The sequence below is a fragment of the Meriones unguiculatus genome, chromosome 5 (assembly GCF_030254825.1).
Source record: "Meriones unguiculatus strain TT.TT164.6M chromosome 5, Bangor_MerUng_6.1, whole genome shotgun sequence".
NCBI classification, from domain to species: Eukaryota; Metazoa; Chordata; class Mammalia; order Rodentia; family Muridae; genus Meriones; species Meriones unguiculatus.
The window spans coordinates 127,592,889-127,664,977 of record NC_083353.1 but is presented as its reverse complement, the minus strand read 5'-3'; the positions used below and the strand labels follow the sequence as shown (position 1 = coordinate 127,664,977).

The following is a 72,089-nucleotide window of genomic DNA, read 5'->3' as shown; positions in this document are numbered from 1 at the left end:
AAGTATAAGAAAATCATGCTGCAATCCACAGACCCAAAGAAGCCAATGACCAGCCAAGGGAGGATGCTTGAATCTCACTCAGAGGGAAAATAAAACAGACATCTCAAGTAGGTGAAGCAAGATTTTATGTCGTACATTACTTTTTCAGACCCCAAAATCACTTTCTCAAATCCTCATAACTTACTTAAGCTTTTATATATTCTCAGACCTTAAGATATTTCCTCATCACTTGCACTTTGTAAATTTAGGTTCTGTTTTGTATAAATGTCTTATCTTCTGGGTGTGAATGAAGTCCATTTAGATAAAGGATAGAAGGGACTTATTATTAGAGTTAAATATCTAATGTAAAGAACACATTCTGTCCTGTGTTGAAGACTAGGTGCGTTGTCATCTGGGTTATGTAGTAGAATAGATGAGAGGGAAATGGGATGATTGGAAGGGATGAAAGGCAGCTTGATGGGCTGTCTTGTTGCTGTGATTATCATCTTCACAGCTGAGAAATATAAGTGACAAATTTTTGAGAAGTTTGGAGGGATAGAATCTGAGGCAGTGAAAAGACTAGAAGTACTCTGTAACATAGGGGTTGAGAGGTACAGTAGATGGGAATTAATTGTGAAGGGGAATCCAAGACTTAGATTTAATGATGAGCAAAGAGGCTGAGGTAAGAATGCATAGTCGGTAAGTTGTGGAAGGTGTTGTTTAAAGTGTTGGAGAGATAGTTGACAAGGCCAAGGTTGGTGTTTATGTGTTTTGGAAGTATAAAGATGGAAAGGTCTGTATAGATCTGGAAGACAAATGGTCGGGACAGAAAAAAGAACTGTTGTGGATATAAATATGTTTTAGTTTTAATCCCAGGTGTGGGATGTGGGACTGATTTGGATGGTCCATAGCAGCAGACTATTTGCCTCATGCCTGCTGTAAGAGGAGCTGCAGATAGTTTAAATCTGAGAACTCTGGAGAGAAAATAAATGCTAGAGCCCAGAGAGTGTTGGGGATCCCCGAGGAGAAAGAAGAAGCCTGCTGCTGCTGGCGCTTTCTCCCTGAGGCTCCTGGTTGCTGGTGATGCAGTGAGACAAGAAGGTGAAGAGCTCCTGAAACAAGGATTGATTGGACTGGCTCCAGGAATCCAATGACCCTAAACAGCATGAAGCAGCTAAGAGAACTGTGCCCTCTCTCCAATTAACTCTTTCTCTCTCCTACCTTGTGTTTGGGTGCTGGAAAGGATTGGGGTGGAGTAGGGAGAAAGAGATATAAAAAATGTAAATAAAAGAGTGTTCAAAAAGTATGCCAACAAGGAACATTTTAAGTTTAAAGCAGTTTGGTCCAAGGCATATGTAGGAAGTGGTGATGGGCAAGGTGATGTAAAATAAGATATTTATGGGTGGAGTGAGAGAAAATCTAAGATAGATGATTTGGGTGGAGCAGAGCTGAGGTTTTGAAGGTGAGATTTCATAACTCCTGGAGCTGGAAAAATTGAGGAATGAGGCAGTGGCAGATTGGCTATTGGAGAGGGAAAGACTGTAAAGAAGGAGGTCATCTATATACTGAGGGGAAAGGGGGAAGGCAGGCCAGTTCTAGTGAGTGCCTGGAAGGGTTGCTAGGAGAGAAGGCAGTATTCTGGAAAGGATGGCTCTTTTAGTAAGTGAAGAAGACATGAGAGAATGAGGAAAAAGTCATAGGCCAAGGAAAAGCCTTTGAAGGAGCAAGTTAAAGGTAGAGTTTGGAGGGGTCTGGAGGACTGGCTGTGTACTCTGCCTATGAGTGAGGGAGAGGGTAGAGTAAAATGAGTGAGGAATGAAATGAGGAAATCTGACATAGGAAATAAAACCTGGGCCATTGGAGAGTGTTTGCTGTGGGTTTAGGCTGGTTAGTCAGTATCATCAGATAAAGGATGCAAAGGATAAATTATGGTAGGAAGTGTGGTCTAGGTAGCCTATGCATCAATTAAAATGACAGAGACTTTTTCTTACCCATACAGTTGCCCTGGGCTCCTGCAGTCTTGATACACAGGCAGGGGTAGTAGGTCTTTGGCTCTTTTAGAGAGGAGTAATTCATTGGCTGTCAGACCCAGGTCTAAGCGAAATATTTTTTCTGTAGAGGAGGGTCTTGGGAGAACTGTCCTTACTTCGACAAACTCCAAAAGTGTTCGCAGTTTGAGCTGAGCCCTGGCAGCTCAAGGAATCAGGCAGTTTTACTTGGTGGTTAGCAGTACCATGAATAACCTAGATGGAACCATCGCCATACCCTATCAGTCTTCTTTGGAGCCCCTGGGGTTTGTGTTAGACATGAATGTGTCTCTGTGATGGGAAGCTGCACATTTTAAATGTTATGTTCAGGAGATATCTGAGGAATTTGAGGACCATCTGTCTAGTATGTTTGATTTTAGGATTAACTTTGTAGGTTTGTCCAGTCCAAGGAGGGAGAAAGAGGGTGGGAAAAAAAAAAGAAATTCCACTGAAGGACAGAAGGACAGAGGAAAGTTTTGGAAGTTTTGAGCAAAGTTAAGATATAAGAGATTTTGAGACCCTGTGTTTGCTGTAGGAGATTTGTCTCATGGAAAGACAGGGAAGGCAGTTCAGGACAGGAAAGGGTTAACACGAGAGCTTGGCTGAAGAGGAGGGCAAAGGCAGTGGGCAGTTTGGCATAGCAAGGCCTGACAGTAAGCTTGAGCTGCAGGGGAGTAGCAGAAAAGCTGCTTGGTTAATCGCAAGTGGAGAACTTGGCTTCTGGAAGGGAGGGTTGCAGAAGGAGCTGCTGCTGGTGGCTGTCACAGCTAACAGCAGAGGTGGGGCTGGCATCTGTGAGTGTGGACAGAACAGCAGATGAGCAGCAGTTAAGGGTAGTGGTGGTGGGCGAGGCAGCTGTTGGAGCAGTGGTCGACAGGGCACATGCAGGAAGGGGGAGAGGGAGAAGTCCAGGGACAGGGCTTCAAAAAGCCCAGTATGGTAGGTTGAAGGTTGGGGGGGAGGAGGTGGGGCTTTGTCCAGTTAGGAGATCTCTAGCATTTGGCTGAAAGAAGGGGGCACTTTTGGAGCAGTGGCTTTGGGAGAGAACTTCTGGAGCTGTAAATCCAAGGTGACTTTGCCTGGGGGAGGAGTCATGTGAGGGTTAGTGGGACTGGCTGAGAGGGCAGCCTCAGAGCTTTGGACTGTCTGACTGTCAATCAGTGTTTCTTTGGAGCTACTGCAGAGGTTTGGATGACCATCAGGAGAACAAATAAAGGGAAAAGTTTGGCATCAAGGAGAAGCAGACAGGACAGGCAGGGCTGAGAGCGTCAGGGATAGCCTGAGGCAGAGGACCTGTCATGGAGTGGAAGGGTAAATCTACCTTTCCTCTGTTCCCACAGAACTGTAAAGATTATCATTTTTTTTTATAGGGAGTATAACGTTTATATTTTTAGTGTTGGGTTGCATCAGTATTCTTGGATATGTTTTAGAGTTTCCATTTGGGATGGAGAGAGTGGGTTCCCTTTGCTGTTTGTGGCCATAAGCCATGGTGGAGAGCCAACTGTGACCCCTGGCTTCCTGTGGAGATAATGGCTTCTATGATGGAGGGGTCATCAACAAGGCTCTGTCACCAACAGGAGGGCACATGAGGTCCAAGGAGAAATTCTAGTCCATTTACAGGAGTTTTGGATGGTTAGCAAAGGGCACCAGATTCTGGGTGATTGGCAACCAAAGAGAAAGAGAAATGGAGCTGAAGGAAAACTCAAGCAAGCTGAGCTGAACAGGAGGTGCTATCACTGATCAAAGGGAATCCACCACCATAGCTGCTAAAGGCCATATGTGGTGCTTTATATATTTTGCATGATATAGCAGGGACATTCAACTGTCATCACTTGATGTCTTAAGGAAAATTTGGGATGCGTGTTTAGGGAAAACTCACCCTAGCCATATTGGATGAAGTGCATGAGTATCAGCAGTATGGGGAGTGCAAGAATTGGGTTAAGGGTCCTGTAGACTTTTCCAAGTCTTATCCATGTCAAAGAAGCACTGAAAGGGAGTCTGAACCCAGAAATCAGAATAGGACACACACAGGTACCAAATTCTTAGCACAGAGAGATTTATTACCATGGAATGGCAAGGGGTGAAGGGCCTGCAAAGGCAGAGACCATATAAGCAGCAGCAGCAGCAGCAAGGAAGAAAAGTAAGAGAACAAGAGAGGGTATTTATATAGGAGTGTTTTTTTTTTTTAAAGGAGAAAGTCTGTGTTAGAGTGAGTTGGTAAACCCTGATTGGACATAGACATGTAAGCCAAGTGATGAATAATGATTGGTTGATTTTGGTGTTTTGTTCAGGACTGAGTCAATGCCAAATAAAGGAATAGACCTTGTGGGGTAGTGTTAGGAATGTAATGGCATTTAGCAAAGGAGAGGAAAGGGATAAAGGAGCAAAACCTGTCTGCAATGTTTCCTTGCCTAGGATGGTTCTTGCCATGCTTGGGGTTGCTGGAACTTCTTCACTTTTCTGTGAATTTCGAAGTTAGCATTGACCTTTGGTACTTTAAAGCTTTTTAAAATACACAACTATAAATAATTAGAGGAAAAAAAGTTCTTATGGAACAAGCATGCAATTCTAGCACTCAGGAGCCAAAGACAAAAGGATTTCTGCTAATTCATGCCTGGCTTGGTCTACATAGTGAGTTCCAGGTTATCTTGAGCTAGCAGGACTCTATTTTTCTTTTTTTTTAATTAAAAATATTTTTTTTGGTATTAGTTACAGTTTATTAACTTTGTATCCCAGCTGTAGCTCTCTCCCTCATTCCCTCCCAACCCTACCCTCCCTCCCTCATCTCCTCCCTTCCCCTTTCCAAGTCCACTGATAGGGGAGGTCCTCCTCCCCTTCCATCTGATCCTAGCTTATCATCTTCAGGACTAGTTTCAATGTCCCCTCTGTGGCCTAGCAAACCTGCTCCTCCCTCGGGGTGGGGGAGGTCAAAAAGCCAGCCATTGAGTTCATGTTAGAAATAGACCCTGTTCCCCTTACTAGGACACCCCCTTGGATATTGAGCTAACATGTGCTACATCCATGCAGGAGTTCTAGGTTACAGCCATACATGGTCCTTGATTGGAGATACAATCTCAGATAAGACCCCTGTGCCAAGATATATTTGGTCCTTGTGGAGCTCCTGTCCTCTCCAAGTCATACTAACTCTCACTTCTTTCATATGATTCCCTTCACTGTGCTGAAAGTTTGGTTATGAGTCTCGACATCAGCTTTGATACATTGCTAGGTAGAGTCTTTCAGAGGCCCTCTGCAGTACTATTTTTTTTCCTTTCCTTTTCCTTTTTTTCTTTCCTTTCTTTTCCTTTTCCTTTGTTGTTTCAAGACAGGGTTTTTCTGTGTAACCTTTGCAGTCCTGAAACTCACTCTGTAGACCAGGCAGTCCTCAAACTCAGAAATCTGACTGCCTCTATCTCTGAAGTGCTGGGGTTAAAGGCGTGTGCCACCACCTCTGGTGGTGTCCTCTGGCTCCTCCCATTGCACAACATTGTATCTAGTTGCTTTATTTGTGTCCTGTTTACACAAGAGTTGAGACAGGATGCTTATAGTGAGTATCACATTGCAATATCCAGATTGAAACCAGAGAGTTGGGGGTAGGGAAATCAGCATCATGCCTCTGTGTATTTTTTTTAAGGGGGAATTTGTACAATCAAATGACAATAACCAAACTAAATCCCCATACAAAACAAGAAGAATTGAAAATGAGTCCTTTGTTTTTCATGAACAACAGAAATTTCTGGAAAGCCAATTACCTGCTTACATCATTAGTCAGTGTCTGTGGAGTTTATTGAATGTTGCAGGTAAAGAGTGAAATTATCTTGGGCCATTTTGTACCCTCTTAATAGACACTTAATATGGTCTTCTGTGCCTAGTCTGTCAGCTTTGTGGCCATTGGATAATTGATTTGAAATTTGCAGAGCACCAGATTTACAGCCATCAAAAATGTAGCAATACTGTCAGAAAACATTCAGGTCTGCAGCAGAGGTGTCTCTGCTCTCTGTTAATCCTTCTATCTAATGTTCTGACCAGTGTATTTGAAAAGTGGTTTGATTTGGTGCTGCTACAATAAACTGACTCCACATTGGAGCACAGATTTCCAGGTAGCCTAAGTCTGTGTCTCAGAGCCATGGCCAATCTTATTTGGCTCCAGACTAAACAATCTCTATCCCTGCTGAAATGAGAATTCTGTTTTTGCCTCAATACTTCAAATCAGTAAGTCTAACACAGCTGTGACTCAAAAGCAATCTTCAGAGAAAAGTTGAGTCAAGAGTTTCTAAAAGTGGTGAACTTTTGCACAGACAGACAACACCATGCTCAAAAGCCCAGAGACAAAATTCTTAAGAAGTTCTGGGGGAAGATCCATCATGTGAATGCACCTACATGATCAGCAAAATAAACATGAAATAACTGAAAACTAAAGTGCAAACATTATCTTTTTAAAGCAGGGAAATAGAGTTGGGCATGATGGTTCATGTGTGTGATCCTTCTTTAAAAGGCTGACGCAGGAGAATTATTGGAGCCTAGAAATTTAAGGCCAATGGGTAATGTAGTGAGTTTCTATCTCTGCAAAGAAGAAAGAAAAAAAGCAAGGAAGGAAGGAAAGAAGAAGGAATTAATAAAGATAGAAAGGAGAAAAGAGAAAGATTGTGAAACAGATCTGAAAAGATATGAGAATTCAGTAGGCAAACATATCTATTAAGATGAGATACATAACCCATGCCAATGTTTTCTGCTTGTTTATCAATGTCACAGCACTGAATAATGACCTGGGAATAATAAATGGACCTCTGCAAGGAAAAAAAAAGTACAATTAACCACTGAACCATCTCTTCAGGCGTATTTTACTTTATTTTATATTTTATTGATTACTTCTGAATTTCACATCATGCATCCCAATCCCACTCATTTCCCAGTTCTTCCATATCCACTTTCCACAGTTTTCACGTCTCCCACCTGTTGTATATTGTTATTGATATTTACTATTGTTTTAACTTCTGTTCGTCCTCAGCAGCTGTAAAACCAAATCACCACACAGAGACTGGGTTTTTAGTTAACCTAGAACACAATGCTGGGCAATATTTACTCCCTCCTAAACCTCCAAGCCCTCAGTTTCCTAACATTTAGATTTCCCACATTATACTTGCTTTTTGTGAAATCTTAGGTCTGGTCCATGCTCCAAGTCCTCCAAGCTCTCTCCTCCAGCTCTGCTCTCCTCCTACACTCCTCTCCTTGAGCTCCTCCTCCTTCTCGCCCCTTCCTGTTCTCTAGCTCCTCCCCTCTTTCCTGTCCTCTGGCTCCTCCCATTGCACAACATTGTATCTAGTTGCTTTATTTGTGTCCTGTTTACACAAGAGTTGAGACAGGATGCTTATAGTTAGTATCACAATGCAATATCCAGATTGAAACCAGAAAGTTGGGGGTAGGGAAATCAGCATTTGAATTAACAAGGGTCAGGCATATACATTTTAAAAGAACATTATACCAACACCCACCAAAATAAAATTTAAAAAAATCTCACAGATGAAGCTGTGGTGTGTCACACAGTATATCCTTTTGTTCAGTTTATGCAAATGTTTATTACAATGAGTCATTGTTCTGCTTCAAGGCCTCTGGCTTCTGCTGCACTATCAACTCTGGACTCTCAAGGAGACTCCTCTGAAATATCCTGCTGTTTCCCTGAGTCATAGAGACCCCAGAACTTTGGCTCTGCAGAACCAGCTCCTTTGCTCCTTTCAGCATCTCATAGGTGGAGTAGGTGTTGGGGTGAGCCAGTTCAAAACCCAGGATCTGGGCCTAGCTGGTAACCTAGTCAGTCAGTCTTCCAGCTCTCTTGCACCCAAGGAGGCCTGTTCTCCCCAGGCAAGGGGCATGCTCTTCCACACCTATATTATCAGGGCCAGCTCTCCTGCACTCCCAGGGTAGGGCCCGGTGCCAGCTCTACTGATTGCAGCAGTTGGTGAGAGTCAGGACTAGCTCTCCTTTGCTCACACCTTGGGGCCAGGACTCCCGTGTTGTTATAAAACTGTAAAATCCCAATCATTTAATTTTACCAGTGAAGACCCAGCAGCCAGATGCTGATGCAAAAACTTACTAAGTCAGAGAGGCAGAGAAAGCACACAGCTGATCTTCCTACTCAGCTAACATCCCAGAAGGAAGAAGCCAAAACCTCTTTCTTCTTCTCCACACTGCCTTAAATACCCTTATCTCAATGTCCCTCCTTTCTGTTTAAACCCTGTCAGCTAGTTTTCTGCTCTGCCTCTTCACCTAGCCTTGACTGCATTTAGCTCTTTCTTTAGGCTTGATTAAAAGTGTGTGCTGGGGTTGAGCCAAAACCACAATGACTTGTTTACACTAAATAAAGTTTTTGGATTAAAGGTGTGTGCTAAGGCTGAGCCACTGTATAACTAGAAAGAGTTATTTTACAACTCACAATCTTTGATTCACAATAAGATCAAATATCCTACAACACTCCTGGGTTGTGGTGTTCATGGAAGAGCAGGGTCAGCTCAGTACAGTGCTTTGACATCAATATGGCCTAAGTTGGCAGACCACACCAAGGGCATTCACATGACCTTTGGCATTAGCATGGGCATTGAACGTCAACACACATAATGACTGTGTCAACACACATTGGCAATAGGGCCAATAGAACCAAACATAGACCCTGCAGTAGCATGGGGCCAAGTATCACCATGGCCTGAGATGGCAGTGCAGGCCACTCACATAAGTATGTCTCCTGGCAGCAGCATGGCCTTCAGACATCCACATGATCTCAGGTGGCACCTCAGACCACAGACATTCATATGTCCTTTGGTTGTAACTCGGGCCATGGGTGTTGACACAGACCCTAGCTGTAATAGGCCATGGACCCAGAGATGAGCCTCATGGAAGACAGGATCAGGACATGATCATGGCTTCAAGTGGCAGCAGTGGCCACTCACTACAATTTTCCAACTTCCCCCTGTCAACATGGCCCTCAGACTTTGGGACTGAAAAGTCATATGACTGGGGGAGACAGGCTGGAGCAAGATTGAGGCTGAGATGTGTCCAAATCCCCAAAATTTTGAGACCAGCAAGAGTTGGGCTTCTTCCTCCCTGCTCTGGGCTTGCATAGTCTTTCCATACCCACTTCTGCTACCCTTAAGACAGTCACGTAGCCTGGTGGCCATGTTACAGGTAAAATTTTCTTGCTTTTTATAAGGGCAGGTCCAGTAAGCATCTGGATTCCCCCTTCACTTTACTCATCTGTGAAAAACACTGTTTCCTTCTTGACTTCAGAAGGACAGTTTTATGACCACAGCTTTTAGTTGACAGGTTTTATTACCCTTTTTCTCAACACTTTGAGTGCTTCATTCAACCTCATTTTAACCTGCATGTTCTGTTGAGAAATGTGCACACTGGGCAACTTAAACAACAGCAATTCATTTTGACCGTCAATGGAGGCTGAAGCCAATGTTCCTCCAGAGGCAGGTTCAGGCGATGCCTCGCTTTCTGCATGTGCAGGTGAATTCTCTCTGACAGCATCCTCACATGATAGAGCAAGAGGACCAAGCATTCTGCTTCCTCTTACTAAAAGGTCACTCATTATAGTGCAAGGTTGGACAACCTCCCTTTGGTCCAAACACTACATGTGACTTAGGTTTCAACATAGGGATTTGGGGAAACACAAACTCATATTCCATAATTCACTCAAATGTTAATATCAAAGTAAAAAGAATTTGCTTATGGATGTGGATTTAGGCTGGGAAAGAAAAGGTGAATCAAAGAAAAATGAGAAGAAAAGAATAATGAACAACAGCTTTTTTTGTTTTGTTTTTTTCTTAGAATAAAAGGCATTTTATGTATTGACAACCTTTTCACCTGTGGTATTTTTAGTGAGAATGCCCACCTCTGCATAGGCTCGTGTATTTGCATATTTGGTCACCAGTTGGTGGAAGTATTTGTGAAGGAAATGTACTGCTTTTGGAGGAGGTATGTTATTGGGAATGAGTTTTGTGGTTTCAAAGAGACCATGACATTTCCAGGTGATCTGTCTTGGCCTTACAATTGTTGTCTCAAGATATGAGCTGTCAGCTACTGCTCCAGCTCCATTCCTGCCTGCCTGGGTATTTACCATGGTGGCTATGGATTAAAACCCTAAAGCAACAATCAAGCCCTCAATTCAGTGTTCTTCCTTTTAATTGCCCTGGTCATGGTGTCTCATTACAGCAATAGAAAAGTAGCCAAGAGAGAACCTTTGATCAAAGATCAGTAATTTGTGTTTTTGTTGGAATTCTACATAAGCCATTTCTTTGAATTCTAACCTGAAATTCTAATTTAAAATGGAGGGAATTGGTAAATTACCAAAAACCTAATTACTGTTAATTACAGTGGTTCTAGGGATCATAGTTCAAGGATTCCCTTGACTAAGAGGTCAAGACCTGTCTCAAAAATATAACCAACCAAAAGTAAATCATTGAAATGCTTTCTGATAGTTTATGTTGACTGTCAATTTAACAGGATCCTGAATCACCCAGAAGGCAACTCAGAGGGCGTGTCTCAGAAGGACTGGTGATGTGAGGTTAACTGACTTGGGTAATCCCACCCCAATGTGAGCAGAACCATTCAGAGGGTTGGGGTTTTTAACCGAATAAAAAGGACAAAGCAAGCTGAGTACTCATCTCTCCCTGCTTCTTGCCTGAGCTGCTGTGTGAACAGCTACCTCAACCATTTTCATGGCTTCCCCATAGAGATTCCTTGTACACTGCAACTGAGACCACAAACAACCTTCCTTTCCAGAGCTGCTTTTGTCACGGTATTTTGCTGAAACAACAATACAAGTGTGACAAAAACATAAGCCCTTGAAAACCTATTGTTTTTAATTCTTTATTAATTACACTTTATTCACTTTGTATTCCCCCTGTGGTTCTCTCCCTCCTCCAGTCCCAATCCCTCACTTCCTCCCCCTTCTGCATGCATGCCCCTCCCCAAGTCCACTGATAGGAGAGGTCTTCTTTTCCTTCCTTCTGATCCTAGTCAATTAGGTCTCATCAGGAGTAGATGCATTGTCTTCTGTGGCCTGTTAATGCTGCTCCCCCCTCAGGGGGAAGGAATTAAAGAGCAGGCCAATCAGTTCATGTCAGAGACAGTCCCTGTTCCTATTACTATGGAACCCACTTGGATACTGAACTGTCATGGGCTATATCTGTGCAAGGGTCTCAGGTTATCTCCGTGCATGGTCCTTTGTTGAGTATCAGTTTCAGGAAAGACCCCTGTGCTCAGATTGTTTTGAATTCATTGGCACAGAAGACAACTTCCTGAACAGAACACCAACAGCACAGGCTCTAAGAGGAACAATCAATAAATGGGACCTCATGAACCTGAAAAGCTTCTGTAATGCAAAGGTCACTGTTGTCAGAACAAAATGACTGCCTACAGATTGGGAAAGGATCTTCACCAACCCTATACCTGACAGAGGACTAATATCCAGTATATATAAAGAACTCAAGCAGTTAAACAGCAAGAAATCAAGTAATCCAATTAAAAAATGGAGCACAGAGCTAAACAGAGAATTCTCAAGAGAGGAATATCGAATGGCAGAGAAACACTTAAAGAAATGTTCAATACCCTTAGTCATAAGGGAAATGCAAATCAAAATAACCCTGAGATTTCACCTTACACCCATCAGAATGGCTAAGATAAAAAACTCAAGTGACAACATATGCTGGAGAAGTTGTGGAGAAAGGGGAACCCTCTTCCAGTGCTGGTGGGAATGTAAACTTGTACAACCACTCTGGAAAGCAATTTGCTGCTTCCTCAGACAACTAGGAATGCTGCTTCCCAAAGATCCAGCTATACTACTCCTAGGCATATACTCAAAAGAGTCTCAAGTACACAATAAGGATATTAGCTCACTATGTTTATAGCAACTTTATTTGTAATAGCCACATGCTTGAAACAGCCCAGATGCTCCTCAGTGAAGGAATGGATGCAGAAATTGTGGTACATGTACACAATGGAATATTACTCAGAAATAAAAAAAACAAGCAAATCATGAAATTTTCAGGTAAATGGTAGGATCTGGAAAGGATCATCCTGAGTGAGGTATCCCAGAAGCAGAAAGATACACAGGGTATATACTCACACATATAGACATATAAGATAGGATAAACCTACTAAAATCCATACACCTAAAGAAACTAATCAAGAGGGAGGACTCTTGCTAAAATGCTCAATCCCTATCCAGAAAGGCAAGGAGAATGGATATCAGAAGAAGTAGAAAAAAGGGAACAAATCATGAGACTGACACAGAGGACCTCTGAAATGCTCTGCCTTGCAGATTATCAATGCAGATGCTAAGACTTGTGGGCAAATTTTGGGCAGAATGCAGGGAATCTTATGAAAGAAGTGGGAAACAGTAAGATCTGGAGAAGACATGAACTCCACAAAGATAGCAACCGAACAATGAAAAGGTTTTTAAGTTTACTTTTCAATGAAAGGACAAGTTCTCAGATGTGGCTCAAGTATATTCTCTTCTCAATTCTTTCACTTTTACATTTGATTGTTTTCTTTTCTCCATTCACCCCAACACAAGTGACAATTCTCTCCTGGAGCCAACTGTGCTGCTTGGTTTATAATAGAAGACAGTTTAGTTTTCAACAAATTTAGTAGTTTGATAACAGCCATGACAAAAGATCTTATGACCATTTTTTTTTTTACTGTGAATATTGGGAAATACTAGAGAATAAATAACTGACTCTGCAAGCTATTAGACAAAAAGACACCAATGTATTGATGACTTACAAAGCCATCAATTTGTGTTTTGGAAGTTTACTTTTTAACTTCTTGCACTGTTGGTTACATTGATATGCTATTATGCATTCTGTTCAATTTAGACACATAACAATGCTAAATGGAAAACAGATTCACCTCCAGGTCTCCCTGCCCCTTCCCTCCTTCTCTCCTGCATATCTGTCTGCTGTACTCTGACTACACAAAGATGAGAATAAAGCTCAGTATAATAATCCTTCTCTCCAGACCTCATGAACACCATGAGGAGATCCCCAAGCACTCCAGTTCCTATGTATTTTGGACTGCTTTCTCCACTGCAATGTACCAAGGAAGGACCTGTGCTCTTAGAGTAAAAGACTACCTCCTTCAGAAGGTGTCATCCCCAGGCACTAGCATATGCTTGTGAGTACAAGTACCTGGGAAGTCAGAGGCATCAGATCACCTAAAGGTGGGGTCACATGTGCCTGTGAGACTTGATGTGGGTGTAGAGAGTCAGATTCAGATCCTGAACAAGAGCAGCACATGCTCTTAATTGCTGGATCATCTCTCTAGCCCTGTGAATCTTTCCTTTTACTATACAAATCCTCCAATTCAGTAAATCATAACAACCTGGAAGATACTGAAAAATGCCTTTCAGTTCTGTAGTCTCCTTTCTCATTACTATTGATTTGGGTTTGGACCATCTCCCAACTGCCCTTGGAAGAGATATTAGGACCCAGGCCCCTTCCATCCCTCCCCTCTCTTTTTCTTAACATAATTTTTTATTTATTACCATTTATTTACTTTGTATCCCAGCTGTAACCCCACCCTTGATGCCTCCCAATCCCACCATTGCTCTCTCCCTCATCTCCTCCTATGTGCCTTCCCCAGTCCAGTGATAGTAGAGGACCTCCTCCCCTTCAATCTGACCCTAGTCTATCAGGTCTCATCAGGACTGGCTGCACTGATCAAAGAGCCAGCCACTGAGTTCATGTAAGAGATAGTACATGTTCCCCTTACTAGGAACTGGGGCAAGTATACCACAGTATATCAGTAGAGGACATAGAACAATTTGCATCAAACCCACCTTGTCAGACTTGGTGCAAACATCCCTTTCCACTGAGCCATCTATCTGCCTCCTCTTTAAGGTTTTAGTATAAGTTGATTTTGAAAGTTAATAGCTGTGTGCTCTAAGGATACATGAATAAAATGAACACTGGGCTTAAAGGCCTCCTGATTTTGAAAAAATTAGACTTTTTAGAATATTTTATACTACATCCTAGCTTAGATTTATTTTAACTTCATTTTGTCAGTATTTTACTTTATCTTGGGGCTTAAACCAGAGATACACACTTAGTAGGCAAACACTGTAACACTAAGATAAAACCATATCTCTACAAAATGCCTTTAAAGGATTGGCTTTCTCATGTACCTGCTTCTAAGAAAGAGTTTTGTGATTAGCTTTGAATTGCCAACGGGAGAAAAATCATGCAGCAGTCTTTGTTATGTGGTTTTTTAATTACCTGATTAGGTTCGTCAGTGCTCTAAAAAATGATCAAATGTGTGATGTGAGTAATGAAAGAAGGGATTGAAGACAAAAGAGACACATTAATGAGAAGTCGAATCTTGGAAGCATCATGTCTAGAATAAAATAAAAGAGCTAACAACTCCTATATGTGGATGGCTATTTCAATGTGGCACAACTTCAGTGCATATTTTTAGCTTGAAAGACCTCCAACATCAAAATAGAAATTCAATGGAGTTAGTGTTTCAGAAATAGAAAAGTTTTAAGCTATTTAAACATCTATTAGAAACAGAAATTTTCATTGATTGAGTTAAAACAGAAGATACCATCTGAAAATGAAGGCAGCTTTATAGTTCAGTGTTACCATAGAAGCCTTCTCTGGGAAATTCTTAAGTGTTAGCCCAAAGTTCTGAAAATGCTATCAGAAAATATTTTTATCATTAGTAAAAATAATTTTTGAGGTCTCTAAAGAAAATATTCCTATAGTACCTCTCATCATTCAGAGCAAGTGAAATGTATATTCTCTTCATGGGCTTGTGAAGGGCAGAAGAAAACTCACTACAGCTTGGTTTTCAGTTCTCCATCATTGTCAACCTCAGGACTTCTGTGCACTTCCATGCACTCGCCTTCCTTCTCTGTGAGTTTCATCTCTGCAGGTTTAGATTCTGAAGAGTTGATTTCCTCAGGGAGTTGCAGCTTCCTCACAAGTATTAGAATGAAGAATGCAGGGAGAAAGCTTGATGCTTTTAGTGCTGCAGACATCCCAAGGTAGACACGCCTATTGAAAAGAGCTGATCTGTATTAAATCTTTTTTTTTTAATTTTTCATCAATTACACTTTATTCATTCTGCATGCCCCCATAAGCCGCTTCCTCCTCCCCTCCCAATCCCACTCTTCCTCCTCCCTCTGCATGCATGCCACTCCCCAAGTCCACTGATAGGGGAGGTTCTCCTCTCCTTTCTGATCTTAGTCTATCAGTTCACATCAAAAGTGGCTGCATTGTCCTCTACTATGGCCTGGTAAGGCTGATTCCCCCCCCCAGGGGGAGGTGATCAAAGAGCAGGCCAATCAGATTATGTCAGAGGCAGTCCCTCTTCACATTACTATGTAACCCAATTGGACTCTGAACTGCCCTGGGCTACATCTGTGCAGGGGTTCTGGGTTATCTCTATGAATAGTCCTTGGTTGGAGTATGAGTCTCTGGGAAGTTCCCTGTGTTCAAATTTTCTTGTTCTGTTGCTCTCCTTGTGGAGACCCTGTCCTCTCCAGCTCTTACTATTTCCCAGTTCTTACTATCAAAGCAGATGCTGAGCCTGATGGGCAACTGATGGGCAGAGTGAATGGAATTTTATGTAAGAACTGTATTAAATCTTAATGTGCTTAGTGAAAGATAATTTTTTATATTCTTACAGATTTTTTATTATTCCAAGAAAAGCATCTAGTAATAATTATACCCATGTATTTTATATAATCTTCTATGCTGAAGTATTAGTTTTGTTTGTTAAAGTATCAAAAATTATCACTATAAAATATTAGATTTCTTTTCTTCATGTTGATTATGGCTCATTTCCATTTGGAAATGACTGGATCTAGGATCATTATAGAAATGTATCTCTGGGTGTGTCTGTGATGGAATTTTCAGACAGGGTTAGCTGACACTGAATTTCCACCATGAATGTGAGAAGCACTCAGTGCATCCAGAAAGAATGTTCAACATGACCAGCCTCCTCAATCTTATCCTCCACACCTCCTGTGTCTTTACGTCCCATATCACTACCATACCTCCTCTGTCATTTCCTCTGACACCATTGCCTTCCTGCCATTATGACCTGTTTTCTGAAATACTGAGCCAAAAAAAAAAAAAAAAAAAAAACAACGTAAATCAGATTTAGGGACCTCCCCTTTTTTGGTTGTTTTGCTCACACAGGTTTTAACATGTGTTTTGATCATACATGTATAAAACATCATAAAAACATTTTTCAAGTTGTTTCTGCTCAGTATTTGTATCCTGTCACACCAATAGATTTTTGTGACATTGAAATCCTTGTGTGTTTAAAATAAGTCCTATTAGTCATTTTATATGTTAAGCAATTCAGCTTGTTAATGTTCATACACAGTTTTGCATGTACAGCAATCAATTTATCTTATAATATTTTTATTACTTCTAGTTATATATGTGTGTTTTGTCTCTGTATAAATATGTGTTCATGAGTCCTGGGAGTTGGAGTCAGAGGAAGTTGTGAGCTGTCCCATGTGGATTACAAGAATTGAACTGATTTCCCTGGCAAGGGCAATGTGTGTTCTTAACCCCTGAACCCCTGAATTAGCCACTAATTCTGTCTATTTGAGGAACATGCCCAGGGTAAGCATGAGGGCTGTACAAGCTTGCTGAAAATAATTAGATAAGCTTTCCTTTCACAGTGTCTTAAAATAACCTATACGCTGGCATAAGCGTCTGTTCTTTGTAAATTTGTTAAAATATGCCTTAAGGTTTCCGGATTTCATGTGTTTGGGAAATCAGTATTTTGACAAATGCACATTTCTAAATAACTACAAAAGTATTCTTTCCTTTTCTCAATCTATTTATAGGAACTACGTTGTGATACACAGTCTTGTCAACTTCACACAATCTAGGATCTCCTGGGAAAGGAGTTTCAGTGAAAGCCTGTGTAGATTATATTGGCTTGTGAATATGTCTGTTAAGTTTTATTTTGATCACATTAACTGAGATGAGAAGACACAGCCTAGAGTTGGTGGCACCATTTCTTAGGCAGGAAATTCTGGGATACATAAGAGAAAATGGGGCAAGGAATTGTTGTACACCTTTCATATCAGTGCTTGGAAGGCAGAGGTAGACACATCTCTGAGTTTAAAGCCAGCCTGGTCTACAAAGTGAGATCCAGAAAAGCCAGGGCAGTAGACAGAGACACCCTGTCTTGAAAAACAAAAACAAACAAATTAATGAAAAAGAATAGAGGAAACTGTCTTGACTTTCTACACAGGAAACTATAAATATAGTATATAAGTGTGGACGCATGACACATTGCATATAACAGTCTAGAAATATCTTTTTTTCTAAATGGATAATAGATTTATAAATATCGTAATTTATTTTCCTGCCATTGTTATTAAAAAAAAAACTTGACAAATCAATTTATGGACAAGGGTTAATTTGCCCACAATTCCAGGATACAGTCCACCATTCTGGGGATGTCAAACAACTGGAGCTTTAACACACAGAGAGATATGTTGACAGAGTGGGTGAGTCCTTTCACTCTGTTATTATGGATATTCCAGGCTGGGGATGGGATCTCAACCAGCCATAGTCATACACACTCAGACAAGGCAATGGCTAACAGTTTTCTTTTCCAGAATCTTTTAGCATAATGCTCACTCAGAGACAGAGCAGGATTGGGTCATACCTAGAGAAGGGCAAAATTCTTATTGGCTGAAGACCTCTTAGGAACGGAGAAGAGTGTTTACTACAATGCAGTCTGTATCAAACAGAGTTTCTCTGTGGGATTCTTTGGAAATGCTGCCCTAGAGGCTAAGCAAGATAACAGCCAGAGTCTGGTTCAAGATCAGCCTGGCATGATGCCTGGGGGTGGGACAGCAGTGAAACCACAGTTCTTTTGCTATGGTGTTAGCAACATGCACAGGCTTAGCCTGAACAGTGGTGGGAACCATGTAAGTAACTACTTTTAGCCCAAAGAGCAACGTGAAACCACCCAAATTGGAGGCACCAAGATCTCAAGTAGTAGGTTCCTTGGTCTCCTGGTTCTTGAGGGTATGGCTCCAGGTATTTATATGTGTGGCAACCTCCTCTCACTTGAGACACTCTCAGTGGGTTTGTGCCACAATCATTCTATGAACCAAATTGTGTTCATGAGGCAGCTAACCAATAAGTCCAATGGGCCATCTATGGGTTACCAGAGATAAGAATGTCAGTCCAATTTAGAGATCAGGGCACTTCTCAAGATATCCCCTGGCTAAAGCACCTGGCACATTTTGCTAACTTCATAGTACTACACAGATTTGGGGTTATTTATCTAGTCAGGCTGCAAATATGGTAGGACTGTGAACTTTGCAGGACTTGGAATGCCAGAATCCATGCTTCCTGAATGTGCTGGGGCTCTGTCATCCCTATTCCTGTAGAAGGAAGGAATCCTCCTTTTTGTCCATAGGTATAGGGTGGTAGGTGCTGAGAGACTTTGTTCTCATCTGTAGTACCACTGTTTCAAGTCTCATTATCTTGCTGTCTTGTTTATTGCCAGTGTTCTGCCACACGTGCTCAGCTCAAGATGTGGCTCTTCCCTGCTACTTGAGGCTTTTCTATTCAGACACCTGCTCCCTTTCTGAAGTATTTTGAAGAGTTTTTAGGGAACACACAGAGGCCTATATGTATCAATCACTTTAGAAATAATGTTACCATCCATGTGTATCCTTGCATTCTGAAAATGAAGCTATGTGCTATCTTACCACTCAAGAAGATGATATATATGAAAGGGGACATTGTATGCACTACAAAAGTCGTTAAAGTTATCTTTACCTGAAACTATTTATATCGTACATCCTGCAAGCGCCTGGCTCACCACATTTCAAAGTTTCCCAGTGCAAACATGTTCTGTCTAGCAAAGCACCAATGTAAATAGGTGCTGGTATGCCAGCTGCAATGAAAAGACAAACAAATAAATGAAAAACAAAACAAAAAAATAAATAAAAAACAAGAAACAAACAAACAAAGAAAAAACCCAAAACAAATGAAAAAATCCCATTGTCAGGAAGAAAGGAAAAGGAGAGATGTGTTATTTTATTTGGAAATACTTCAATTTCCCTATTTAAAAGCAATATAACAAATTATGAATCAATGCTCTAAACTTACTTTTAGGAATTATTAGTTAATGCTAAAGTTTCTAGATCACAACAAATAAAAACTGTCTATAAGATGCTATAAAGATATTTATTGAGTTTGTAACCATGAACCTAATGTATTCTCTGAAATGTCTCTTATTGGTTTTCTTTGCATCCAACTAACAAAACCATTTGGCTTTTCCTTTTATTCTTGAATCCACTAAAAATGAAAGATGTAATTAAGTTCAAGTTAAATCTTTTAAAGACAAGGAGAAACATTTTTCAACTCTATAGTTACTTCTCAGACTAATTACAAGTAGCCATTACCAAACACAATTGCTTGTACACTGAAGATCAGCAAAAAGTGGGCAGAGCACACCTATGTGAAAGATGCTACAAGGTCTTTGGGACTTCCTGGGTGTGGGCAATTGAAATATTGGAGATCCAGAGACAAATTGCTTTACCTCTCTTATTGATTCTTCATTGCCTCACCCCAGCCTCTGACCATGTATGCATGTGACTCTTACATGAATCTTCAGTGATGTATTAACCTAGGAGGTCACTGGCCTCTACCCACCGAAACACTAAGAATTCCCTGAGATAGCATCTGAGCCTGCAGCAAAGAATTCTCTGTTTCACTGTAACCAACCTACCTCAAGTCCCCACAGATCTATTTGAGAAGAACCTGTTCACGGATCCCTATGTTTTTTAACTATAAACACTATCACAAAACTGGATTCGTGTTTGAACATGTTGTGGATGACCAGAATCTGTGTGCCATGTCATGGTCACTCACAAAACATCAAAGACACAAACAAAAAACCCTCTTATTCACTTTAAGGTGAGAATTGTGTTTTGGGTTGATGAGATAGTTTCTGTCTTCTTATACAGGAAAAAATTATTTAAGCACTTAATGTTGGTCAGATATGTTGGAAAGAGTTTTCATACCTAATATTCGTGTGCAAAATGCATGGAATCCAACTCCAAGTGACTTCTCTTCAGGTTTGATACACCTACAATACATAAACAAGTACACAAATAAAATTAGTCATGCAAATCATACATCCGACATATTATCCTTCCAGTGACAGTGGCAGTTCATTATTCTAATGCTTAAGCTTTTCATTCTGAAGTGAAAATGATACAGCTCTGCGTCTATTAAGCCCACATGGACCAAGGACAGTAGGGACTTCTGAAAGCTGGCCTCTGACCTCCACACATCTAAAGCCGGGCTGAGCCCATTAACAGTTAAGAGATTGTTTGCTATCCTAGATGAAGAGTTTCATGGTTACCATGGCAACCACCATGCTATGACCAACAAAATGGACTGAAACCTTTGAAACCACAATCAAATAAACCTTTCTGCTCTTAAGTTGTTTGCCAGGCATTTTCTCATGTTTGTAAAAAGATATAACACATGTCCTATAAAAATCCAAGATATGGTTAAATGCATTCCCTCAGGTAAACAGAGAATGAGTCCACTACACATACTATGATATTGAGAAATTATTGGTTATATGGATTTTAAAAACTTTATATGTTTTTCTTTACTGCTGTATTAACCTAGGAGGTCACTGGCCTCCTAGGTTATTTTTCTTTACAGTAGTAAAGTGTAAAGAAAAATAGACTTGAGGTATTTTTAAGATTTACATTCAAACCTGAAGCCTATGAAGCCATAAGAATAAACTGAAAAATAGTCTTATAAATTAAGAAAATAGAATGGCACAGCTATATCTAATGGAAACAGCATAAGTCATAAAGTCAATACATCCTCTTGGCAAAGCAAGCTGAGTGATGCAGTTGCTGTGGTGCAGTCTCCTACTCTTTTGGCCTTGATCCCTATGTGTCAGATGCATGGGGGTCTGGGTCTTTTATTATTTGTACAACTTGTGAATATTAGATTGATGGAAATTTTCTTAGGAATAATTTATGCCTTCTCCAGGAGCACTGCTTTTAAGCTTTCCCAGGAATGTCCTGACCTAACTACACCCCCCCACCCGCTTTTAGGGAGATATCCTTTTCTGACCATACTTGAAGGTCTTCCTTACACCATGGAGGTTGTGACCCAATTAATTATGTCACAGACTTCCTTAGGAGGCTCTGAGTCAAAGATGCTCTTGGCACATCCGCCCCAGCACTTAATCAGAAAACAAATAATCAAAACAAAATAAACTTAAAAAGGTAAAAAATATTCGGTAGGCTAGAAAAGTTTGCAGCACATCAAATGAAAAACCTTCTTCATAATACTGGTGGACAAACAATGATGTGGACAAATGATAAAAAAAAATAGAGTATTAAGACCTTCCTTTCTTAGAAAAAGTTAACTCTTACAGGGCCACTATGACCAAGGAACAACAACAACAACAAAAATACCAAGATTAGATATTTAAATAAAATCTACAAATACATAAAATATAAATATTTTGTTTTAGCAGAAATTAAAAAATAACTGCAGCAGCTTTGGTCTGAAGACTTTTCTTCGGCCTAATGACAATTAGCACTCTGACTATTAAAACCTGATAGTACACTGCTTGGAAAATGACAATCCATCCAGGCTGGCTTGGATATTTACTTTCTGTCTAGTGGCCTTTGAAACTGGAAGAGCTACCAGCCTGAGAAAAGGCTGTCATGCTTTGGCAAATATGCCCTTGAATCTGCAATATTCTTGAAAGTTGGGTTGTGGGATTGACTAGAGAAATTTATTGTCAAAGATAATTCTGTTATATTATGGTTTCTCAATGATGACTAAAGTTATGACAAAGCAGAAGTTAAACATGTGTGGGGATAAAAATGATATTGTTTATGTTTTGGAACAACATGCATCTATCCCTGCCTACTCAATCCTGAGAAAATAAAAAAGCACCCAGACTTCCAGTCAGTCAGGATGTAAAACTCCCCCTGATCTCCATGCCTGACTCACTCTTTTCTCAACACTCATTCTTGTATCGACCCTTTTTTAGGCCCTGACCTCCCCAGGGGCTGGACCCCAGCAATGGAAACCTAGTTTAAATGTGGCCTTTTCTCACAAAATACATCCTTTGTTAAGAATATGTGTGTGTGTGTGTGTGTGTGTGTGTGTGTGTGTGTATTTTATTATGGAAGTGACTACATGAAAGATTTTAAGAAAATGCAACCGACTAGAAGAATAATGATAGTATTATTTACATTGTAATCATAACATTCAGCAGGAAAGAGCAAAGAAATATGAAAAAAACCAACTTAAATACACCTTACCCTCATTACATCAAGAAATTACACATTAGAGCCCACAGGATGGATTAGTAGGTAAAGTATATTGCCACCAAAATTGACAAACTGAGGTCAATACCTGGAACCCACATGGGCAAAATGAATCAACTCCTGTGAGATGTCTTGTCATGTTAATATGCCTGACATGGCATGTAATAACACACACACACAAACACACACACACACACTCATCAACACAAACAAATGCACACACACACATGCATACACACATGCACACATGCACACACACACATGCATAGACACATGCACACATGCACACACACACATGCATACACACATGCACACATGCACACACACACATGCATACACACATGCACACATGCACACACACACATGCATAGACACATGCACACATGCACACACACACATGCATAGACACATGCACACATGCACACACACACATGCATAGACACATGCACACATGCACACACACACATGCATACACACATGCACACATGCACACACACACATGCATACACACATGCACACATGCACACACATGTGCCAACACACAAAGTACTTTAAATAATCATACATTAAAACACTAATGAGCCACATCTTTATACCCAGTTACATGTTAATTTCAGAAAGTAAGATAATTGAGAAAGTGATTGGGGGATGGGGGTGAGAATGGGTATGCATTAAACAGGAGAGCATGTCTGCAGAGCATGTTTGAAGGCCCTAAGAGGAGAGTTCAGCTGCTCACGTGTCCTACACCTATGACCATCCTCCTCTAAGGGGAAAAGGCATCCTTATCAAATGAGAATCTCGCTTTGAAACTGAGGCACCTGGAATAGTGAGGGAGGAAGGAGACATCACTTAGCCACATCAGTTGAATCTGCCTGGCAAGTAATGGGATGAAAGATGTCATAGCGAAATGTCCCTCACAGTAAGAGTCTTAAGAACTAGCAATACTTGCTGCCCTTATCTATCCCTGAACCTATAACTGAAAAATGACATATACTGTATCTATTTAGTAAATATAAAAATAAAGCATCTTAAAATAGAAACTGAATAAATAAGGACAAATATCTAGCCTATTCCAGTGAGTGTGTATGAGGGGTAGAAGCAGGGGAAAGATGAACAAAGTAGAGGGAACAGAAGGGTTAGCAGACAGAGGGGGAGAAGAGAGGAGAGGAGAGAAGAGGATAGAAGAGAAGGAAGGACAGGAGACAAAGAAGATGAGAAGAGGCAGAAGAAAACAGAAGTAAGTAGAGGTGAGGAAGGAGAGGAGAGGAAGAAAATAAGAGGAAGGAGGGGAGAGGAGTGAAAAGAAGAGAAAAGAGAGGATGAGAGACCATGAGTGAAGCAAAGGATAAAGAAAGGAAAAGGGAATTTGGAAAAGAAGGAGAAGGGGGTGCAAAGGAAAAGTGGGAAGGGGAGCTGAAAAAGCACAGGGAAAGTGAGAACCACACTTCAGTTTTTAAGGATAACATGTTTTACACATAACACAATTACACATCATGCTTAACTCAACTTTGCTTCTGAATTCCAATGAGATGAGAAAGGACAGGTTGAATTGGCTTCCCATTATTAGTGGGTGTAAAGTTTGCTAGGCTGAAAAGAACACCTGCTAACAAGCTAAACTTTGAAATTTTGCTCTGCAACATGTTGGTTTTATCATTGCATTCATAACCCACCTTGATCCAGAGTATATATTAGTGCATTAATGTACTTCCTGTTTAAAGAGTATCTGTTATTTTCTTCATGTCTTTTGTTTAAGACAGTTTCAGCTGAGGGTGTCAAGGGACCCTGGTCACTTTTACAAAGGATTTCACACTCTGCCAGTCAGTTGGCTGAACATAGAAAATGAGTGCTACACAATTACTCTCCATCTGTTAAAACATGATGTCCATTTATATGGTTTAAGATATAAGGGACAGAAATAGAAAAAGGCAGGAAAGAAAAATTTCAAATTATTGTTAAATTCAGCAATGCTTAGTATAAGAATCTTAGTGAAGGTATCTTAGAGCATTGAAAATCTAAGAACCAATTACAAGAGCCTTTCTTGGCAAAAGAAATTTTAACAAGTGACCGAAAATCTAAATGACAACAGTGGACTTGCTCAGTGGGGAGATGTTCTGGCCACAAAGGCTTGGTAACCTCAATTCAATCGCCAGAACTCAGGAACATATGTAAAATATTAAAATAAAGAAGTCCAAATGAGTGGCATACTTTGTTATCACAGTGAAATAAAAGGCAAAATCAGAAATGCTTGGGAGCTTGATGGCCAGGTAGGTTGGAGTACACAGGCAGAACAGCAGCAGGAATAAAAAGAGAGACCTTGTCTCAAAAAGAACATAAAAGAAGAGAACTGATATCTTAACATTGTCCTCTGACTTTCCTGTGTTCTTAGTGGCAACAGAAAATCCCCTCCCTCATATATACACATTACACATTTGCGTATGGACACATTATGAAGAAAGAAAGAAAGAAAGAAAGAAAGAAAGAAGAAAGAAAGAGGGAGAGAGAGAGAGGGAGGGAGGGATAGAGGGAGGGAGGGAGGAAGGAAGGAAGGAAGAAGGAGAAAGAGAGAAAGCTAAGTGAAGGAGTTACTTTTTACCTTAGAAAAACCATGAATCCAGGCATGGCTTCTAATGAATAGATAACACTGCAAATTAATGAGATGATTAAAAAGTACTGCATCCTGTTATCACAGTCACGGCCCTTGTTACACAACCCAAGGACCGCAGATGAGTTTCCTGATGAGCCAATGCAGCTGCAATTTTGAAACACCTGTCAAAAAACAATGTCCTATTTAAGGAAGAAAAATAATGGCCTTAAACTATCAGTATTTTCTACACAGTCAGTTGTATCAAAATGGAGAATATTGCATCAGCCATACAATTCAGAGAAAGAACACATATCTAGTTTGAATAAGGACCCACTTTTGAACACAAAACCATTAAATAAAAAACACTCAGTAAATGAAATGGAGACTCTTTTTTATGTTTATTTCCATCTCTTGTTTGGTATTTCAGAATTCTGTCATAAACTATAAAGAGCCAGAAGTGGCAAGGATACCACAAGAAAACCCACAGAATCAATTAACCTGGACCCATTGAACTGCCAACCAAGTAGCATGATTGAGATGGACCTATGCCCTGTTCATATAGTAACAGATGTGCAGCTGGGTTTTCATGTGTCACTCCTAATGCAGGAACAGAGGCTATCTCTGACTACATTGTCTTCCTTTGGATCCCTTTCCCCTAACTGATCTGCCTTGTCTAGCCTCAAGAGAAGAGGCTCCTAATCTTATTGAAACTGAAAATGCCAAAGATAGTGATGTATATGGGAGGCCTCCCTTTATCTGAGGAGAATGGCAGGAAGGGCACATGGGGGAGGGAGTGTTGTGGTGATTTTACAGCCCAGCCCCAAATGACTGGACTAAAAAAAAAAGTTTCCAAATATCTAGACCATATAGCTAGACTCTTCTCTGACTAGTTTATAACTTAAAATAAACAATTCATATCAATCTATATTCTGCTATATGGCTGGTTACCTCTGATCAGGTACTATGCATTTGTCCTTCACACATTTTGCTGGATGAATATCCCATTCCTAGCTCTATCCCAGAATCCTATTTACCTGCTGTATGTCCTACCTCCTATTTCCTGCATTATCTATAGGCCATTACATTTTTATTGAGAAGTGATGAATGCTTCTATATAGACCTGAGTGTCCTTCTGCATTTCTCCTTTAGTCTAATAAAGCGCTATTTCCCTTACAACAATAAAATATATACAAAAAGAACCATTATGAAACAATTATGAAAATTCTAAGGTATGATATATATTCACATTATCCAGTTCATATGTATTCGGCAACTTTGAAGAAAATATTTTACTATCTATTCTGTCTTGGTGAGTTCAGAGTACTGGACCTAAATTATTTTCTACCATGACTTGCATTACCAACCTAAAAATACCTTCTAGATCTGAAAAACATCTTCTTAAATCTTAAACAACTTGATCTTAATTATAAGACTACAACTCTGTAACTATCTAGTTTTCAAATCCATCAGAGACTTGAGAAGTAAATAATATTACTTTAGTATATAGGAAGTACAAACAAGCAGCTTCCAAAATAGAGAACTGACAGCCAGCCACCTGCCTAGACAATCACCCAAAATTTCCTTTTAATGTTGGAGCATCATCTTCAGCTTCTGGCTCAGAGTATCTAATAGACATACATGTGAGGCAGGACTTATGAAGAACTTAGCAGAGCTAGGCAGTTGACTTTGTCTGCATCCAAGTTTTATGCATTTGGACAACATTCTGTCTGTAATTGAAGTAAAGGCATTTTCTTTGCCTGGTCGTTAGCTTGTTACATATGAAGCCAAATGATAATGGAGGTTCATTATTAATCATCTTCTTTCAAATAAAATGGGGTGATAGGAGGGGCTAACAGGTCTCAATGTCAAAAAGTCTTAAATTAATAAAATTAAGAATATGGCATATTTAGATGCTATATTTTGTAGGTCTCTGAGGTTTTTAAAGACAACCTATCTATCTATAAACATTTATAAATTGTATAATCATTACCCACCTATCTATAGTAAATCTAAAAAAGTACGTGTTGCTTGTTTCTAGCTATTTACTATCTGTTCACCCTAGGGTGTATATTTTTATAATAAACTAGACTAGTATCTAACATGACCATGAGTCTAATTGATTAACTATTAACTTGTATTACTTAATTATCCTAAACAGATTTTAAAAGGACTGGAAGTAACCCTTGATTTATAAATGAGTTGTATAGGTCCTATACCTTATGCAGGAGTTGAAACATAATATCTGTGTAAGAAAGTATCTTTAAATTTGTATTAATGTGCTATAATATAAACAAATTTATAAAAAATAACCTTAATTATGTATTAATATATAAAAATCTATACTAATGTAAGCAAAATAATCTTATTTCTATATCAATATACAAAATCCACACCAATATTAGATTATAGGTTTATAAGATGTTCTTTGATTTAAGAGTAGATTCAACAATCTACCCTTTTCTCCTATTATTCCTATATTACTCCTATGTGCTATTCTTATGCCTCTCCATTTTTCTTTTTAACTACTTAGTTTCACCTAAGCAAGAAAGAAGAATAGATTAAAGAAAAGGAAAGAAAAAAAATACATGAGTCCCAGTCCCCATATCTAATTTTCCCCATGATCAAGACCAATTAATAACTTGTAACCAACCCCTGTTTAATGACAAATTTCCAAAAATCACTCAATATAATGACCAAAACTTGTTCATCCTAGTATATGGGACTGGGATTCTAGGAAAAAACCAAGTGCCAATGATTCACCCAGGTAGCTTGGTGGGTAGAACATGAGACTCTTAATCACAGGGCTATGGGTTTGTGCCATGCTGGCCATCATTAAGTTGAAGGGGGGTTTCCTTTGAGACCCAAGTTGCCATGGGGCTTAAAATATATTTATAAATACTTAGGTCATCCTATTCTCTTCCATGACTAGCTCATAATAATTTATAATAATATTTATAATTTATAATTATAATTTATAATAATATTTATAATTTATAATTATAATTTGTAATAATTTATTTATAATAATCTACATTTATAATAATCTACATTTTGCCATGTGACTGGTTACTTCTGCTCAGATATCACATGTCTGTCTTCCTCACATCTTGCTGGGCAAATCTCCTGCAACTGGTTCTATCCCAGAATTCTTTCTGCTTGTTGGATGTCCCCTCTCCTATTTCCTGCCTCAGCTCTAAGTCATTAATTTTTATTGACAGGTGATGCTTCCATACAGACACAAGAGATTACTTCTACAGGGAGGTGAGAGGATAGAACTTGGGGTAGAGGAGGGAAGGGAAGGTGTAATCAGAATGTAAATAAATAACTTAATAAAGAATTTAAAAATGTATAAAGAGGTAGAATTTTTTAAATAGCATTTTTTTTCTAACTTTATGGAATAAATTTACCAAAAGTCAATTCTCCTTAATATACACTTTTTAATATATATATATGTATATTTATTTATTTGGTTGATTGGATGGTTGATTTTCTAGTAGGTGTGCATGCATGTGTTTGTGTGTGTGTGTGTGTGTGTGTGTGTGTGTGTGTGTGCATACACATGTATAGACAGGAATTTGCCATGGCATACAAGTAGAAGTCAGGGGTTTAGTTATTCGTTATACCACATGGATTCCAGCATGTAACTCTGACGGTTAGTGGCAAATGACTTCACCCACTGAGCTAGCTTTATACCCTTCACATGTGTGTGTGTGTGTGTGGGAGTGGTTGTGACAGGATTTTTTAAGAAGCCTTGGCTTTCCTGAAACTCACTCTTTGGACCAAGCTGGCCTCAAAATCAGAGATCCTCAAGCCTCTGCCACTCCAGCAGAGTGCAGGGATTAAAGGCATGTGCCAGCACCCCTGGCCATTTATACAAAGTAAAGAAATAATGCTTTCTTTCATTTTCTACTAATACTAGGTACTAAAACAAAATGTATCTCAGAATGTTGACTAAATAGTTAGGTACTTACTCATAAACAGTCATGTCCCCAAGGAAAAAAAAGTTTATTTAAAAAAAACAAGAACAATGTTAGTACTTTTTGAATTGTTCTATTTCCATGTCTGATTAAGAATCAAAAGTTATATTTTAATTTGACTGTCAATGAACTCTAAGTACTATAACATGTTTAAGGCAAGAGAAAATGCCTTAATGACTCCTTATAAATGACTCTTTATCTTGCTAAACCATCATGGTGAGGGACTGGGAAGGTGAAACGGTCTTTAAAGTTCTGCACAAGCATGAGGACCTGAGTTTTCATCCACAGCAAACACGTGAACAGTACATACACAGAGGATGTGCTTGCAACACTGGTGCTCTGAAGGTGGACACAGGTGACTCCTTGGGCCTCACTTGCCCATCAGAAGCACTAAATACCAGGCCAGCAAGGCCTGTCTGAGAAGCACCAAGTACTTGCGACCTGACAGTCAAGAGCTGAGGTTGCCTTCTCTTCTCTGCGTGCACATGCATCAGCATACCACACAAGCGAACACAACAAATAAATAAAATAAACAAGTAAGTAAAGATCATGATATGAAAAGAAAATTCTTCTGTCTGCCTCAACTACAGATCAAGTTTGAAGCTAGCCCAGGCTTCTTGAAACCCAACACAACAAAGGTCAGGTTCTGTCCAGAGTAATTTACATATATACTAACTCAGAAAACTTGAATAATGATCTCAAGTGTTTTGAAATTACAAAATAATGCCCAGTCACTGCCAGGGTTTTACATAACATCTAGGAATTTTAAGGTCAAGTGTGCATACACAAACTAAAGTGAGTTGTTCACAGAAATATTAACCTGTTTTAAGCATGACTAATTTTGCTTTTCAGCAGCTGTAGGCTTAGGTCACAGCACATGTTAACACAGTACACACACATCAGCCCAGACACTGCAAGGATGTTTACCATGTTGATTCCCGTTCCGACAGACTTCTCACAGCCTGCAAGGCAGGCAGACATGTATGCTAGGCCATTGTCTCCACATACCGGATCCCATGTTTTCGTTAAGCAGCTACACCTTGTGTTGCAGTCAGCGAGGACCATATTCTCCACATCAAGAGGTGGCTGAACTCTGAAATGATTTAAAAATAATGGTACAGATACTGATAACCCACCCAAGCACTTTATTTTCTCCTCTTCATCTCACTAAACATGCACTCACATGCACACAACACAGAGGGAGAGAAGAAAAATGAGAGCTAGGAAGGAATGGATGGAGGGAGAGAGATTGACACACACAGAGAAAGAAAAAGGATTTCATCTTCTCTCCCAGAACACAAACAGAAATCACACAAATATCACCATGTGGTCTCTATATGGCTTCTGTCACATTAGTTTCTGGTCTCATGACTTGTCTCTACAAGTCTCATGACAGCTTTTATTCAATGACTTAAAAAAACATTAAGTGGCTGCCCTACAGGAAAACCCTGTGCTGTTAGAGCTAAATTGAGAAAGGCCAATCTCCCATTAATCTGCCTGATGGGAAATAATGTAAGGCCTGGCTTGAACCAAATCTGTTATTTCCATTTAGAAGAGAGACTCTGCTCTCCGTCCACAAACAGATTGGTTTGATTAAGCAGCCATCCTCTTCTGAGATGCGGAAAGTGTCCAGTGCATATAACGAGATTCAAAGAGGAAAATGCTGATTCTAGAGGTTCAATTCAAACCCTGTCCCTCAAACACCGTATGCAGTCAGCATGACTGGAGATGGACTCAGCATGTACAGTTCTACACTGGTGTTGTTGAAGGCAATTACAGCAAATTCACTAATTCCCCCTGGGATTCAATTTCTGCATCTAGAAAGTGAATGGAAAATTCCTGTCTTAAAAAGAGATTCGAATCTAATGCGATATATATGATTATGCTTAAAATTATTAATATCTTACAATTCTTAAGGATTTTGAAAGAAACTTTATTTTTAATCTCTCTATCAGGTGTATGTCTGCGTGTGTGGGTGTGTACAACATCATGCGTGTGGAGGTCAGAATACAACCTTTTACCTTGGTGGAGACAGAGTCCCCTGTTATTCACTGCAGCAAATGACAGACTAGCAGGCCCTGAACTTTGAGGGTTTCCTCTCTGTGCTGCTCAGCTCGTTGCAGGAACCCTGATTACACTTATTCTACTATGTCAAGATTTCCATGGATTCTGGGGATCTGAACTAAGGATCTCTTGCCTGCTCAGCAATCAGTTTAGCACTGAGTTCTCTCTCCTGCACCTTGAAAGAAACATCCAAGTATGTGCCTTATTTCATTTAAGTGATTGGTTGATTATATAACAGTGATCTATACTAAGTTTTAAATTTCTCGTGCTAATACAGAATACAGCCAAACAACCCTTAAAATGTAAACTCAATGCTATAAAGAACATGAGAAATAAGTACTCTAGTGACATAAATAAATATATACATAGATTGACTTACCATGTATTAAATGCAATTATGCTAAATTTGAGCCCACTTATCAAGGCCTGCTGATGTGTTTAATATTTAAAGCTGTCTGTTGACAGGTGTATGAAATAAATGGATAATTTAGGCTAAAAGATCTATGTTGTTTTTTTGTATTACACTTTAAAGCAGACTAGAACACCATCATGACAACTACTCACATGCATGCAAAATCATTAATGTACTCACTGGAAGTGCCCACACCTTTTTAATAAGCATATAAATTCTATGGGGTGGTATATGATTAATGGGTGGAAAGAAGCTAAAAGACAACCATGAATCACTGTTAAGGAGTTGTAATAAAATGATCTGGTCATGTATAACTCTTGGAGTAAATGAACAGAAATTGTGAAAATATGATGTTCATTAGGAAACAACATACCCTTCATAAGAGGTAGTTAAGCCAGCAACTGGGAAATTATCACAGGTCATCAGGAAGTTACAGAGTGATACAGGGTACTCAGCCAGGAATAGGAAGAATGCTATATATGCAGCTTTCCTGACAGTAATCTTGAATTTCTTCATAGTATAACCACCAACCAAATAACCAATGCATATTGGAATTAAGTTATAAAGACCTATAAATGCAAGTAAAATTTTATTTATAAAAAACAGGAGAAAAACAGACATGTTATAAATTTGTGTAATACATCTTACTTTAAAAATTATTTAGTTGGGCTGGAGAGATGGCTCAGAGGTTAGGAACACTGACTGTTCTTTTAGAGGTCCTGAGTTCAATTCCCAGCAACAACATGCTGGCTTACAACCATCTATAATGAGATCTAGTACTCTCTTCTGGTGTACATTCAGACAGAACATTTTATACACAAAAAATAAATATGAAAAAACAAAACAAAATACTACATAGTTAGAGCAGACTCAGTGATCCTAACCTCTACTCAGCCACATATTGCATATAAAGAGGTTTCTAAATGTCCCCAAAACGCCACTTTAAAGAGACTATTGGCATTTATTTAACCATTTCAGCAATCTATAAAGACTTTATAAGACTTAATATCTCACACATATAGTATGTGCATATTAAATATTTCATGTATTTCTTCCACTCTGTTTAATGGGAATTTGACTCCACGTCAGGTGAGTTTTGAATATCACTGCTGAGTCTGTGCTTATTAAGAAAAGAACATTTTTGTGCATTGTCTGTTTGTCAGCATTATTCCCCCCTTACACTCTTTCTCCTGCCAAAAATCAAAAGAAAAAAAAAGGTGGTTCTACATTATATCCATACATGGTCCTTGGTTGAATGTCAGTCTCAGAAAAGACCCTGTGCCCAGATATATTTGGTCCTTGTGGAGCTCCTATCCTTTCCCCATCAAACTAACTCCCCTTCTTTCTTATGATTCCCTGTACTCTGCCAAAGGTTTGGTCATGAGTCTTTGCTTTGAAAACACTGCTAGTTAGTCTTTCAGATGCGCTCAGTAGACTCCTGTCATATGTTCAATGCACATCCCATCTGTCTTTCTAAACGAGGATTGATCATCTTACCCCATGTCCGCTCAATTGATTATCTTTTTTAGGTGTATAGATTTCATTATGTTTATCATATCTTATAGGTCTATATAAGTGAGTATATCCCATGTTTGTCTTTCTCCTTCTGGGATATTTCACTCAGAATGATCTTTTCTAGATCCCACCATTTGCCTGCAAATTTCATGATTTCCTCCTTTTTGATTGCTGAGTAGTATTCCATTGTATAAAAATACCACAATTTCTGTACCCATTCCACCGTTGATGGACATCTGGGTTGTTTCCAGGTTCTGGCTATTACAAATAGAGCTGCTATAAACATGGTTGAGCAAGTGTCCTTTTTGTGTACTTGAACAAACTTTGGGTATATACCTAGCAGTGGTATAGCTGGGTCTGGAGCTCAGATGTAGCCTGTGGTAGCTCAGTAACCAATTGGTTTCCCAAAGTGAGGGGAACAGGGACTATTTCTAACAGGAACTCAATGACTGGCTCTTTGGTCTCCCCACCCCCGAAGGGAGGAGCAGTCCTGTTAGGCCACAGAGGAGGGCTTTGTAGCCAGTCCTGAAGATACCAGATAAAACAGGATCAGATGAATGGGGAGGAGGTCCCCCCTATCAGTGGACTTGGAAAGGGGCACGGTGGAGATGAGGGAGGGAGGGAGGGACTGGGAGGGAATGAGGGATCGGGACACGGCTGGGATACAGAGTTAATAAAATGTAACTGATAAAAAAAATAAAAAATAAAAAAAATAAATAAATAAAACAAGTAAACGAAAAAAAAAAAGGTGGAGAAAGAAAAAGCCTGGCTATGTTGTGTAGACACAATGCTGGTACCAGGCTTGGAAGACTTTAAGCATCCTGTGCAGTTCTACACCTTGGTATTTAATATTATATATCGGAGGGTAAGGAGTGGGATTTGGACTTCCAGAGAACCAATATGCATGATAATCAGCTTTTAAGTGTAAAGTAGAATCCTTGTGTTTTGTGTACTAGCAAGAAAAGCAGATGCTGGCTGCACAGACTCCTCAGACTACTGTAGGACTGAGCAACCAAATTAGGAGTAATGAGGACAACAAGCACTGAAGCCCAAAAGTAAAACCTGGGAGTAAGACACAGAATCCTAATGAGTTAACTCCTCATTCCTCATTGTGTTAGCACTGACTGATATGAACTTCCCCAAAGACTTCCATAACTATGATGATTTCATTAAGATTGGACAGGGAACAAGGAGCATATTTCTGTTTTATTCCTTTCCCTATCCTTTCTTGATTTCTCTGGAGACTAGAAGGAAGAATTTTACAAGAATATCTTAACAGATTTCAATTTCATTGTAAGATCCTAGCTGTATTATCTTACTCTTTACTGTTCTCTTCGGGATTCAGTTTTTTTATGTCCTTCTGGGAGGGAGAAGTGCTGCTAAGGAAATAATGAAAGCACATACCCATGAGGAAGATTGCCTCTGCATTTGATTTCCCAAATTGCTGCTCCACGTATTTAGGCTTAAAGGTAGCAATATTGATAAATGAAGTGAATTGAAGCACACTTGTAAGAATGAAAAGCATGTAAATTGGATTGCAGATCAGGCTCTTCATGAATGGCAAGAAATCTGAAACAAGATAGTGTTGAGACCATTAAGTCAAGCTGACCTTAAAATTTGTGTCCAGTGTTCTTTTAAAAATCTTATCATAGATTTTGTTCTGTGACATAAATGACTTGATAAATCTTTACCTCTTGGGATGAAGTTCTGTGTAATTGTTTAAGTCACTTCTGAAAGTTAGTGGCACAACTGGCTACATAAGAACACAACCTAATTGTGCCAGCTAAAACATGGGGTGATGGATTCAAGTCTGTGGCCACATTCTTTCGTTTCTTTTTTTCTCCTTCCCTTCTGTTAGTATCCTGCACTCACTACAAGTGACTAGTCTGTTCTCTGGAATCTATAAAGGACTTGAGTTCAGACTCTGAGGCTATCACTTTTTTATGCAAGGGATAAGCTAAAAACTTAGAAAGGCTCCAGAAATCCTGCTGCAGCCCAGACAACCTCAGCATCTCACCAGCACTTCACAGCAGGACATGCCTCAGAAGCACCTAGTGATATTTTAAAATATCTCCACATGAAGGTCTCACTGTAAAGAATGCTGACTCAGTTGGTGTATACCAAGCACCTTCCAAGTGTCTTAACCAAAGCTTTCCCCTGTTTAAGAAGCAGGGAGTCAAGTTTGGAGCCTGCCTCTAGATAAAGGGTTAGATCCCACTGAAGAGAATTTGGTTGAGACTCACACTTTAAAGCTTTTTTTCTCTTTCTTTTGTTCATTCATTCAATCTTTCTTTCTTTCTTTCTTTCGCTTCATGTCTACTGTCTTTATTTTCTAATTATATACTATCCTTAGTAAACTGCCTAGAATTTCTTAGAGAGAAAACAATATAAAAAAATATTTAGAAATCGAAGCAGGACAGTTTAACAAAAAGAAATGAAACCTAGTTGTAAAGCTCATCTTTATGAGTGAGATGTTTGCAGTCAGAAGTCCCAAAAGCTTTTGAACTCACCCATGTTTGTTGGCATCCCTGTCCTCCTAAGTGCGTCTCCACAGCTCACAGTTATTTCCTGTATGTCTTAGTCTCTGTTCAACTCTTTTCTAGTTTGAAATTAGGTTGATCTGGCAGACCACAAAGCTGCACAGAGAGGTCGGTATTGGTCCTTTCAAGACAATTGCTAACATGACCATGATTCTAAGAATGTTCAAGCCCCTGCACTGGGTTCCAGTAAGACTGGCTCCTCAGCATGTTCTCTAGTGTTCAACGAAGACATGTGACTATTCAGTGCACATAGTGTTGGGGGCTATGAGTGATGGAGGAAATAGCAATGTCATCAATAAAGGGCTCACTACAGTATTCTGTGCCAGAACAGCACAGAAACAAAAGAACATAAGATACTACTACCCTCATTTGACAGAAAAACACTGGCCATTGCCCATATTCCTACTCTACACTTTAAGTATACTACACAGCAACTAAAAACAAGGAAATCATGAAATTTACAGGCAAATGATGGGAACTTGAAAATATCATCCCAAGTGAGGTATCCCAGAAGCAGAAAGACACAAATAGTATATACTCACTTATAAGTGGATATTGGACATATAATGTAGAATAACCATACTAAAATCTGTACAGCCAAAGAAGCTAAGCAAGAAGAAGGACCCTGGGTAAGATGCTCAATCCTCATTCAAAACTGCAAATGGGACAGGCATTGGGAGAGGGAGAAAACAGGGAACAGGATAGGAGCCTACCAGAGAGGGCTTCTGAAAGACTCTACCCAGCAGGATATTAGAGCAGATGCTAAGAATCTAATGAAAGAAGGGGAAGATAGAAGGACCTGGAGAGTACAGGAGCTCTACAAGAACAAGAAGAGCAACAGAACAAAAAAATCTGGGCCCAGAGGACTTTTCTGGTACTGATACTCCAACCGAGGACCATTCATGGAGATAACCTAGAAGCCCTACACAGATGTAGCCTATGGCAGCTCAGTATCCAAGTGGGTCCATAATAAGGGGAACAGGGGTTGTCTCTGACATGAACTCAGTGGCTGGCTCTTTGATCACCTCCCCCTGAGGTAGGGCCAGCCTTGCTAGGCCACTGAGAAAGACAATGCAGCCAGTCCTGATGAAACCTGATAGGCTGGGGTCCCATGGAAAGGGAAGAGGACCTCCCTTATCAGTGGACTGGGGGAGGGGCTTGGGAGGAGATGAGGGAGGAAGGGCAGGATTGGAAGAGGATGGGGGAAGGGACGACAGCAGGGATACAAAGTGAATAGATTGTAATAAAAAATAAAACAAAAACAATTTCTAAAAAAAAAAAAGAATTCTAGAGCCTTAGCCACCTTCTTATGCACTAACTCTGATCTCTTGTGAGTACCACGCAGGTCTCAACACTCGCAAATATGAAATGAATATTAAGTTTTACAAATATTTTCTCCCTCTTCTGATGTCTGTCCCGTTTGCCTTTCTGAATGAAGATTGACCATCTTACCCAGGCTCTTCCTTCTTGATTAGCTTCCTTAGGTGTACAGATTTTAGTATTGTTATTCTATATTACATGTCTAATATCCACTTATAAGTGAGTATACACCATGTGTGGCTTTTTTGCTCCTGGGATACCTCACTCAGGATGATCTTTTCTAGTTCCTACAATTTGCCTGAAACTTTCATTTCTTTGTTTTTAATTGCTGTATAGTATTCCATTGTGTAAATATACCACAATTTCTGTATCCATTCCTCAACTGAGGGACATCTGGGTTGTTTCCAGCTTCTGGCTATTACAAATAAAGCTGCTATGAACATGGTTGAGCTAATGTCCTTGTTGTGTACTTGAGAACATTTTGTATATATATGTGCCTAGGAGTGGTATAGCTGGATCTGGAGGAAAACAGGGAACAGGACAGGTGCCTATAACAGAAGGCCTCTGAAAGACTCTACCCAGCAGGGCATCAAAACATATAGCCAAACTTTGGGCAGAGTGCATGGAATCTTTTGAAAGAAGGGGGAGATAGAAAGACCTAGAGGGGACAGGAACTCCAAAAGAAGAGCAAAAGAACCAAAAAATCTGGGCACAGAGGTCTTTTGTGAGACTGATACTCCAACCAATGACCATGCATGGAGATAACCTAGAACCCCTGCTCAGACATAGCCCATGGCACCTCAGTATCCAAGTGGGTACCCTAGTAAGGGGAACAACTATCTCTGACATTAAATCAGTGGCTGGCTCTTTGATTATCTCCACCTGATGGGGGAGCAACCTTATCATTCCACAGAGTAAGACAATGCAGGCAGTCCTGATGAGACCTGATAGGCTAGGATCAGATGGAAGGGGAGGAGGACCTCCCCTATCATTGGACTAGAGGAGGAGCATAGAAAAGAAGAGTGAGGGAGGATGGGATTGGGAAGGAATTGGGGAGGGAGCTACAGTTGGAATACAGACTCAAAAAAACCAGTAGCCCTCCTGTATACAAAAGACAAAAGGGCTGAGAAAGAAATTAGGGAAACAACACCCTTCACAATAGCCACAAATGACATAAGAGTTAATCAACTGTAATTAATAAAAATAAAATACAAATTAAAAAAAGAATATATCTAGCAAATATTATCTGTGTGGCTGTGACAAAGACCTGCAGCTGTTAGATTCATTTGTTAGAAAGTGAAGCAGTTTGGGGTCTAGGGAATGTTTTGGAGTTATAGAGTTTGTAAATAAAGATATGAACATTTCTTTTAGACTCCAAATGATCCAGTGTTTTTCCATATGAGGAGTTCTACTTCTTTTTACATGACTCAGCAAATTTGAGCAATACATATATAATTAGATTTTCTTTTTTTCCTGATCCAACAATAAAATTTGGAGAAAAATGTTTTTACAAATGTGCACTCCTGATCACTCAGCTGTCCCACCTTAGCTTCTCACAGAAACGTCACTAGTCTGCATCATAGATTAATAACATTCCTGCTTATTTTAAAACTGTCTGTTTTAAGGGGACAATTCTGTAAACTATCAGACACCTTCAAATGGGCAGGATAATGTCACCTATCATGATTTCTTTGTCAGCCTTGATCAAGAACATTCACAGCTAAACTTACATTTTCTTTTTAATCAAAAAGGTTTTTATCTTATCTATACCTTGAATTTCTGGCTATTTGTATTTTTTAAACTTGGACTAATGTTTTCTGTAAAATAGAATCATCAAAACAGATGGGAAAATATATTTGCTCACTGAGTGTTCAGAATGACCTACCATTTTCATAAAGTCTAATCTAATCAGGTTCCCTATCATGTCAGTTGTTTCTGAGTAGTGACTGTGGAAGACCTTTATCATGTCTGAGTAGAGATGATTAGGGATAAACTATCTTAAGTCAGCACAGTGTAACAATTCCCCCTGAAGGCAGACCCATCTGAACCAAATAGATTTTAAAGATTTCCTGTTTGCCTTTAGTGACTCCACATTTTTGTTTTTCTTCTTTATCTTCTTCTCTGTGTTTCTCTTCATTGTCATTTTTAGGTCCATCTGCAATATCCTCTAGTCCTTCCTTTGGGAGTGTTTTTGGAAAAAAGAAAAACGGGATGCTTGTCAGGATATTCATTCCTGCACAGATCAAAAAGCCAATCCACCAAGCTCCTACCCAGCGAGTATCAGTGGGAGTGATGGTCAGGTCATCTGGAAAGAAATACATATATTTTATTAGCTTGCACCATTCTTTCCTGTTTAAACTACAGAAAACTATTAATCCTTATAATTCCATCTGACCATAAACTTTGTATATCATTTTTTTCTTGTTGTTTGGGCCTTGATTTTGTGATCTTCTGCCTATGCTTCTTAAATCCTGGGATTACAGACATCTACCACCCTCTTTGCTAACTCAAACCTTCAGAAAAACTGTCTAAGATTGATCAGTTGGATGAAATTAAAACGAAACAAAAAACATTTCTGGAGTACTACATGCAGAAACATTTAACACTACATTTCAAAAATACAGAAACAAAATTTGAGACATATTTAAGGAATGTTTTCCCTTTAGCCTGGTTTATACATGTCTCAGAACATTATGTTGGCTGAGAAATGGGGCTGGAGAGACAGTTACATGAAGGGTATTGTTGCACGTGTAGAGGTCCTGAGTTTCTATTCGTACCACACACATTCAAAGTCACTACTTTGTGTAATGATAATTTTGTTCTGACCCAGAAGGATCTCACACACAGGGAACACACACACGCGCACACACACACACACACACACTCACACACACACTCACACACACACACACAGACAATAAGAATATAAAATATACATTATCCAAATATTCTTTTCATTTTGTGTATTTATTTAATATTAACTAATTTTATCTATCTGTATGTGGTGCTATATTTTCCAGCAGTGACTATTTTTTTTGCCATGTGAAATCTTTATTAATTGGTGCTCATCACATAACCAAAAGATATGTATTGTTGTTTTTTATCCATAATGATTTCGTCATTGGAAAAAATATCATTTAAGTAAATTTTTGAAACCAAAGGTGTGGCTGAAATATGGAGGGGAATGTTGGAGTAATCAGAATGTGCCATTTCATCCTTACCTCTGCTCCTCTTAGGTAGGTGTCTGTAAATGGTGATAAATTGCTTACAGATGGCAGCCAGAAGAGGAGCAGAGATAAGGATAAAATGGTACATTCTGATTATTCCAACATTCCCCCTCCATATTTCATTAACTGAGGAGAAAAGAGTCAGTGATGTAGCATTTCACAGCATTCTCCCATACTCTGAGGACTGGACTATATAAATGAAATGCATTGTGTTACCTGTATTCACAGACCCAGTGTCTACATAAGTCCTTGCACAGAAGGATCCCAACAAAACTCCAACCAAAGGGCCAGTGATTTTTCCTGTTTCTAAAATCCCTGGAATTAAAAAAAGATAGGAAATTACATTACCACTCAAAGAATTTTCTTGTAAAAAAAAAAGCCTTGAGATAGAATTATTTATAATCTTAGATTTCTTTTTCTTCTTTTGTAGAGCTGGGTATCAAATTCAAAGGCTTGGCAAGGGTTCTACCAATGAGATACATACCTTACTACTTCAGATATTTTTATATATTCAACATATAAGGAAATTAAGCTTGATATATATGTAACATACACATATGTGTGTTAAATGTACATACTTTAGGGGATTTTTTGTAAATATTGAGAAGGAATTTCCAATTGTTTCAATATAGAATGTTTCTCAGAAGCTCACCTGTTATAGACTTTTCTCAAGGGTCATCACTGGAGTCTGATAGAAGCTTTCCAATGTAGGGCATAGTGGTGGGTCTTCAGGTAATGTAGAGTAGAGCAATAGCCCCTTCCTCATTATATTTCCTTCCCAGTTACAAGATGGATGGTTTTACTCCATCCATCCTTCCACCATAATGAGCTGCCTCATGACAGGCCTCCAAAGCACACAGTCCAACAACATAGATCAAAACCTGCAAAGCTGTCTGCCAAGTGAATCCTCTCTCTTTATAAACCATTATCTCAGGTACTTATTAAAGTGAACAAACATTGTCTGACACAGAACTTTCATTACTTAAAGTCCAAATTCTCATATTGAAATGAAGAGATTTTGTTTTTTAAAAAAAAAGACAATTTCAAGGAATACACCTAAAAGAATGAGTGGGGTATTCCAGAATCAGAAGACACACATGGTATATACTTGTTTTATAAGTGGATATTAGACCTATAATATAGGGTAAACATACTAAAATCTGTACACCAAAGAAGCTAAGCAAGAAGGAGGACCCTGGGTAAAATGATCAATCCTTATTCAGAAAGGCAAATAGATGGACATTGGAAGAGGGAGAAAACAGGGAACAGTACAGGAGCCTAACACAGAGGGCCTCTGAATGACTCTACCCAATAGGGTATCCAAGCAGATGCTGATACTCATAGCCAAACTTTGGGGAGAGTGAATGGAATCTTATGAAAGCAGAGGGAGATAGAAAGTTGTGGAGGGGACAGGAGCTCCACAAGAAGAGCAACAGAACCAAGAAATCTGGGCACAGGGTTCTTTTCTGAGACTGATACTCCAACCAAGGATCATGTCAGAGACATTCCCTGTTCCCCTTACTAGGGAATCCACTTGGATACTGAGCTGCCATGGGCTATGTCTGAGCAGGGGTTCTAGGTTATATCCATGCATGGTCTTTGGTTGGAGAATCAGTCTAAGAAAAGACCCCTGTGCCCTGATATATTTGGTCCTTGTGGCTCTCCCATCCTCTCCAGGTCTTACTAACTTCCCCTTCTTTCATATGATTTCCTGCACTCTGCCCAAGGTTTGGTTATGACTCTCAGCATCTGCTTTGATACACTGCTAGGGAGAGTCATTCAGAGGCCCTTTATGTTAGGCTCCTGTCCTCTTAAAGGGGAAAAATTAAAGGTCACAAATAAAAGATTTTAAAAATATACAAACAAACAAACAAACAAACAAAAAACCACTACAGGGCCAGCCAGATGGCTCAGCAGGTAAAGGCCCTTGTCCAACAAACATGGTGTAAGAAACCCAATTCATTCCCCAGGCCAACTCCCAAATGCTGTCTTTTGACCACCACATTAACATATAAGTGTATACACATAAACACACACACACACACACACGAAGAGGGAGAGAGAGAATAGAAAATAAGACTAATTTTAAAATACTACAGACATAAAACTGCCAATAATGAAGTTGCAAGGAGTTACAGATGAAAGAACGAGAACCTTGATAGCAACAACAAAAACAAAAAATAGAAAAAAATCCAATTGAATATGAAGTATATTTTCCAGGAAATACTGGAGAATCTTTTTTTTTTAAACATTCAAGTGCTTTAATGTTATATATCAAATGAACAAAACCCATGAAATTTGGATTCAAGGGAAAAAAAAAAGAACAAAAGAGGAAGAAATATATTAAGGAAGTAATAGCAGAGGGTTTTCAAAAATGAATGAAAAATGTTGTTACAAATATAAGAAGCTCTGAAAATCCCAGACTAAATAAACACACACACACACACACACACACTTATTAAAATTAAACTATTGTTGACTAAACATTAAGAAAATATTTTAAAGACAAATGAAAAGGGGCTGATTTTTCTTCAGAAATTATGAAGGCCTGAAAGTGCGTATTTAAATACAATTATTATGTGTGTTGGTGTTTGTATCCGAATTGACTCCAGGACTCAGTTCTCATTGGCTGATGTGTTTTTTTTTTTTTTTTGAGGTAATTCTAGTATGTGTTTAATGCAGTATATGCTTTTTCTGGTAAACAATATTCCAGGCACATTTTGTCTGTTTTCTGTTTTCTACCTGAAGTTATCTATTCATTTTTATTAAAAAAATGTTTACAGTGTTTACAGTGTTTACAGTGTGTGTGTGTGTGTGTGTGTGTGCATGCACCACATCATGTTTGTGGAGGTGAGAGGACAACCTGAAGATTCTATTTTCTCTTTCCCCCGTGTGGCTGCTGGAGACTGAGCTCCGGTCATCAGGCTTGGGGCAACAAATCCCTTTACTCTCTGAGCCATTTCACTGGCCTCTAAAATTAACCAAATCTCTATGAAGACCTTGTTTTCTGTAACATCTTACAACCAAAATCTTCTCAATTTATGATATTTAAAACACTACACATACACAAATCCTTATTTAAATATAGATCCATATATATATACATATATATACGATTTTTCCTATTATGCAATATATTTTTAAAAAGTTGTACTTATCTCTGGGCCACATTGGTTATGGCTTTTTAATCTGATTTTCAGTATTATAACTAGGAACTGTATTATGAAAGATAAACTATATAATCAGTGGCACAGATCATTCCAATGTAAACAGCATTGCAGGTTTTAATTTAACCTTATGCAGCTTATCTCTGGTTTTTATTTTTCCTCCCACACAAAATGTCTTGTTTCTCAGTGACACCTAAGGTATTTTATTTTTGAGACAAGGTCTTACAACCCAGTCCTGGCTGGCCTAGAATTTGTTGTGTAGACCAGATTGGCCTCTAACTCATGAGATCAACCTGCCTCTATCCCCTGAGTGCTAGATTAAAGGCATGTGGCACTATGCCTGGCTTAGACCATTTATTTGGCTTCACATACAGCTCAAATACAAAGACTCCAGAATAATAATTCTACCACCACCACCACGGTGTCTGAAAGAAGGATGATATATTCCATAAACCTGAACCTTTAGCTCATGGGTATCTGACTACGAGCATGTGACATGTGTGTCCTGAACCGTGGGCACGGGAAGGACACCCTTCTAAGGAGAACAGAACAAAGCCTCAGTGGCAACTGGAAAGTACAGGGAAGAGGTCCAGAGCGTAAATTAAATAGGACATTCAGCCCTATCATTGCTTAATATAGAACATGTTTTCTCATCACTAAATTGTCAAGTGGTAAAATAGTCCCATGAGCATCGACACCTAAGGGGATACTCTCCAGCACCAGCTGTTTCATTACTGCGGTGTGTTTTTGTAAGATGGAAATTCATTGATTGCCATCAGATGGAAATTAGCAGGAAAATCAGCTATTTAAAACCATCTCACCAATTTTATCTGATACTTAAAAAACACATGGACACATAACCTTGTATCCATTTTCATATAGGGACACGTGTATATGAGGTAAGATTTTGCTCAACACCGACGTGACACACACGGAAGTTACGAGCATTGCTGAGCACTGTGGTGTGGGCCTGTCATCCTGACAGCTGGGAGGCAAGCCAGGAAGATGAGGAGTTCAATGCCAGACTTGCCTTGCCTGTATAGCGAGTTCAAGGCCTGCATGAAACCCTGCCTCAAAACGGAAGGAAAGGCTACATTTATGTCTATGGCTTGTTTTTAGCTTTCCTAACAAATAAAATTATGAAACACACCCATGTCAAGGGTTGTAAATGAACTCGTGAAAGAAATAAAAGAGATTGTCCGCTTGAGTGTCCTTTAGAAGCGACTTTGCCTCAGCTGCGAGGTGTAGAAATCAGGTGACTGAGATTCGCAGATGGCTTCATCCGGCTTCTTTATCTTTTCCTGTGGGTTTGCTCCAATCTAGTGCTCCAATCTGGGGCAATGGCCCCCAGAAGGAGGACTCTACTGAGTACAGGTTGTAAGTGTATTAAGTGGTATTTCTTGAGCTCGTAAGAGGTCACTTCCTGTCTATCAGGAAGTATCTTAAGACCTCCCACACGGAGAATCTTTTAATGATTTCGAGAGAGTGTGGTGGCATCAGAGGACTATAGGATCAGCAGATCAACAGGCTCTTTAGTAGTGAGAAGCAGTGTGACAAAGTGACTGTTCTGGAGTTCCTATTAAATTTCCCCATTGAACAACCTAATGACCTACAGTGTGTAGCACTCTCCTCACACTCTGGAAACCACAAAGACCCAAATCAATAATCGATTTCTACCCTCCTAAGGATAATTTTCATACTTACCAATGTATAAGGGGGAGTTTTCTGATTTGGCAAAATCTTCTATGTAGGAAATGCCCAAGGGCATGATGGGAGTTTCACCAATTCCACGAATGACATTTCCTACCATTACAAATATCCACATTAATGATTTATTTTCTTTCACACAATCTGCATTAAAACAAGAGAAAACCACTGAGAATTTCACAGTCAAGTGTTATTGACAGTTAATTCAAAATTGTCTGTGTTTCTAGGTCAGTGTTTTTTATATAGACAGAAAAATCAAACTAGACCAATCACATAGAGCAAATCATGTGTGTCAATCTACCCTTATATTGTCTTCCCTTGTGGAACTAACTCTAAAATGTTGGTTAAGAAACAGAGGACTCTTAACAAGCATATTCAAACTCAGAAGGGAGACTATTCTAGGTTATTAGACAAATCCCATCACTGAAGGAGGTAATAAATTTTGTTCATTTGTCTCACATGTCTACTATTCCCACTGTCATATTCAAAGCCTTTCATAAAGGAGTATTCTGTGGCTGAGTCTCTGAGCAGAAAGCCACAAGAAGCACTGGTCAACCTGCTGGGTCTTGCGTTGGCTTTAAGGTCTGGGTTCTGTTTTCCATACACAGGAAGCTGTTTGAGGACAAATTGCTTGCAGTTGAAATTGTTGTTTCATATTCATATCTGTGTGGACACAGGAAACATTCACTGTGAGGAGCTGAGTGTAAGGAGGCCATCTGCAGATTAGTGACCCCTGCTTCCCTGAAGACACAGCATCCAGAGCCAGTAAAGACATGTTTACACAGCGGTCACTCTCATCACCATAAATCCTATGGTGGGGCCAGTGAGATGACTCAGCAGGTCAAGCACTTACTACACAAGCCTGATGACCTGAGTTCAATCCCCGAAACCCACATGAAGGTGGAAGAAGAGGAAGGACTCCATAAAGTAGCCCTGTGATCTACACATGAATTCACACACAGGATAGATAGATAGATAGATAGATAGATAGATAGATAGATAGATAGATAGATAGATAGACAGATATGTAACAGAAATCTGCATCCTTAGGCTACACAGGTAGGTCTTGTGTTAAGTTCCAAAACTGCATGAACTGGCTCTGGTGTTCCCTGACTGTCACAAAGCACTTGAATGGCAGAGAGAGGAGACTCAGAATCACAAGGCCACCCTCAGCTACACAACAAGATTGAGGGCAACCTGGGCTTCATTAGAGCTTGTCTCAAAACAAACAAACAAATAAAAAAGCTGAATGAATGAAAGTAATCAATATTGCTAAGAAAACTGGAAAATCACCAAAAAAGAGTGCCCTTTCTCTACACTTACTCTCAAATCTCACAGGAAGGTGACAAAGCTTTCATATTCTCAAATGTCAACCCTCTCTTATTTCTAAGTGATTTTTTTGCTTGGAATAATTGGTGTGACATACAGAATAAAAACAAAAAAGAGACTCAACAAAGTAGAATTAAGAAGATAAAAGCGGGGAACTGTAGAGAGCTGCGGAATGCTGTGCCTTAAAGATGGAGCTGGTTTCCGCCTTCCACCTTCCCGATGGTGAGTGCTCTCTGTCACGAACAATTCCACATTTGGCTAAGGCTGAGGATCTGGCTTGCTTCCATGTATGTGGACCTATCTGCATTGCCCACGTGGCACGCCTGGGTTGGCTACCCAGAGGCTATTTAAGCTGTGGGCTGGCTTTCCCCAGGGTCCGAGGATTGTTCAAGGTTCCTGAATAAACTGCATTGAAAAAAAAAAAAAGAAGATAAAAGCTTTAGAGAGACACAAACAACACAAAATACAACAACTGCTCTGGGTTCTCTGGGCTGTGGTTCTATCCTTCCTTTCTGAGACTTCAAACAACCATTCTCCCAGATACTCATTAAGCACAACAAAAGAAAAAATACACACACTGTGAGGTGACAGAATTCAGCAACTGACAACATAGTGTCATGGGATCATGTTGGAGGCACTATTAGAAGGTGTGGCCTTGTTGGAGTAGGTGTGGCCTTGGAGACATGGTGTCACTGCAGGCAAGCTTTTAGGGCAGTGCATACTTTTGAGCTCTGCACAGTATGGGACACAGTTCCCCTTTGCTGCCTCCAGATAGATGTAGAATTCCCAGCTTCCCTTGCCCCAAGTCCTTCTGCATGCTGCCATGCTTTCTGCAGTTATGATAATGGACTAAACCTCTAAAACTGTGAGCCTTTCCCAAATCAAATGTTTTTCATTGTAAGAGTTGTCGTGGTGGTCATGGTGTGTCTTCACAATGATAACTCTAAGTAAGACAGAAATTGGTACCAGGAACTGGGGTATTGCTGTTATAGGCCTGGCTGGGCTTTTGTTTGGAGGAATGTGGATTTGGGTGCTTTGGATTAAAACAGGAATGGAATGCTTCCAGTGGGGCTTAATGGGCCATTCTTGTAGGAACAGGAAGACAGTGATGTTAGTTATGATTTGAACTGTGGGGGCCTGACTCAAGTAGTTTCAGAGAAGAAGAATTTTAGTATGTTGCCTATAGATCATATTGTGGTATCTGAGTGAAGGATATGACTGCTTTTTGTCCCTGTCTGAAGAATCTGCCTTAGGCTAAGGTGAAGATATTTAGATGAAGTGCATTAGCAAATAAAATCTCAAAACAGACTAGTATAGACTATGTCCTGTGGTTTATGCAGATCTCTGAGTTCACAGCCAGCCTGGTCTACAAAGCAATTTTCAGAACAGGCAATATTAGGTACTGAAGGAAACCACTGAAAACAGAAAACTGGTGAAGATGTAATTGAATGAGGGGGGCATGTTCCAGACCCAGCAAGCATCAGAACTTGGCAGCTTCAGCACAAAGTTCTGGCTTTAGATTCAAGGATAGAAGAAAAGCGTTTTGTAATTTCTTTACATAACTAAGAAAAGACACTGAGGCCAAAAATATATCAGGGGTCTCCCTATATGAAGATCTAGCGAGGCCACTGTATGAATCTGTGATAGGCCATTGTATAAATCTGTGAAGGTAAAGCCTCAGTTGCCTTGGAGAACTCAGGAGGTTAGAGATGCTTAGTTATGGGAAACCTGCCAAAGAAAACCATGAACAGGGAGTGGAACCAGCCCAAGAGAAAGAAGAATATTGCAATTAACAAAACTGAAAGGAGTTGTTGACCTGAAGATTGTTTAGACATCAGACATAGAGATGAAAGTTTTGGGTTTGTCTGTGTGGTTTTTGTTCTTGTTTTGGTCCAGTATTTTCCCACTACACTCTCTTCCCTATCTATAGGAATAGTAAGGCATATCTCGTGCCACAGAGGTGGCCTTCATTTACATTGTGTCCTAAAGAAAATTTTCCCTATCAGTAGACTCCTTAAGAATTATATCAGTTGCACCGTTGATTGGTTGTCATAAAGATCTGATGGCCAATAGACAGAACAAAGAGTGGAAGGATGGATTTTCAGGCAAAGAAAAAGATTCTGGAAAGAAATAGGGGGTTCTTTTGCCAGGAGACATGAGAGGAGACAGATGTGACTAGGGGTCTGAAAGGTATAGCTAGCCACACAAAAGGATTGGGCTAGCTAGTTGGCTAACTTAGATGAACTCATTGATAATCTTCCCAGCTAAGACCTAAGCATTAAAATATAAAAAAAGATCTCAGTGTCTTTATTTTTACAGCTGGCAGGTCATCAGCGCCTTACAAAACAGGGCCATTATACATTGGAAGCATGTGATCTGGTTTTTATTTTAATTTTATAGGGAATTGTAGTTAACAGATTGCATGAATCTGAGAAGAGACTTTGAATGTTGGACTTTATACATGCTTGAGACTGTGAAAAACTATGGTAGTTTTGAGGATGGACTAAATTCATTTTGTATTATGTTTTGACTATAAGCCTATCAGTGTCAAGGAGTATAACTGGTGGTTTGAACAGTTATGGCCCACCATAAATTCATGTGTTTGAATGCATGGCAATAGTGAGTAGCACTATTAGGAGGTGTGGCCTTGTTGGGGTAGGTGTGGTTTAGTTGGAATAAGTGTGGCCTTGTTGGGGTATGTGTAGCCTTGTTGCAGGAAGTGTGTCATTGGGGCAGGATTTGAAGTCATAAATAAGCTGAGCTTCTGCTGCCTGCATATAAAGATGTAGAACTCCAGCTTCCTCTCCATTACCATGTCTGCCTAAAAGCTGCCATGTGTTCTGCATGATGATAATTGACTAAACCTCTGAAACTGTAATGTAGCCCCAATGAAATGTTTTCCTTTACAAGTGGTGCCTTGGCAATGGTGTCTCTTCACAGCAATGAAACCCTAACTAAGACATATGGAAAAAATATAGCTAGAAAAACATGACAGCAAGATATAAATGAAATCTAAGATGCCAGTGCTTGAATAGTAGAAGCAGAAGGAAGAGGACAGGGAGGAAGATATTACCAAGGGGAAAAGAACTCATAGAAAAATGTCTTGACCTAAGGCAACTGATTGAGGTGTCAATAGTCATCAGTTTGAGACTATAAGGCAAACACACACACACACACACACACACACACACACAAACAACACCTTTCACCAGAGTTAGAAATGGGATACAGGCATTAGAATACTAATTCTAATTTCAGCTCCCAGAGATTTTCAAACAATATCATCAAAGTAGATCAAAATCCCAAACTTTATATAGGGAAATTTTCTTCTACAGAATAATGTATGGGAAAGAAAAGGGTAGGCTGCTCTTCCAGCACATATTTTAGAGGAAGATAGAGGCAAAGCAAGGTCATGGTGGTGGCTCATCCTTCTAGTACCAACACTTGGAAGGCTGAAACAGGAGGATCATCAATAATTTGAGGTAAACTTAAGCTAAATATTAAATTCCAGACTAGCCTGAGCTATATTTCAATACCCTATCTCAAAACAGAAAAGAAAAACAGGACAGGAGAGAAGTCTCAGTGGTTAAGAGCACTTGCTGCTCTTGAAGAGAACCTTGGTTCATTTACCCATAGGTAGCTGACAACCACCTGTAATTCCAGGTTCAGGGGATCTAAAACCCTGTAGTGGAAGATTTGGTTTCTTTAAAAACTCAGTTATGTTACATAAACAAGTTTTTGCTTTAATCCCAGGTGTGGGATCTGAGGCTGCTTTAGTTTGCCCACAGCTGCTAACTAGGATTATCTCATGCTCTGAGAGGGACATGATCTTTGCCAGATGCAGAACGTTTCATTCTGAGGACTCTAAGAGGGTATAAATGCCAGACTCCAGAGAGGGAAAGAGGCTCCAAGAAAGAAGATTGCTCCTTGCTGGTGCCCTTGGTTGCTGTTGATGTAGTTTGATGAGAAGAAGTTGGAGATATCCTGAAATGAATTTTAGACTTGCCCCAAGGAACAGAATGATCCTAACAAGCGGAAAGTAGCAGAAACACCTATGCTCCTGCTCTCACTAACCTTCTTCCTCTCCTACCTACTGCTGGGGGGAGGGGTTGGAAGGAATTAGGGTGGATAAGGGTTGGAAGGGAGGTGGAGCTATAAGAACTCAAACAAAATAGATTAAAAATTACAAGCATCAATACTCTCTTTGGATCTCTGGGCAAGCCAAACTCCTAGATGTTAAAACACTCACACACATAAAATAGATGAAAGTGCCTAAAAAGAAATAACAAAGATGGCATAAGGAAGAGTAAGATGAGAGAAGGATGTAAAACAAATTCATAAGAATGATGGAGAATTTTTAAGAAATGGTACTGAGCTGGCCTAAAGGTTTGAGGTTTAGAGGCAGGTGGAGTAAAGAAAATGGAAAAAAAAAATGAACTATTCAATCTAGGTAAAAATCAGGCTCTACAACAAAGAATAGCATGATTTTAGGGCAGAAAACATTTTTATAGTCATGGAAATAAAAATAGTAAAATTTATATTCTATTTAATATTATAGTATTAAAAACTACGAAGACACATAGGCAAACAAAAGAAAGAGCAGAAAACTCCCCAGAAAGTAGGATAGGGAATAAGAGATAATTCAACAAAATTCTCCTTTTGCAATTTTCTGTGTAAGGCACTTTGGTAAACATGAAAATAAAATCACCCTTCACATTGGTCTATATCTTGGTGACAGGAGATTGTGTCAAACTATCCCCCTTTTATCCAAAGCATCAAAACAGTCCTGAGGAAGAACTCAGCACAAGGGTTGGCAGATTCAGAGAATCCTTTCATGCATCGCAACTTCATGAGATGCCTCATGTTTCCACTTCACAAATGGACTGGATGGGACCTTAAATGGATGCAATGCCGTAAGAGTCACAAATCACATTGACAAACAATAGATCTTCTAATTTCTATATACCTTCTCTACTTTGGGGGAGCATTACTCTGCCCAGAGTGTTATTTCATGTAGGTAAAAGTTGAACTTAAAATAACATCTAGGACTGGAATACTCACCGGCCCATGAGGAAATGAGGTAGCGATATTAAGAAACACCCTAGGCCCATAATTACACATCCAACACCAATCATGATAGGTCTGTGCAGTTTTGTTCCAAAATAACTCACAAATATAATGAAGAAAAGGTTTCCTGGGAGGGAAGAAGGGAAGAGAATGCTTGTTTCAGTAAACATTAGCACCTGTTAGTCAACAGTTTCTACAGCATTTGGATTCTAGGGTTCATTGTTTAACAACTACCTTGAGATGCAGGAATGGGTGCACAGGATGTTTTGTATATTGTTTTAATATGTAGAACAATTGTGACACTAAAGCAAGGGTCTCCTCCACTTTGGAGAATACTAAAACTAATATTCAGGATTATCCTGTCCTTGGGACACACAAAAAGTTAAGTTGAAAAGAACAAAATACATAAGTAAGTTTGAACTCTTTGTTCATTGTTATAGTATATGGCTGTATTCTGTCTAAATGCACAGAACGTTGTCTGAAATATCTATTAGTTGAAAAAAAATCTCCTTCTTACATTAGGCTTAGTTCAACTTTTACATTGCCTTGTTGTGCCCCTCAAATAATTCATGTGAAGGCGGGGGGAGAGAGGTAGGGTTGTCTATTCTAGTGAATGGTTGCTTGCAAAACTGCCTGGGGAAATGCCAACAAAATGCTGCTTTTACCTGCCAATGTGAATTGCTTTCTCTCACAATTATTTCTACTTAAGATTTCCCCTTAAGTCAACTGCCACAGCCAGTGGTGATATAAATAGTTAATATATTCTACCTTATACAGGATTTTTTGACCTTTAATCTGAAATTCATGAGTCCACAAATATTTGAGTTTTCAAAATTATAAAGTTTTCCTGAATTTACATAAGAACTGTTTTCAATAATCATTATCTATACATCAACATTGCTCTTCATTGTAAAGAAGGAAGCAGTAGTGACATAAGCAGTCATGATTGCTTCATCAATAGAAGCATAAATAGTTGCATATGACATCATGGTTGTTATAAATATTACAAATGGCATGGGGCCAAAATTATTTGAAAATCAACTCTGGATAAATTTTACCTGTGGTCTGTTGAAGTGTTCTGAAAATTTTACTTTGGTGTAACCGGCTTCCTCCTCACCTACATAGTTTAATTGTGTGGAATTAAATATTATCCTGAAATGGCATTGGGTTTTCATGGAGAGTAATCTTCAAAGAAATGTCAATCCCAATTTTTAGCCCTGTGCTGACTCTTGGCCACCGAGAGGGAAGAGAGGACTCCAGAGTAAGCCAGAGTCTCTATCCAAGATAGCGCTCTAAACGCTTCCAACTTCCCATAAAACTCAGCTGACTTTATCCCCACACAAATATTTTGATGATGCTTCACTCTCAGTACCCTCCGTCACATTTACCTGCCCATTTCTTCTCCTGGAAAACCTTTACTCTTTCAGGACACTGTCTTCCCTAACACTACTGCATCTTATAGGACCCTGGATAACCAGTGGTCTACACTTGGTGTATCTAACACATAGAACATGAGCAAAACCTATGTGAGGTCCATGTAAGGCTTTCATCCTGACTCCACTGAAGGCCTAGAACATGGGTGGAATAGTAAGCACTAAGGAGCTTGACCCTGGGAGACAGGACAGGGCATCCTCAGTGTGGGTGAGCTTCTTTTCAATCCCAGCTTTCTTTGCTATTTTGATTAAATACATTAAAGGCAATTTCACCGTGAAGGAGGCAAAAACTATGGCTAAACTGGAGAAGAAAGGCACCAAGGCTTTCAGTTCATTTGGTTTATAGAGGTAATATTTCTCTTCGTCATCCTTTGTGCTCTCATACCCCAGTTCATCACCCAAAAGCAGGAGTTGAAGTTCATTCACTCTTCTGAATTGTGTCTGAATTGTGTCAGAAAGCTTCCTTATCCTTCCTAGTGACTAGGAGTGGAGAGCCATCAGCATCACAGACCCAGTAGAGTAAAAAGTTGTTCTCTCACTTAGAACTTAAGTTCCTCCAGACTCCTGCGTGTACATTCTAAAGTGCCAAGGAAAAGGCTTTAGCTTCTGTTTGAATTATCAAATGATAACATTTGACAGTAATGTTTCCAATCTTCTGCCACTCTTCAAAGAAACAGACCTGTGTCATGCTATGTGGCAATAAATAGCTGCCATCATAAGAATACTTAAATAAATGGCTTCTTCACGCCAAACCAGGCTCCTCAGTCAACATCAAAAAGTATATAACTCAGACTATACATTCCAGTGCAGGAAATATGAAAATATTAACATATAAAAATAAGTAAATGCAAAAATAACTCACCCATCTCAAAGCTCCCATTGATTATTCCAACTGTAGATGTGGGGATACTGAACTGTCTCTCTATTTGTGTGAGCATGGAATTCATATAAGTTCCTGATAGTCCTTTGGCTAGATATGCACATGTTAACACCAACAGAAATACCTAGGAAGAAAAAAGGTTAAGAAAAAATATAAACGCTGTTTTGTGATTGTATATCTGCCATCTACTGACAAAACAGCCTGTACCATGAGGTGCAGGAAGGCATCCAACTTAAATAGCCCTTGAACATGCAAGAAAATTTAAAGCGTAACTGTCCTCTGTCAGTAGCTCAAGCTGGAAAAGCAGAGTTGGAATAGTTGCTTAGTGGTGGTGAGTTGTGTCAATATGAATGGCGTTGCTCTTTTGCCAGTGTATCTTATTCATGCAGAAAGACAGGGAGTTGTGGCCTGGAGATTGTTTTCTGTAAGACAGAGCTATTGATGGGTCTTCAGTATTGTACTATTATCTGCAGTACAATGCTCTCTAAGGGGGGGAGAAAAAAAAACCCAAAACACAGAATTACACCAAGGCATTATATATGCATCAAAACTCCTGTGGTCTGTCTGCAACCATGACATGTCTCTGGATGTCCTTGGCCATTACTTCACAGTCTCCTCTTTCTCTGTATTCTTGGGCACAACACTGGAGCCAAGGGTCACAGTAAAATGACCTATGTTCTTTCTTTCTCCCTGGTAAAATGTTTTCTATACCACTACCTCACCTGGTGTTCATGGCATACAAACCCATGGCAAAAAAATTTGGGGTTCCTCAGTTACAGGATAAAGGGTAGCACTACAGATAATGCAACCTTAGTACCCGTATGTGACTAATTAACTCACTATGACTGATATAGGGAATGAGATTTCTGTTTCTGTAAACTCATCTTCCAGCATCTCCTTGATGGTAAATTTTATTATCCACTTTTCTGGAACTTCTGTACTATTTCATCAGAAATAATATGGAAAATTTATTGTGTTAGATTAGTATTTACTTCTTTGTAAATAAATTTGTTGTCATAAGAATCAATTGACTTAGATAATTGACTTTGTGAATAAATTTGTTGTCATAAGAATCAATTGACTTAGATAAATAAGAGCAGAAATATATGCAAACAATTATAATAATTGGGAAATGGGAACATTAAGTTCAGTATCCTAAAAAGTACTCTGTATCTCTAATACAGTATAACTTCATCGTTAGACATTTCTCCTATAAATTCAAATGGCATTTCCAGAAATGTTCACTCTTCCTGCTGCAAATCTTTCAGAGGATCTGATTGACACTTTATAATTTTCACTTGAGTTCCATAATCCAGACCCTATAATTAAAAGCAAGGTGTACCGAATTAAAGAAAAGTAATCAGACTTGGTGAGATCATTTATTCTTTTGAGAAGAAACCTAATTAGGCAGTGAGCTCACTCTTCTTTCTCTAATGTGTTTGGTTCTGTGTGAAATAAACCGGTGGCCATGCTGTGTCAGGTCTACTGCTACATCTAAGTTTATTAAGCTAATTCCATTGACTTTTCATCTAAGCACTCTGGAGTCTAAAACAAACCCCTTTGGAACATTCTTTTTCTGCTTTCTAAGAGAATTTTTGTTTTTCTGTTTGCCATCTTTTCTTTTTGTGTCAATGTGTGCATGTTTGTGTGGGGTGAGCTCAGGCATGAACATGCACATGAGGAGAGGACTTCAGGTATGATTCCCTCAGTTTTGTCAAGTTTTGTCCACTTTTTAATAACAGAGACTCTTTCCTACCTAGAATGTACCCATGATGCAAGAGTGTCTTATCTGTCAGCCCCAATTATCTATCTGACTCTACTGCCAATGCTGGAATTATGGTTGTGTGTCTCCATGCCTAGTTTTTATGTTGGCTTTGAGGACTGAAGTCAGGCCTTCCTGCTTCCATGATAACTACTTTACTGACCAAGATATCTTCCCAGATGCTTTGAGAAATTTTTCTTTCTTTTCTTTAATAATTTTTGTTGATTAAATTTACTGCTTGGGATTTCATACATACATGGTATGTTCTGATTATAATTTCCTTCCTCTCTTCTCCTGTAGAGGAATTTAAATTAAGAACACGGCTGCTCTGGCAAGAGAACATATCCAAAGACCTTCTAGGTCTGTGTGATCCAGCTCTAATACAAATATGCCCTTAATCCAGGAAACAGAAGCAAGTAGATCTGAGTTCAAAGCCAGCCTGGTATAGAGCAAGTACCAGGTAAAGAAAAGGTTAGGTCCAGGCATGGTGGTACACACCTTTAATCCTGAACAATGAAGGCAAAGTTAGTTTGTAAAAGGAAGCACCTATTTTTTTTTAAATGATGCCTAATTGAGTGACAGAAATAGTGATGATTGAGAGAAGATTTGACAAAATAGGATTTGCCCAACTCTCAGGAGAAGAGAGAAAAAAGGGAAGCTACTTAAGAAGTAATGAAGAGAGAGAGGATCTAGTTTTTACCTGGATAGTAATAGAGAAACAGGTTGCAGTGACAGAAGACTAGGTGAGCCACAGAATGAGAAGGAGCCAGAAGATTAGAAAAGATTGCTGGAGGTTGAAAAGATTGTCTGAGGTCGACCTGAGCAATTCAATTCAATTCAATTCAATTCAATTCAATTCAATTCAATTCAGATGTCAAGAGAAAAGCAAGGTTAAGTTAATTTGAAGACATGTTTGAACCAGAACAACTGAGTTGAACCAGCCAGCCCAGAGCTCAGTGAGAACAAGTAGTGGTGAGTTTATTAAGCAGTAGGTCTTAGAGGCTGAAAACATTCTTGGCCAAGGTTAGATTGTATGGAGGCTAGGAGCTTCCAGCACTAGGCCTAGGTTAGCAGATGGAGGCAGTGAGCCTCTGAGACAACAATTACCTCAGGTGAATAAAAGTTCCCTTACATTCTCCTCCTCTCTTTCTCATCAAGACCCTTGTTTCCAGCACTCCACAAGGTTCATGAGTTTTGGTTTATCAATAGCTTAACTAGAGCCATTGTGTAGTCACTGGGTGAGAACTAAGCACAGGTCACCAGTGCAAGCACAATTGAAGGCCATGAATGTGGTCATGCCCCCTGTACTAGAAACTTTTCTTAATGATTACATTTCTAAGTTTAGGAAGCACGAGCTTCATTCAGACTGAAAATGAAAACCTTTTTACCACCTTCACTCTGTAGATAGTTCTAAATTCAGAGAAGGAGTGAAATCCAATTAGTTTTAAGCAATTACCTCTAAATTTTGTCTTGTAAAGTCATGGCTTTGACATTTTCCCCATAACATTCACAACAATATCTACTCTTGTTGAACTCAAAGTAACTGTGGGGGTTTGACTAGGTCTTGCATATTACTCAGCAGAGTGCTTCTGTCCAGGGAACTCCTTCCTAACTGTGACCCCGCACATTCAGTCAGAAAACCCTGAAAGCTGAGCACTTGATTGACCTATGAGTACATACAAAACTCCATTGCAACACTATACACACCTGAACCATTTAAACCCCATCTGCCTTTTAGATTCTCTAAGCATTCTGATTTAGTTTTCTGGATGAAAAATTCTGGTCAGAAATCCCTAATATGAAAACAGTTTCTTTAAGGCAAGAAGTTAACAGCACATTGGATAAAATGGCATTTGTGTCACAAAACTTCATGTAAGCTGAGCAACGTTACAGGGCTTTCATTGTTTGTTTAAAAAGCTTCTCACACATATATGCATGCATACATTTAAACTTTCCATACCTTAATCTTGGCAAAGCACCTGATCCTGTGGTTTGGCACCTTTTTCTCAGGTTCTTCCATGTTGTTCTGACTGTTTCCAGATGTCTATGCTTTAAAAATATATACTGCTTGCTTCTCTTTCTAACAAGAATGGAATTTGGTAAATTATTTACTGAACTGTGATAAATTATTCTTTTTTCCCATTTCTGATGCTAAATAGTTTTTCTTATATTATTTTTCTCTCATGCTTTACATCCTGACTATAATCCTCCCCTCTCTCCAAGCATCCAAGTCCCTCCCCCGTCCTTTCTTCTCCCCCAGCCCCACTCCTCTTCATTTTCCAAAATAAAATAAAATAAAGTAAAATAAAAGCAGGACTCCCCGGGATTATGAGGAAACATTGTATAACAAGTTACAATGAAACCAGGTACAAACCCTGAGACAACTCAGGAGGGGAATAGTTTTTAAATTATTAAACTAGAAAGTTATTAAATAATTTACTAAACTATAACAAGTAATTCTAAAAAAAAAACAAAACAAAAAACATAACAAACCAAAACAAATCAACCATCAAACCAAACAAAACCCTCCACATCTATTAGGGCTAGGCTGTCTTAGTCAGGGTTTCTATTGCTATGATAAAATACCAGGACCCAAAGCAAGTTAGAGAGGAAATGGTTTATTCTAACATGCAATTCTGTATTATAGTTCTTCAATGAGGGAAGTCAGGCCAGGAACTGAAGGCAGAAGCCTGGAGGAAGGAAACAAAGCAGAGACCACAGAGAAATGCTGCTGTGTTGCTCTTGTCTTGTTCATCCTGCCTTCTAGTACAACCCACTACTTCCTGCCCAGGGATGGAATCTCCAACACTGAACTGAGCTGTCTCACATCAATCACCAATCAAGAAAATGAGGTATAGGCTAGACCTTTGGTCCATAAATTGCTGTAAGTTGATATAAAACCATCCAGCATAGCTGGGGAGGTGGCTCAGTGGGCAAATTGTTTGATTTCTAATCTTGAGAAGTTTGAGTTCTTAGTAGCCAAGTAAAGAGCTGAGCTTCTCTGTACTTGCCTGTAACCCCAACACTGGGAGAACCCAGACAGCAGGATCATGACAGTGTGCCCCCCTGACACTCTAACCAAATGAATTCCCAACAGGTTCAGTGAAGAGGCCTGTGGTTTTTTGAATAGGTAGGCCTATAGACTTATGATTTGAAGGCATGGCCCAGAGGAGTGGCATGCATGTGTAGGTCAGAAGAGAACTACAGGAGTCAGTTCTGGAGATCTCACTCAGATCCTCAACATTATAACAATCAACTATTGCCTTTTGAGCCATCTCACAGGCCTCTCATAGGCTTTTTACTATTCTTTCAATACACAACCCAATACCAGAGATTATGATTATGTGACTATCTCTGGGTTCTTTGGATATGAACATTTTTGGATATGGCCTTTTCATGGGAATAGAGGTAATTTTGACCATTTACAGAGAAAATCATGATGCTGGAGAGATGATTCACTGGTTAAGAGCATATGCAGCTCTTTCCAGAACACATATCAGGTGTTTCAAAACCACATGGAATTCTCGCTCCAGTGAGCCCAACAACCTCTTTTAGCCTTCTTGGATATCAACACATGTGTGACAGGCACCACACACATATGTCAGATTTTCAAAATACCTGTAAATACAATTCTGTCTAAAGTCTCTTCAGGAAAAGGTTCTAATTAAACAGCATGAGTGCTAATACTGTGGAAATGATATGATGTTTTGTTGGTATAATGTTCTTTTAAAATGTATATGCCTGACCCTTGTTAATTCAAATGCTGATTTCCCCATCCCCAACTCTCTGGTTTCAATCTGGATATTGCATTGTGATACTCACTATAAGCATGCTGTCTCAACTCTTGTGTAAACAGGACACAAATAAAGCAACTAGATACAATGTTGTGCAATGGGAGGAGCCAGAGGACAGGAAAGAGGGGAGGAGCTAGAGAACAGGAAGGGGCAAGAAGGAGGAGGAGCTCGAGGAGAGGAGAGCAAGAGGAGAGCAGAGCAGGAGGAGAGAGCATGGAGGACTTGGAGCATGAACCAGACCTAAGATTTCACAAAAAGTAAGTATAATGTGGGAAATCTAAATGCTAGGAAACTGAGGGCTTGGAGGTTTAGGAGGGAGTAAATATTGCCCAGCATTGTGTTCTAGGTTAACTAAAAACCCAGTCTCTGTGTGGTGATTTGGTTTTACAGCTGCTGAGGATTAACAGTAGTGTTACCAGAAGTTAAACCCATAGTAAATTTTAATATCTGCCTACAAGAAATGGCTCCAACTAATCTAAGAATCCACACCCTTTAAATCATACTTTATCATAATTTGGTGGGGGGAATACGCTCCCAGTGATGCAAACCAAACTTAAAATCTAAAAACTTCCCAGGTCAGTTACTGTCTCTTTAAGAGAGACTCTTAAACAGGCCTTGGAGCAAAAGGCAGCCTACTGTGGGCAGACCTGAGACTTACCTAACAAAACTAGCTGCCACTACAGTCTAACAGAATGGAAGAAACAATAAAACAGACTTCTTGGAGCTTGGCTGATAATCTATCTATGGTTTTAAGACTGAAATAAAGGAAAGTCTAGAAATTGTAACTATGCTTACATTCATAGTCCTCAATTTAACTTTAATCATTGCATTAGCCTTTTATGTCTTCTTGAAGGCAAAGGCTTTAGAAAAGATACTGGAACAGCACAAAGAACAACTCGAACAATATAAAGAAAAAATGAGGGTTGGAAACAGGACCTAAAACAAGAAATACAAAAACATGCAGAACGGAATAAACAACAGGAAGATAGGGCAGAGGTTTTAGAAAAGATTCTGGAACAGCACAAAGAACAACTAGAACAATATAAAGAAAAAAATAAAAGTTGGAAGAGAGGCATAAAACAAGAGATTCAAGAGATTATTGAACAAAACAAACACAGGGAGATAGGTATGAAATATGGGTACAGACCTTAAGAGAAGAGTTTAGAATGCTAAGTAAAGAAAATACTCAGGCAGAGGCAAAAGACAAAAATAAAGAAAGCCAACCAAAGGTGGTTAGAAAACAAACGTTGGCTTATCCAGTCAGTGCACAGCAGGGACAGCAGATGATGATCATTCACTGGATTATCATGAAGCTGAATGGCATCCTGTGGAAGTGCTTGATTTGAGGAAATTTAAGGAAAGTGTCACTAATTTAGGAATACATCCACCATTTGTAAAACAAATGTTGACTTCCTGGTCAATCAAAAGTAGAGTAATCCCCAAGGATTGGGAGGATATGGCAAAGGCAATATTAGAACCTGGGCCATATTTACAATGGCTATCATGGTTGAGAGAAGAGGCTGGAGAGAGAGCACACAAAAATAGAGGCAGAGGTGTTGGTGTTTCTAAGGATCAGCTGCTTGGTGATGGCCAGTATGCTGACACAGAGATACAAGCTGTATATAAGGAAGAAACCTTAGCATTATGTCGCCTAGAAGCCTTAAATGCTTGGGACAAGGTTGAGGAATCAGGAAAAAGGCTTGAGCCATTCTCCCTGGTCATACAAGGTCCAAATGAAACATTTACTAACTTTTTGCAAAGATTGACTTCAGCTGTGGATAGAAGTATATCAGATCTACTAGCTAGAAAAGCACTAATAGAATCTTTAGCTTTTGAAAATGCTAATACTGAATGCAAAGAGGCAATAAGGCCATTAAGAGCAAGATCTGCTCCAATAGATGAATGGATTAGAAATACGATTGATATTAGACCTCATTCACCCAATTTGACCTTGGTAGGAGAAGCTACCTCAAAAGACCTTGGGAGATGTTGTAATTGTGATGGGTGAGATTACTACAGAAGAAATTACCAAGAAAACCAAAATAATTCAAGAAGGGAGCCTGTGCTTCCTAGAATATGCAGAAGATGTGGCAAGGGTTGTCACTGGCCTAGTGAATGTAGAGCAGTCACAGATAAATGGGGTAATCCTTTATCAAAAAACGCCCAAGGGGGCCTCTCGCAGGCCCCAGAACAGGACAGGGATACTCCTCCACAAGAAAATTAAACACCACTGCTCTGGGAATAGACATTAAAAACTTGGACAGTGAGGCCAAAGCAGATTCTATAGATAAATCAAAAAACCAGGAGAACAAAAAACAAATATATTGGCAAACCTCTATAAATGATCAAAGGCCAAAGTTAAAGATAATTTTAAATAATATTGAAATGGAAGGCTTGGTAGATACTGGGGCTGATATCACAATTATTACTTCTAAATCCTGGCCTCCAAATTGGCCACTTCAGGAGGTGGATATTCAATTCCAAGGAGTTGGGACTTTATCTAAAGTGAAACAAAGTGTTAGATGGCTTAAATGCACAGGACCAGAAGGTCAAATAGGAAAACTAAGACCATATGTGGCTGAGATAGCCATAAACTTATGGGAAGAGATCTGTTACAACAATGGAAGACCCAGATTAACATCCCCCCAAGTTCTGAGACAAGCCAAAAACAGGCAATACTCCTGATAAAGAAGCTAAAATTATTAAAAAATGTCATCAAAAACAGTTTCAGACTATCCAGGCTGTCCATAAACAAAATACAGCAGAGGCCGTCTTTTCAACTGCCTGTTGGGAAGCCACTGCTAATAAAATTCCCACAGCCTTACCACTAAGGTGATTGATGGATCAACCTATTTGGATTGAACAATGGTCTATGAGTAAAGAAAAATTACTGGCACTAGAACAGCTAGTCCTGGAACAGCTGGAGGCTCAACATATAGAGGAGTCCAACAGCCCTTGGAATTCTCCTGTATTTGTCATCAAAAGGAAATCTGACAAGTGGAGGATGTTAACAGATCTAAGAGCAATTAACAAAATTATTCAGCCAATGGAATCGAATCCCATTGCCTTCCTTGTTACCTAAAGAATGGCCTATTATAGTGATTGATTTAAAGGATTGCTTTTTCACAATTCCTTTACATGAACATGATAGGGAAAGGTTTGCTTTCTCAGTACCCACTTTGAATAGAAGCTGTCCAATAAAGAGGTATCACTGGAGGGTCTTACTGCAGGGGATGTTAAACAGTCCTACTTTGTGCCAATATTTTGTACAACAACTGTTGGAGGTAATTGGTAAGCAGTTTCTTCAATCCATAATTTACCACTATATGGATGATATCTTATTAGCTGATTCAGATACGAAAACAGAAAATATTTTTGATGAAATAAATAGAACTTTGCCTTGTTGGGGATTACAGATTGCTCCCGAAAAAATACAAAAAGGAGATTCTATTAATTACCTAGGATATAAAATAGGTCTACAGAAAATTCGACCACAAAAAGTACAAATTAGAAAAAAACAGTTAAGAACTCTTAATGATTTTCAAAAATTGCTGGGAGATATTAACTGGCTACAACCTACCCTTGGTTTAGCTACTCAAGAGCTAAGTAACTTATTTCAAACCTTACAGGGTGATAAGGACTTAAATAGTCCAAGAACATTATCAGCTAAAGCTGAAAAGGAATTGGCTCTGGTAGAAAGGAAATTACAAGATGAATTTATAGACCGTATTGATCCAAAGAGGGCCTGTATTTTGGTTATTTTGCCCTCCACTCATTCTCCCACAGAAATTCTTATGCAGAGGGAGGACTGTATTTTAGAATGGATATTTTTGGCACACAAACAAAGTAAAAAACTAAAAACCTACATAGAAAAGGTTTCTGAATTGATCCTAAAAGGAAAAATGAGACTTCATCAACTGGCTGTAATAGATCCAGCTGAAATTGTGGTGTCCTTTACCAATGCTGAGATAGTGTCATTATGAGCAGACAACAAATATTGGCAAAGAGCTTGCTGTGACTTTTTGGGAGAAATCAACAACAAATACCCCAAAAGCAAGCAACTTCAGTTTATAAAAAGAACCAATTGGATTCTCCCTCATATAGTAAAAGGAACTCCAATTTCTGGAGCTCCCACATTTTATACCAATGCCAATAAATCAAAAAGGGCAGGTTATAAGTCAGAAAATCTGAGTAAAGTGATGGAGAGTCCATATGATTCAGTTCAAAAATCAGAATTATATGCAATTCTCTTGGTGTTATCAGATTTTCAGGACTCTCTTAATATAGTCACTGATTCTCAATATGCAGAAAGAGTTGTTCTGCATATAGAAACTGATGATCTAATTCAGGATAATTCAGACTTAACTTCACTGTTCCTTCAATTACAACAAGTAATCAGAAATAGAAATAATCAATTATATATAACACATGTCAGATCTCATACAGGTTTACCAGGTCCTCTAGCACAAGGCAATGATGAAATTGATCAACTATTGATAGGAAGCATGTTAGAGGTCTCAGAATTTCATAAAAAACACCATGTTAACAGCAAAGGTTTAAAAAGAGAGTTTTCTATCACTTGGCAAAAAGCCAAAGAAATTGTGAGAAAATGCCCCACTTGTTCTTTATATAGCCAAACTCCACTGCCTGCAGGAAGTAACCCTAAAGGTAACCAAAGAAATGAAATTTGGCAAATGGACATGCTTTATTTTACAGAGTTTGGTAAACTGAAATATGTGCATCATACTATAGACACATATTCAGGGTTTCAATGGGCAACAGCCTTAAGCTCTGAAAAGGCTGATTCAGTTATTACTCATTTATTAGAAGTGATGGCAATTATGGGCATACCTAAACAAATTAAGACTGATAATGCTACAGTGTATGTCTCTAATAAAATGGAAAGATTTTTTTACATATTACACGATAAAGCATGTAACAGGTATAATTCACAATCCTCTGGTCAAGCAGTCATTGAAAGAACCACTCGTACTTTAAGGGACATGCTTAACAAACAGAGAGGGGTATTAAAAACCTCCAGAGACAGATTACATGATGCTTTATTGACCTTAAATTTTTTAAATGTTAATGAACAACAAACAACAGCTGCGGAGAGACACTGGGTTATAGAAAAAAATGCTGAATTATTTCAGCCTATATATTTCAAAGATACCCTAACTTCACAGTGGAGAGTGGGGAATGTGTTACGCCGGGGAAGAGGTTTTGCTTATTTTCATGTAGGAGAAGAGAAATTATGGGTTCCTTCAAAACTAATAAAAATCAGAAATGACAGTGGAAGACCACCGGAAGACCTTAGCCACTCACAAGAGGAGAGAAATCAAGATCAAACAGAACAGGTAACATAAATTGATAATCCCTTTACCTGGAAATACCTCTGAAACTGACAGACATAAAAAGTGTCTCCAGCCAGAACTCCATCAATACTTGGCCAATAATTCTTGGCTTTAATATCCTCAAAATGTATTATGCTAACCTTTTAATTTGCATAGATAAAATTGGCTTACAGTTTAGTTTCATCCTCCACATCTCATACATTTATAATTTTAGAACTCTATAATGCTTGTGAGAAATTATGTGTTTACAGAACAAAAGAACTGGACACAAGAGATGCTAGAGCAAACCTAACAGAATCATTCCTCAGCATGCTGAGAAATTGACACATCTGTTCCAGCATCTTGCATGTTCCAGCATTCTGCTTGTACCTGCCTCAACTTCTTCAACTGCCGTTTCACATCAAAGCCTGCTCCCAAAAGAACTTTGAAGAAAGCTACTAATTTTAACTTGTCCAGCATTTTAGGCTGTTCCAAAAAGGACTTTTATTAAGCCTGAAATTTCTCAACATTCAAATGTTATTAGACCACAAATATTATTGCTTGGTTAGTTAACCATTTTTATTTGGGCCCCCTTCAGGATTTCTACATGTCCACAATGTCAGCTAGAAGAAACTCATGAGAACGGTGACCTATTTCCTTTAAAGGGGGTTGGGTATGTTTTTAGTTGTTTGCTATAGCTACGAAAATTTTTTGTCATTGGGAGATGTTTATTATTGACTGTCTTATTCAAAGTAAAACAAGGAATATACAGGGATATCTTATAAAAATAGAAAAAAGGGTAGATTATTGAATCTACTCAACTTAAGGTTTTATTTGTTCTTACCAAATAAGGTTAATTTTAACTTTGGTATAGGATTTTGCATATTGATGCAAAAATAAGTATTTTTAATACATTGGTATAAGCTTTACTATATTGATAGAAAGTCAAGGTTACTTCCAATACTTTTAAACTATTATTAAAAGGTGGTTAGGATATCAGGTATGCAAGTTAATTATTAGTTATTCAACTCATAGTCATTTCAGACACTAGTCTAATTTATCACAGGAGTATATCTCATAGGTTTGACATATAGATATGATTTTGTATACAAAGCGATTACATAAAGATAGGTAGTCTTCAAAAACTTCAGAGACCTACAGAATATGACATTTAAAATGTTCTTATTATTTTAAAGATTCTTTGACAATGAGACAAGTCATTTCCTGGCAGCACCCCGCCTACCTGAAAGAAGATAATGAGCATCGAAGAACCTCTATATGGAGATGGCTTCAAATGTGGCAAACAAGCCACTCGGGTAAAGAAAATACCCTTGCTTCACAACAGACAAATTCTGCCTAAAATGGGCAAGCTTAAATGCAGGACAAGTTGACTGCCAAACTCTGCCAAGACAGGGTAAGCAAGTCCTAAATAGTTCCTGCTTCATGTATATGTCTGTCAAAATATTCTGAGCCCGAAAGCTGAAGATGATGCTCCAACGTTATAGAGAGTTATGGGTGACTAATTGTTCAGCAGCAAACTGTCTCTGTCAATTTTTTATTTTTTGGAAGCTGCCAACATGCACTTCCTATTTACTCTCATAACTAATTTTATTCCTTCTCAAGTCTCTGATGGGGTTGAAAACCAAATAGTTACAGTATCACATTTAAGCTTAAGTTGTTTAGAAATTAAGAAATCTTTTTATATAGGTAATACCAATAAGGATAAACGTTAATTTAGGTATAGAACTTTAAACTTATCAAGATAGATAGGATAACTGGACACTTTCTCCTAAGATTCCCTCTCCATGTGCTAAATACACATGGACTAGACATTGCACATGTAGATCTTACCAAACAGTTTTCATAATTTCATAATTATTGTATTGAAAGAAAAGGAGCCTTTTATTGGACTTAAAGGGGGAAATGTTGGTATAATGTTCTTTTAAAATGTATATGCTTTACCCTTGTTAATTCAAATGCTGATGTCCCCACCCCCAACTCTCTGGTTTCAATCTGGATATTGCATTGTGATACTCACTATAAGCATGCTGTCTCAACTCTTGTGTAAACAGGACACAAATAAAGCAACTAGATACAATGTTGTGCAATGGGAGGAGCCAGAGGACAGGAAAGAGGGGAGGAGCTAGAGAACAGGAAGGGGCGAGAAGGAGGAGGAGCCCAAGGAGAAGAGAGCAGGAGAAGAGCAGGAGGAGAGCAGAGCAGGAGGACAGAGCTTGGAGGACTTTGAGCATGAACCAGACCTAAGATTTCACAAAAAGCAAGTAAAATGCGGGAAATCTAAATGTTAAGAAACTGAAGGCTTGGAGGTTTAGGAGGGAATAATATTGCCCAGCATTGTGTTCTAGGTTAACTAAAAACCCATTCTCTGTGTGGTGATTCGGTTATACAGCTGCCGAGGATTAACAGCAGCATTACAAGAAGATAAAACAATAGCAAATATTAATAACCAACTACAACACTCAATAAAATTTTGATACTGGTACATGGATAAGCAAATGGCCACTGAATCAGAAGGTAAGGGAAATATAACCATCACTTTTCTGGGAACAGTAGGGTATATTACAGGTTTCCTTGGAAACCTGAAAAAAGAGGCTCCCAATTCAGGGCCTAGGTAGGTACACAAAAAACAGTCGAAAGTGATGATTAAAATGCACAGATGGAATATCTAGATCCTCCATCTCCCCAAGTGTAAGAGGATCCAAAGAAGTACACTGAAGACACAGATACCAGAAAGGAGGGTCATTACATTTTTAACTCTGCATAATAAAAGGTAATATTCCCATTTATTTCTGGCTGGTAGCCAGGTTTCCATCTCTTTAGCAAGAGCAAGGAATGTTTTTTCCTAGGATTGCAAGTTACACACACTTCAGAGACAGCTCAGAATCAGCCGGCCCCTGCTCAATCTCCTTTTGACTCATCCTACTAAAAAGCATACAATATTTTTAAAAAAGTAAGGAAAACTCCTATTAGCTAAGTCTGCACTTGCATATAGAATTCCCAGTTAAGTTTCTATTGTTATTGTCTCTTATATATGAACAAATAGTCAAGACCATCATGGGGACAACCCATTACAGTGAAATCAAAGAAAACCTACACTTGAAGGAGCCAGGGACAAGGGACACAGATGAAGAGTCACACAGGAAAAGATACTGAATTCTTGAGAAAACAACATGTTTCCTCAGAAGAAACTATCAAGGAGAAACAGTACAAGAAACTTTGCAAAATGTCCTGACCTGGTTAAGGTAGCAAAAGATGTATACCAATAGATACCAGCTTCAGACTACACAGCCACAAAAGAATCCTGTCACCAGAGTTAGAAATTGGCCACCAATGAGTCAAAATTAGGCTTGGACCTTGATGGGTCCAAGGATCAAGAGAAAAATAGCAGGCTCTTGAACCTTGGGCCTTCAGACTGGGATCCTACACCTTGCTGACTAAGCTATTCAGGTTCTCTTGTTCCCCTTCAGCAAGGGCTGCTTTCTCTGGCTAAAACCTGCCACTGTGCAAATGCAGGCTGTAAAAAAGGCGTAGCAGTAAAGAAAAATTCTTGACTCTTGCTTCAAAGTGGCTCCCTAGCTCAGAACTTATTAACTCTCTATGAGCTCATTCATTCACATACACACATTCTTTCAACACATAGGACAAAAGAGCTCCCATTATACATGCTCATACTTACAGACAAACAAATTATAAATACATATGTGTGCTCATACTTATAGACATATACATGTAAATATGTATATACATACATACATACATATAGACAATCTACACGGACAGCTAGATGTGCAGATATATACACAACTGGATAGGAAGATCCCAGTGGGTTCCAACCCGCAATCTTTATTCCTTGTTTTTAGCCTTTTTTTTATACCATCTATGATAGTCTTTACATCTGAAGCAAAATACGTTCACAGCCATAAAAGCAATTATCATAAAATACATTACACAGGAGAATTATTGATTTACGTGTTTCTCCATTAATATTTAACATGTCTTACTTGTGCATTCGTTAGAACAACAGTCTTTCATGCAAAGGTTTACAACTTTTAAGGTTAACAGAGTCCAAGGGGTAATAGCAGGCTATTGTTTATATGACTTTCCATTAAGGCGCACTAATTAATCACCTTTCTGCTATTTATGAGCTCACAGAAAGTTTAAGGTAAAATTTACATTTGTTCTACTGCACATTGAGACCTGATCTAAAGGAAATATTACCTTGGTCATAAATCTGCATCAAGTCCAGCATTGCTCTGGTGAAGCTTACATGTCAGTTACGAGCGAGGATTCACAGATCTCTACTAGTTTTTGCTACTAGGCAGCAGGGGATTGAATCAAATCAGTAATTCTATAAAATCACTATCAGGAATTATGAAATCATCAGTTCCTCTAAACAGCATTATCACATGGATTATTATTAAATTTAATCTGCAGGAAATCACCCCAACAGAGTGAAGCAAATACTCCAGAGTGTAGGCAGTGAGGATTTCTCGATGCCATGCTTGATATATGAGAGACACAGCAATGACAAGCATGGAAAGGCAATCAAAAGCAAGAAGCAATCTAGAGACAACCTCTTGAGAGCCATTACTACCAGCACTCACCCACTGTAGACTTTGCCAAAAAAAAAAAAAAAGTAGGCCAACTCTCGGAAGCTCACTTGTTTGCCTCAGGTCCATCCCTGCATGACTGGCCTATGGACAAACATTGGAATGCTAATTCTAATTTCAACTCCCACAGCCTTTGAGACAATGTCTTCAAAGTACATAGGGAATTTCTTTCTCTGTAGAAAGAAGTGTGGGAGAGTAAACAGGGAAACAGAAGGTAAGATGCTCTTCCAGTGAATATCTAAGAGCAAGAAGGTGTCAAAGCAAGTTGTGGTGGTGAGAGACCAAAAGATTAAAAATCAGTGGCTTTTATTTTAAGTTTAAAGCACTGGCTTGAACTAAGGCCAGCCAGGTGGAGATATGTCTAGCCAGCATCAGGAAGAACTAGCCCTAACACCCTGAGAGAAAGAACTAGCTTTACTGCAGTCTATTCCCCACCCACTAGAGATATAGTTGCTAGGAAAGTGGCCCATTCCCCTAGGAAGGAACACCAGACCATTGGTTTGGGGGCCTTCTTATAGCCAATCAATTCAAAACACATCCCTTTTGTGTTTCGACCAATAGATGCTTGCCAGGCAGAAATCCTCCTGCTTTGGGCATGCTGGGAGAGACCAGAATCTTTAAATCACTTGAGTAACCACAGCACAAGGCTCTCAGCTACCAAGGTTCAGAGGTGGGGATGTGAGCCCAAGCTGCAGCTTGTAATAAAAAGATCCTCATGTGTTTTGCAATGGACTCGACTTCTGGTAGTGGTCTTTGGGGTATCGAGATTCAGGCATAACAGTGGCTCATCCTTGTAGTACCAAACATGGAAGGCTAACACAGAAGGATCACCAAGAGTTTGAGGCAAACCTGAGGTACATATTAAATTTCAGACAAGGCTGACCTGTATAGCAAAACCTTATCTCAAAAAGAAAAGCTGAACAGGACTGAAGAGATTGCTCAATTTTTAAAAGCACTTGCTGCTCTTGAGGAGAACCTGGGTCCATTTTCCAGCCCACACATGGTAGTTGACAACCATCTGCTAACTCCAGGTTCAGGGTATCTGACACTCTTTTCTGATCTCTGGGCACACCATAAATGCATATGGTCCACACTATTTATTGGGGAAAACCAATTATAAAACACATAAAATAGATGAAAAAAATTCTTAAAACAAAAGTAAAGTGAAAAAAGAAAGAAATAATGAAAAACTGGAGAGGGGAGGCAGGAGGAAGAGGAAGACGAGAGAAGGAATTAAAATTTTATAATGAAAAGAATGATGGAGAATTTTTTTAAAATGGCATGGAGATGGCCTAGAGGTTCAAAGTTCAGAGGCAGATAGAGTACAGAAAATGGATTAAGGGAGCTAAGTATGTAAATAATTAATTTTTATAAGAAAGAATATCATGATTCTAGGGTAGAAAATATTTTATAGGATGAAAATATAAATAATAAATTTTGTATAGCATTTCATTAAATTATTGAAAACTATAAGATACATGGGTGAACAGAAGAACCAAAAACTGTCCCCAGAAAGCAGAAAGGGAGTAATAGATAACTCAACAAAATTTCACTTTTGCAACTTTCTGTGTAACTTCCTATGTTAAACAGGCAAAAAAAAAAAAATCAGCCTTGGCACTGGTCTATCTCTTGGTGACCTGCAATTATGTCAAACTATAGACTGCTTGTAGCCAAAGTATAAAAATGGTACTGATAAAGGACTCAGCACAAGGTTTGGTTGACTCCAAGAATCCATCCATATGTCTCAATTTTGTAAAGTGATGTCTCAAGTCCCCACTTCACAAATGGACTGGATGGAACCTTTATACCTGAGGTCACTAGGGTCACAACTTGTATTGGCAGAACAAACACTACATCTTCTAATTTCCATATTAGCCTTTTGTACATTGAGAGAGCACTGCTCCTCCCAGAGAGGAATTCTGAGCCTCATTTCCTGTAAGTGAAAGTTAAACCTAAAATATCATCAAGGACTGGAATACTTACCTGCCCATGAGGAAATGAGGTAGTAATATTAAGAAGCTTTTCAGCTTCATGAGGTCCCATTTATTGATTGTTGCTCTTAGAGCCTGTGCTGTTGGTGCTCTGTTCAGGAAGTTGTCTCCTGTGCTAATGAGTTCTAGGCTGTTCCCCAATTTTTTTTCTAACCGATTTAGAGTATCTTGTTTAATGTTGAGGTCTTTGGTCCACTTGGAATTTAGTTTTGTGCAGGGTGATAAATATGGCTCTATTTTCATTTTTCTGCATGTAGACATCCAGTTGGACCAGCACCATTTGTTGAAGATGCTGTCTTTTTTCCATTGAATGGATTTGGCTGCTTTGTCAAAAATCTAGTATTCATAGGTGTGTGGGTTTATTTCTGGATCTTCTTTCAGTTCCATTGATCCACCTTTCTGTTTCTATGTCAATACCATGTAGTTTTTATTACTATTGCTCTGTAGTACAGCTTGAGATCGGGGATGGAGATACCTCCAGATGATATGTTGTTATACAAGATCGTTTTGGAGATTCTGGGTTTTTTGTTTCTCCATATGAAGCTGAGAATCTTTTTTTCAAGTTCTGTAAAGAATTGAGTTGGTATTTTGATGGGAATTGCATTGAATCTGTAGATTGCTTTTGGCAGGATGGCCATTTTCACAATGTTTATCCTACCAATCCATGAGCATGGGAGATCTTTCCATCTTCTGATATCTTTTTCAATTTCTTTCTTCAGAGACTTGAAGTTTTTCTCAAACGGGTCTTTCACTTGCTTGGTTAGTGTCACCCCAAGGTACTTTATGTGGTTCTGAGTGAAGTATCCCAGAAGGAGAAAGACAAACATGGTATATACGCGCTTATATAGACCTACAAGATATAATAAACATAATGAAGTCTATACACCTAAAGTAGATAAACAAGAAAGCAGACACGAGGTAAGATGATCAATCCTCACTTAGAAGGACAAATGAGAAGCGCATTGGACGTATGACAGGAGTCTACCAC

The 72,089-nt window shown here is 39.1% G+C and overlaps 1 protein-coding gene across 1 annotated transcript; it reads right to left on the bottom strand.

Annotated features, from left to right (window-relative positions):
• Positions 1-14,758: 14,758 nt before the first annotated feature.
• Positions 14,759-44,984, bottom strand: LOC110541752 (solute carrier organic anion transporter family member 1A5-like). Its single transcript, XM_060383425.1, has 11 exons — positions 44,879-44,984; positions 40,224-40,322; positions 40,002-40,133; positions 38,858-39,085; positions 34,325-34,489; positions 31,779-31,974; positions 29,857-30,022; positions 24,962-25,134; positions 20,077-20,141; positions 18,827-18,944; positions 14,759-15,055 (listed from the first exon to the last, which is right to left on the bottom strand). The coding sequence occupies exons 1-11, from the start codon at positions 44,982-44,984 to the stop codon at positions 14,836-14,838; spliced, it is 1,668 nt and encodes a 555-aa protein (XP_060239408.1). The 3' UTR covers positions 14,759-14,835.
• Between the last annotated feature and the right edge of the window lie 27,105 nt (positions 44,985-72,089).

Excerpts from the sequence above, each read along its gene's own strand:
- LOC110541752 (XM_060383425.1), bottom strand. The coding sequence starts at position 44,984 with ATGGTAGGAAATGTCATTCGTGGAATTGGTGAAACTCCCATCATGCCC. Across the intron at positions 40,134-40,223 it reads CACTGGGTCTGTGAATACAG|TTAATGAAATATGGAGGGGG; the intron begins GTAACACAATGC and ends TTTTCTCCTCAG. Across the intron at positions 31,975-34,324 it reads AGAGGCAATCTTCCTCATGG|GTCTTTATAACTTAATTCCA; the intron begins GTATGTGCTTTC and ends TTGCATTTATAG.